General features: G+C 44.0%; 2 protein-coding genes across 5 annotated transcripts in view; one reads left to right on the top strand and one right to left on the bottom strand.

The window, feature by feature from the left end:
- TMEM74B (transmembrane protein 74B) overlaps window positions 1-8,523 on the top strand; it is an 18,415-nt gene extending 9,892 nt beyond the window's left edge. For 2 of the 4 annotated variants that reach the window (XM_057702987.1, XM_057702986.1), the window contains one exon: window positions 6,535-8,523. In XM_057702987.1, the coding sequence (XP_057558970.1) occupies window positions 6,576-7,274 (699 nt within the window). In that variant the 5' untranslated portion in view covers window positions 6,535-6,575 and the 3' untranslated portion in view covers window positions 7,275-8,523. Of the gene's footprint in view, window positions 1-2,234; window positions 2,580-2,663; window positions 2,832-6,534 lie in introns of those variants that run through there. The other 2 variants (XM_057702985.1, XM_057702984.1) reach the window with 2 other exon arrangements.
- Window positions 8,524-20,583: 12,060 nt separating this feature from the next.
- PSMF1 (proteasome inhibitor subunit 1) lies at window positions 20,584-65,580 on the bottom strand. Its single transcript, XM_057703171.1, has 7 exons — window positions 65,258-65,580; window positions 59,068-59,220; window positions 57,516-57,598; window positions 46,619-46,801; window positions 23,249-23,302; window positions 21,907-22,065; window positions 20,584-21,367 (listed from the first exon to the last, which is right to left on the bottom strand). The coding sequence occupies exons 1-7, from the start codon at window positions 65,384-65,386 to the stop codon at window positions 21,316-21,318; spliced, it is 813 nt and encodes a 270-aa protein (XP_057559154.1). The 5' UTR covers window positions 65,387-65,580; the 3' UTR covers window positions 20,584-21,315.
- Window positions 65,581-72,089: the final 6,509 nt, after the last annotated feature.

Below are 72,089 nucleotides of genomic sequence, written 5' to 3'. Positions count from 1 at the left end.
TGCCTAGTAACATAGTGACATATGTTTATCTGTTTCCAAGGAAACAGAGCTAGACAGTTAACCAAAGGTCAAATTCTCATGCAGAAGAGGAAAAGTTTTGTTAACCCTTTACTCACTGCTCTGGGGATAAAGAACCAACTGCTTGGCTTACAAGCATGTGCTCAGGGATAGTCCAGCTTCATCTTCCATGTTCCTTACTGAGCCCTTCAGTGCAACCACCTGGTCTCCGTCAAGCCTCACACTCACCATACTCCCTTCTACCCCAGGGCCTTTTTCCATGCCAGTCCCTCTGCTGGGCCTCTCTTCCTTGCTGTCTTTACCTGGCTGCCTCCTATTCATCCTCTCAATCTTGGTTCAGTCCTCACTTCTGCAAGGGAGCTGGAAGCCATCGCCGTCTCCCAGACAAGGCCAGCACCTTGCTGAAGGCTTGCACAGCACTATGTACCTTTGCTTTGTGGCAGTGTTACATTTGCTTATCCTTTTCTCCCACTAGAATACAATTCTAGAGGGTAGGGATGAAGTCTACCTAATTAATCAGTATGTAATAGAAGCTCAATAAATATTTTCTTATTTTCTCCATTCTTTACTCAGTTAATATTTATCAAGGGCCTCCTATGTGTTGGCTCCTTTTCTAGTGTCTGGGGATACAGCAGGGAGGGAAACAGGCAAAGCCTCTGCCTGTTGACACATATTTTAGTGATGGTGACAATAAAGAAAGAAATATGCCACTATCAGGAGTTGATAAATGCTATGGAGAAAAATTCAGAGTTAAGGAGTAAAGGGTGCTGGGACACTGCTAGTTTTAAAAGGATGGTGTGGGAAGGTGTCTCTGAGAAGGTGACATTTAAGCATAGATGTGAAGGAAGTGAAGGCGAGCTCTGGGGGTTTCAGGAAGAAGAGTGCCCCAGGCAGAAGGAACAGCAAAGACAGAGGCTCTGAGTGAGGGCTGAAGGAGGGAACCATGGACACTTTACAGGGAGTATCTCGTCTAATCCCTACAATCTTTAACTAAGTCCATTTCACAGATGAGGAAACTGAGCTCCAAGAGGGGACAAGGCCACACACCCATGAGTGGTGGAGCTGGGATTTGCTCCAGAGTCTGGTACCACAGGCAGCTTCCTTTCGAAGTCCCTAACAATAGGTCAGGCCTCTGGAAGGCAGGAAGAGACCAAAGCCCTCCCATCCCTGGAGGTCCTGCCCAGGTCTCTGTCACACTGGCCTCAAAGGACTGGGCACATGGCCTCCCGGGTGGCCTCCACTGTCCTGCTTGTCAAGGATGGCATAGGCATTTGGAGCAGGACAGGTCAGGCTTTCCCACGAGGTGGCTGAAGATTCAGGACAGGGCATCCTTGTCTGCCTGTCCTTCCAGATGGCTGACCTCTGCTGGCCCTCCCAAAGCTCCTGGAGTCTGCACTTTCATGATCTCATCGGTAGAAGCGAACACTGAGGCTCAGAGAGGTGGGAGGACTTACTTGAGGCCACGAGAGTGAGCTGGCCACGGAGACATCCAGAAACCCCATGATCTTCAGACCAAACTCCTCTCTGGACTTGGCCTGGGCCCCCAAAGAGGGAGTATCTCCTTAACTTTTGTACTCTAGGCACCTCACTTGATTCACCTTAATCTGAGTCCCTTAAAGGAGAGAAACAGTGACATCTGCCCTACTCCCCACCTGTTCACCCACACCCACCGCTGGGCTCTGGTGGGATCAGACTGGGGCCCTGTTCTCCAGGAGCTGCTCGTCTGATGAAGGAGGCTGGTACTTACTGAAAATCGCACTCTCAGAGATAAGGACAATAACGCAGGCAAAGAGAGAGCCCAGGCTGGAGGGGCCACCCCGGGGCCAGAGAGTGTGTGGGGCAGCCAGGTAGGCTTCCCAGGGGAGAGGGCACTACAGCTGGGCCTTGGAGGGAGAAGGTGTGTGTGGCCATTGGCAATGCTCCAAGATAACACCAGTCTTCGGCTGTGCACCGCAGCGTCCGGCAGAAAAAGAAGAGCAGGGAGAACAGAGGAGCGTGTGGGGGTGGGGGTGGGGGCGGTCTTCAGAGGCTTCCTTTCAGCCTTCAGGTGGCGCCCTTGAGCCACGGAGTCCCACGCGCCGGAGAAGACTATCCCGACCTAAGGACCTCGGAGAGGACCCTGGGTCCTACCTGCAGGCTGTGTGTGGGGGAGGGGGGGGAGGAGCGGAGGAAGCGTCGGGGCTTGGTGCAGTAGGGGCTCCGCAGCAGATCCGCTAAGCCGGCGGCAGAGGGAGGGGTGTCCTTCAGCACTCACCCCCGCGCCCCGCCCCTGCGCCCAGGCACCGCGGGCTGGAGGCTTCAGTTCCCTGAGCCCAGGTGCCGGCAAAACAGATCTGCCCCAAGGGGAGGGGGAAGAGGATGGAGCCATGTCCCCCCATCCTCATCCCAGTCCGTTACCCGCCTCCCAGTGCCTCCCCGCGCTAACTCTCCCGGCGCCCTCGCCGGCCGCGGGCGGAGCTCGATCCGCGGCGCTCGGCGATCGCCGGCTCCCTCCCCTTCCCGGTAGCCGGAGCCCCCAGCGGCCGTGGCCGCCTGCGTACAGCCCCGCGCGGCGCGAGCAGGTACGTGCGCCTCGGCAGCGGCTCCGGGCCGGGCCCGGCCGGGAAGGGGGCGGGAGCCGGGGAGGGCGAGGAGGAGGCGGCGGCCGGGCCCGCTCCCTCCCGGGCTGCGCCGCAGCACAGACACCGGCGGGCGGGCACCGGCTGCGGGGAGGCGGGCGGGCGCCCGGGGAGGACGCGCCCTCGCCGTTGCCCGGCGGATGCCCAGCGCCCTCGCCTCCCGCGTGGGGCGGCAGGGAGGGAGGCCCGGCACAGGTACGTACGCGAAAAGGGAACTGCGAGCGGCGGCGGGAAGCCGAGGGCCGGAGACGGGGAGGGGCGGCCAAGGAGAGCTAGCCTGACCTCGCGGCCCGGCCGAAGGACACGCGGCGAGGGGACCCGGGCGCGCGCCGGTCGTCGCAGATGCCGGCCTCCCTGGGCCGCCTGGTCGCCTGGCTACCGGCGCCGCTCGGCCGGGTCGGCCTGGCTCGGCTCGGCGGCGTTTGTGGTCAAGGGCAGGAGCAGGGGGTGTGAGCTGCGGGCTGGCGGGCGCGCGGGTGCGGCGGGCAGCCGGGGTGCTGGGGCTTTCTGCGCGGAACTTTGGGTGCAAGAGCGTGGACGTATCTGAGCGCCCGAGGCTCTGTGTACGACTCGTGCGTGTGTCTATCGATTGGGTTTTGTGAAGCTTATCCACTCCCGCTGTGCGTCTGACTCCCCGCGTTAGTGCACGCCGGTGGGTGGCGTGATGGGCCTGGGGGGATCTTGGTGAATCTTAGCAGTCCTGAGGGTAGTAAACTCTGTGTGTGTGTGTGTGTGTGTGTGTGTGTGTGTGTGTGTGTGTGTGTGTGTAACCAGCTCTATCCCTTCCTGGGGTGTGGGTACCAATGTGGTCTGTGGATCTGTGGGTCACGCTGCGTGGCTTCCCGCGTCTGTGAATGTTGCATGTGGAAAAGGCCCCTGGGGTCATGAGTATGGAACTGGGGTGGGCCTTCCAGGTCCCGTTGGACTGCAGATGAAACTGGAGTGTTACTGGTACAGTTGCGAGGTGTGAGCAGTGGACACCCGCATCATTGTCAGCTTGTCTGTTTCTGCTTATGTTTTGGATAATTGACTGGGCATGCCCTTGTAAGTGGTGGGTGTCTCTGTGTGTCAGAGACATAGCAACTCTGGGTAAGAGGGAACCTCCTTTTCCTCCACCCTCTTCCTAACTCTGCTGGCATCCTGAGGAAAAAAGTTTTGGGTTCCTGCCAGGTGAAAGAGCCCTACTCCAAGAATTTGGGTGCCCTGGGTTTCTTCTGGGTTATGGAGGTGTCAATGTGCTGGTCTGGGAAGGGGATTCCTGGGCCACTCCAGGGGCTGAATTCTGTGGAGGATACAGAAGACCTGGGTGGGGGGAACCACATCTGCACACCAACTGGTCAGGAGTGGTCACTGCCAGTCCCTGTTACTGGCTGGGCACTCAGGAAAATGCTTTTGGTGCCAAAAGAAAAAAAAAAAAAGCCAAAGAACACACCTCTTCTCTTGGTTTACTGGAAAGTGGGAGCAGTTTGGGCAGAGCCTGACCCTGAGTAGGCACTTCCCACCCCGTGTGTGGGAAGGACTGTCTGCCTGGGCAGGTTACCAAACCATTCCTGAGGGCTGGCTGTGGTCCAAGCCCTGTGCAGGGGGTTGCAGACCCAGACATATCCCTGCCCTCAAGCTGCTCATGGTTGCTGTTGAACAGTGGGACAAAGTAGAGAATCAACAAGTGAGGCCTGGAAGTCCAGGGAGAGAGGGCAGAATGATGCCACTGGTGCAGGAGTGTGTAGGTTTGCAGGCTTTTAGGGGATAACAGTTCTTGGGGAACCCGCATTCGACTCCTGGCCCCCATATGCATGCCATGGGATCTTGGCCACATTTTGTAAAATTGAGATAGTAATACCTGATCGTGGGGCTCGTGAGGGTTATACAAGATACTCCTGAGTGAAGTGCCCGCAACAGGGCCCAAGAGGGAGTGTAGGTGCTCAGTAAACATTAAATTGGAGCTCAGGAAAAAGGGACATGGTGACAGAGGTGGGTTGTAAGTGGAAACAGGCTTTGTACTCAGATGAAAGGCCCTGTGCGTGCTAAGGGGAGGTGTCTGATGCAAGTCCATGTTGGAAGGAAGTTCAGAGAGATAGAAAAATGTGCCTTCCTACACTGAGGCTCTTTGAATTTCATTCATTCATTCACTTCATTCATTTTCACTTCATTCATTTGCTCATATCCTCTCTCTCTCTCTCTCTCTCACACACACAAACACACACACACACTGAAGCACAGAGCACTGGAGAATAAACTCAGGAGTTCAAAGAAAGGTCTAGAATCCTGTGTATGGTTGTGTAGACACACTAGGGCATGTGAGCCACTCTGCACCTGGGGGTCTTTGTGCAGTGTGGGGACTTGGGTCTATGTGGGTCTGTCCTTGGGTATGTACAGGGTAGTTCTGCTGTGGGATCAGGAGTTCTGCACGCCCGTGGGGCCTGTCGGGGAGCACCAGATCTGCCTGAGGGAGGACTCCATCATCAGCCCCAGCTGAGTGTGGCTGTGAGGGAATGGGGGCTAGGGTGGTGAGATTCTTCCCTTTTGCAAGAGGAGCCAGGCATCCAAGGTTTAAAGTGTAAAATCTTTTGCTTTTTATACACTGGCAACTGCTTTACAAAAATACAAATGAATAGGCCAGAAACAAAAAAAAGCAAAAATTTCTATGAGCCAAATATGGCCTGTGGGCTGTAAGCTGGTATCCTCTGGCACCTGTGCTATCTGTCTGTCTGTGTGGGTGTGTGTTCAGGTACTTGGGTGGGGTGTTGCCTCTTTGAGCAGAGAGTATCCACCGCTTCCCTCCTCTCCCAGCTCCCCTTCTGTGGTCCACATCCAGGTCCTCCCATCTTCTATTTACATAAAGGCATTTGGCCTTGACCTCAGTCATGGCTTTCAAATACGCTTATTCCTCTTTGCCCTCTCAGCCTCCATGCCTCCCCTGGCCATGTTGGGCTCCTCCCTGGACCCCTTGCCTCCACTCTGCTCCTTCCCATCCTGTCTGTCTTCCATGCAGTAGCCAGAGAGAGCTTTCCAAAACCTAGGCAGATGTTAGCCCTCCCAGCCCCAACACCTTGCCTCCATGGATCCTTGGCCTGGTTTTCAGAGTCCTTAGCAAGCTGGTCCCAGCTGACCTCCAAGGCACCCTTCTTCCTCTCCAGAATGCCCTTGTCCCCTCTCACTGATGGGAAATTTCCCACTCATCCTCTGAGGTTTGGCTCAAATGCCACCAACTCCTAGAAGCTTCCCTAACTTTCTCCTCTTTGTTCTTACAACCACCTTCATCTCTACCCCTTCCCCTGCCCCCAGTCATCCTCACTTCACCACAACAGTGTCCATTAATTGAACTGGTGAGGGCTTACATGCCTTACTTTATGAAATCCTCACATCAACCCCATGAGGGACGCATTTTGCTTATTCCCATTTAGCAGGTGAGAAAATTGAGTCTGGAAATGTCACCTCACTTGCCCAGACTCCAGTGGTGAGGCTGGGATTAGAACCTGATATCTACTGTATTTAAATTCCCTCCATCATAATAATAGCTCACTGCAGATACTCACTGAGCACTTACTATTCTGAGTACTTTATATGGACTATCTCAACCCCTATATCAGCCTGTTAAGTAGGGAATAGTAGTTATCACTGTCATTTAATATATGGGGAAACGGAGGCCCAGAGAAGATAAGGGAATTGCCCAAAGCCACATGCCCGCCAGTGGTGAAGCGGGATCTCAGCACGGATTGGGTCTCACTGCTCTGTCATTGTCTTATTCCCTGCCTCCCCCTCTGGCTGGCAGGCTTCCCCAGGTGAGAACTGGGCCTGACTCACCTTCACATCGCTCGGGGCCTTGTGTGATGTCCGGCACCAGCAGGCCCTTGGTAGAGGTTTGCTAATTCCACTGACTTTCTGTTTTCTCTTCTAGCTGCCAAGGGGCCAAGGGATGAGCTGGGGCCCGCCTTGCCAATGGCATCTCCCCCTGGTCTGGAACTGAAGACACTGAGCAATGGTCCCCAGGCCCCAAGGAGACCAGCTCCTCTGGGTCCAGCGGCCCCACCCAGGGAGGGTGTGGAGAATGCCTGCTTCTCCTCGGAGGAGCATGAGACCCATTTCCAGAACCCTGGAGATGCCAGACTGGGCAGCTCCCCCAGCCCCCCCGGGGGCATCCCGTCATGGCCTCGATCCCAGAGGGACGATCTATCCCTGCCTTCAGAAGAGGGGCCAGGCCTGGAGCCTGTGAGCCGCCCGGTGGATTATGGCTTCGTTTCTGCTCTGGTTTTCCTGGTGAGCGGGATCCTCCTGGTGGTGACCGCGTACGCCATCCCTCGTGAGGCCCGCGTCAACCCGGACACAGTGTCGGCACGGGAGATGGAACGACTGGAAATGTACTATGCGCGCCTGGGCTCACACCTGGACAAGTGCATCATCGCGGGCCTGGGGCTGCTCACGGTGGGCGGCATGCTCTTGTCTGTGCTGCTGATGGTCTCCCTGTGCAAGGGCGAGCTATACCGCCGGCCGACCTTCGTCCCTGGCAGGGGCTCCAGAAAGACCTACGGCTCCATTAACCTGCGCATGAGACAGCTCAGTGGGGATGGGGGCCAGGCCCTGGTGGAGAACGAAGTCGTCCAGGTCTCAGAGACCAGCCACACCCTCCAGGGGTCTTAAGTAAGAGCCTACTCTATCTGGCTGCTTCAGCTTCAGGGCTAAAAGGTCCCCAAGCCTGGGGTTTCGGACTGAGCTCCACATAGGGCCCCGTGGAAGGAGTCGTGGGTGATGGAGGGAGAGCTTGGGGCCTGGCCCAGGCTTCCCTTGGAAGAACGGCCTCCTGATCTGTTTTGTAGCTTGAGGTTTTGCATAAGGTTTTGTTTGAAGGATGGCTTCTGCTGCTAAAAATACAAAAGTTTGGAAACTGCTGCCCTTGGAGGATGAGGTTTCTTGGCATTTCCGAGGATTGAGAGCTGTTTGAAAGGCTGCCCATCCTGTCCCCGTGCCTTGGGGAATTCCGGGATCTCTGCTGTCATCAGCCATGTATGGGTGTTGGGAGACCTTGGAAGGACCCCTTTCAGCCCTGACCGTCTAAGGTGGGAGGTGGCTTCATGATGAGGGGAGAAGTCAGCCCTGGGACAACCGTCCCTCTCCAGGCCTCAGTCACCCTGGCTGTGATGTGACAGGGATGGCCCTTCCAGGTGTGCCCTATGAGGAATGGGAGCCCAGTTTCTGCATCTAGCCACTCCTGCAAGGGAGGAGAGTGTCTGGCAGGTGCTGACCATTCTCCGTGCCATTTTCTGACCCGGTGTTGGTGGTTACCACTGTCACACAGCCAGCATCTCACACGGTCCTGCTAAAGGACCCCCTAAGTCCTCAGGTTAGATCGGGCTAAATCCAATGTTTGCTACAGCCTTTTTTCGGTCTTGGGATGAATTACCTGCAGTGACTAAATCTTAGCACACATTTTACAAAGTCATGTGCACAGTTTTCACTAACTCCCTGGATGGGGGGGGGGGGGTCTTTCAAACAAGAAAGGGTGAGGGCTTTGTTGTATTTCTGTAGTCACAGTGTGGGCCTCCATTACCTCCCCTTCCTCAATAGTATGTCTCTTAAGGCCTGACCTTATTCTGGTAACAGAAAAATTTTTTTAAATGCTGAATTTGTAACCTTCCTTCCCCAACTCCCCTAGCAGTAAAGTGCAGCCCCAATTTATTTGGGGAGAAATCAGATACACTCTGGTGGCTTGGAAATTCTAGCCACATTGACCACCGTTTGTTCTGTTTCTCTTGTGGACTGTTTGCAGGCTCCGTCCAGACTCTCTTTAAACTACTGGCAAGGAAAGGAAGGGGGCCCTAGTGGGCAAGGAGATAAAGGTGTTTGAGGACTAGGGGAGGGCATCATCCATTCCACAAGGCCCTAGAGGGCTTTGAGAGTACATGCCTTCTAGGCCACTGGAGTGAAGTCTCTATAAAGGGGTCATTTCAGTGAGCCCCCGAGCCCATGCAGGTCCTATGTACTCCATCTCAGTTGGCCATGTGGGCCATTGATCCTAAGTGACTCTTGGGAGTGGGAGGGTAGGGTGGGCATGGGGTCTGTAGGCTAGAGCAGCCCTGATTATCTGAAACCTGAGCCTTCAGTCCGGTGAGTTGAACATCTGGGCAGTGTAACATCATAGCTGCTATGATGGATCAAATATCTGCTCCTGCTGGCAGGTTTTACCAGGAGCAGGGGGCTGGGGGAGGGCTGGAGGGGACAAGGGCTCTTCAGCTCGGCCTGCCAGGTTCTGTTCCTGGTGTTTAAGAGGTGTGGTTTGAAAAGGACAAAGCCTCAAGATGGTGAAAGATTCACAAGTCAAGGCTCCGAGCAAGGAGTAGATGTGGAAAGTGGAATGAGCCGTTTTAGGTAGTATAATTGAACATCCCAAATGATGGGCTCAGGCCTCTCAAATCCGTAATGATAATAATAAAAATATCAACCCAGGCCAGATGCATTATTGTGACAGTGGGGGACTCATTTGGAGACTAAACCTGTTGAGTGCGTGCATCTGGGACCATCAATTCCTATCAGTTTAAATGCAGTGAATTGTTTTTAGGGGCTAAATCTGTTAGAAGCTTAAATCCCAGGAATCTCAGGTTTCCTCTAAGCCAGAGAAGCCTGCTTTGCATCCTAATGCAGAAACTCCTTTAGAAAATGTATAAAATGGATGGAGGCAGTCATTACTTTGTCAGTGAGTTAAGAAAATTTGAGCGACGCCAAAAACATTTCCCCAAGATTGCAGCTGAGATCTCCCAGCCAGTGGATCAGAAACAGGGTCAGGAGGGAGCATGGTGTGGGGTGCCAAGAACTTTCTTTACAGGTTTTTGGGGGGTAGGTGTGAAGTGGTCCCAAGGGATCCTGTGGTAGCTGGAATGTGCCTCACCTGCAGGAACTCACTCTCCCACCCAACAGGCTACTAGGGTCCCCAAACCTCGCTTTTCCTGGTGTTTGAGAACAGGTATTGATTTTGGAGTTGGTAAAACCCGGGTTTGAATCCAGAGTCTGACATTTATTGGCTGTGTGACCTTGGGCAAGGTACTTTACCTCTCTGAGTATCCTGAGTATTGTTTTCTTTGTGAAGTGGGAGGAATGAAAGTTCAGCCTCAACCATCTTGCGGGGAGAAGGGGGTTGGTGAAAATCGTAGATGAGCTAGAGGCCTGAGTGTATGAGGTCCAGTCACCATGATCACTCTCCTTCCCCACCCCCGTTGGAGATAACTGGATTAGGCCCCAAACCTCAGGGTCAACCCTTCTGACTTCTCTTGCACTTTCCATCCTACCCATCAGCAGATCTTGTTGGTTCCATCTTTGGAATCTGACCCCTGCCCGCCCCTCAGCCACAACTGCCTGGTCCAGGTTGCTCCTTAGTGTCCTAATTCCTCTCCTGCCCACCCTCCGCCCCAGCTCATGTACCACTCTGCAGCCAGGTGGATCCTATTCCAAGGTTAATTCGGTCCAGTCACTCCTCTGCTTGAAACTGTCCTATGCCTCCCTCTCACTGCAGGCAAAAGCCACCATTCTCGCCAGTCAAGTGTGGATTTACCACCTAGGCCTCTCACTTGCCCAGGTTCCTTCCAAGGCCCTGAGTCAAACTTTTATTTGTAATTTTGATTTTTTAAAAAAGGTTGGCTCCCTAAATTGCATAAGCTTCAGGTCCATCCCTCACAGTGGCCTATAAAAGCCCTACACAGTCTGGCCCCTGGGCCTCTCTGACCTTATCTCCCACCCTAGCCTCTGCTCACTCCACTGCAGCCACGCTTGCCTCCTTGCAAGCACACGCAACATTGCCAGGCACACTCCCACCTCAGGGCCTTTGCACTTGCTGCTCCTGGAAGGCATCCCTTCCCTATAGGCCTTTGGGCAAATCATTCTACCTCTCTGGTGCTCCAGAGTGAGACTGAAAACCTTCCCACGCCACCTTCTCTGGGCCTGAAGGGATCAGGAAACACAATAAGAGGGCTTTCCAAAGTTAAGACCATGGTACTGTGTCTGGAGAGCTTTGGAGGGGCAAGAGGAGGGGGAGGAAAGGAGGCATTATGAAGAAGCCACAGGAGGCAGGGTTCTGTCTTCAGGGTTCTGTCTGGGAGGAAAGGGGAGTGTCACTGGCACTGACAGAGTCAAGGAGATGCCCTCCAGTTAGGTCTGTTGGTTTCTCCCAAAAGAGTGGGCTCCTCTTGATGTCCCCAAGGAGGTGAGTTTCAGCTAAGGGAAGGAGAAGCTTGCTGAAATCTTGCCTGGGTTGGAGTGATAGGGAGCTCCTTGTCAGTGGAGGTGTGTTAGCATTTACTGGTCAGGTGTTGGATGTCTTCAGGGAGAAGCATAGAGGAGTGGGGTAGGATTTAGCCATGAGGTCCCCCAGGCTCCCAACCCCCCTCCTTGGAGGAGAGCCTGTGCCCCAATGGCCAGAGTCTGGCTAAAGACAGTAGCAACCCTGGCCCTCTGTATCTTCTTTTCTTTGGCCCCAGTACCCTCTTTCCAAGATCAAACCTCTTCCTGGGTCAGGTTGTCCTTGAGCAGATGTGAAGGCCCAGGAGACCTGAATGGTGCAGAGGGCGGCAGGATTACTGCCTTCCTCCTCCCAGGGGGCCAAGCACTTCTTAGCTTTCTCCCTACTCCAATCTCAGAGGGATTGGGGGCAGAGCCCCTTACGGAGGGAGTTCACTGAGGAGCGCCTGTCACATAACAGTATAAGGGCACTGGCTCTGGGGTCTGATTGCCTGGACGCTTAATGGATGTCTAATTCCCCTGAGCTGCTGTTTCCTCATCTGTTAAATAACAGCACCTTCCCCATAAGGCATATGAGCAGTACATGAGATGCCTGTAAAGCACTTAGCATAGTGCCTGGCACTTCATAATTCACTCAATAATGTTAATTATTCATTTGTTCGTTCATTCACACCTAATCTGTATTCTTCCCTGGGTGAGGCACTACGGCGACACATGGGCCCTGCCCTTGAGTTGGTCACAGACTGTCTGGGGAAACGGGACAGTGCCCAGAGGGCAGTGTATGAGTGCCCAGGTGGGGGGTGTTGGCAGAGAGGAGGTATCAGATTAAGTTGGGGTCGGAAAAGGCTTTCCTGGAAGGGGTGATGTCTAATAGAGTTCTTTTTGTTTGTTTGTTTCACAAATGTTTTTTATTACAGGTGATGTTTAAATTGGGATCCAAAAAAGATCCACACAGTGAATTGTCTGATATGTAAGTCTGTTAATCCATGGCTTCTCCCTCCTCTTTTTTTTTTTTTAATTTTATTTATTTATTTATTATTTTTTTGGGGGTACACCAAGTTCAATCATCTGTTTTTATACACATATCCCCGTCTAATAGGGCTCTTAAACGAGGCAGTATCCAGTGTGGGGTGAGGACGGGGAGCAGGAAAGGTGTTCTGGGCAGAGAGAAAGCATGAGCAGAGGCTTAGAGGCATGAAACTGCCTGGGGTGTGCTGGGGAGGGGCAGGGGTGGGCGGTGGTCTGCAGGTTCTGGGCTGGAGTGCTGAGATGAGGCCTGCTGAGGAGCAGGGGCATCATTATGGGGGCTTGCGTTTCATCACCTATAGACTGGGGGCAACCACAGTCCTTAACTCACAAGGTTGTTATGAGGACTCAGAGTTCATACTGGTACAGCGCATACCTAGGGGCCTGGTACATGGGGAGAACTCACTGTCAGCTATACGATTGCTTGTTGATGTGTGCGGCAGGAAGGCTCTTCTGATGGCAGGTGCATTGTAGGGGTGAGGCTGGCACTGGGGAAGCCAGTCCATGGGACTATGGTCTCCAGCTGCAGCCAGAGGACATGACCTTGAACTCCAGGCCTCCATCTCTGCAGCCTGTCCCTTCTCAGCCTCTGAGCTGCCCAGGTCAAGGCAGTGGCTGCTGTTCTCCTGGGCCTGGGGGAAGGTTAGTGAGTGGAAGGATCTTCTGGCAGGAAAGCTGGCCCCAGGGGAGCAGGGAGGACAGGGGAAGAAGCTGGCTGCCATGCCAACCTTATCCTGGGTGGTGGGGCATCTGAGCCAATAATGACTTAGGGTAAAGGGCATTCAGAGAAGGCCATCTCTCTTCCTCTCCCAATTCTCCTCTTCATCCAGTCTCTCCCTGTCCTTCTCTTTTTTGTTCCTGTGTCTATATCTCCTTTCACTAAAGCCACTCCTGGGGGTTAGGCATCCACAGGTGAGTTGCTACCATCGCCAACTCACCTGCCAGCCATCTGACTCTCCTCCTGAGAGTCCCCACCATCCCCCGTCAAAGAGGAAAGCAGGGGCCCAAATGCAAATGCCTGTAGGGCCTGGCAGGTGACATTCACAAATGAAGCAGGTGGCGTTGAACAGCAGTGGCAGGATTAAAGGGGTGCCTGCTTTAGCTGGCTGGCTGTTGCCCTGGTGGATGGGCTCAGAGTTGCCAGACTCCTGATTTTTCAAGAGCAGCTGGACATCTGGACCTTTGCGTGGATAAAAGGATGCTGAAAGGGATTATCCCACTGCCTGAGAATTGTGACAGGCCAGAACTGAGGACAAGGGAGTGTCCAATGAGATGCCACCTGCTGGGGCCAGACATCCACCCCCTCCCCGGCCCAGGGCTTACTAAGTCACTCATAGAGATGGGGGCACCCTCAAGAAGTGGACTAGAATGCCTCCCAGCTGGAGGCTCGCTGAAGTACAAGGCCTGCAGACCACTTGAGTGTTTCCCATCCAAGATCCTCCAACAAAAACTTAAGCACCATTCCATGCTAGGTTTTGAGGTATAGCATCAAACAAATGAAAAAGGTAAGGAATGTATTCTTGAGAGGGCTTGACAAGATCTTCTGGAGTTCGTGGATTAGCATGCACACGGAGATGAAGCCTATTTCTAACCCAGAGAATTTCTGAAGCCCATGGGAACAGCCCATGCTGGCTTGAAGGGATGATGGTGCTGGGAATCAGGGAGGAAGAAGGGCAGTCCTGCAGCCCCTCCCAGTGTTCTGAGGCCCTTGAAGGTAGGTGGAGGACCCTAGCGTTCCAGGGCTCCAAGTGTTGATGTAGGCAGGTGAGGGGAGGCTGGAGCAGCCCAGCATACTACTTCATGAAGCAGATGGACTGAGAAACTCTGTGGACTGAGAGACACCCTCACTGCTCTCTGAGAGTCCAGGATAAAGCCCTCAACACCACCCCCCCACCTCAAAATTTTGCATGTTGTCTACTGAAGACTACAGCACCAAAAAACAAAACCCCAGTATGAGTTAGAGCACCTCCCCCTACCCCATCATCATGACTAGTGAAGAGACACTTCATTTTCCTCCCTTCCTCCTCCCCATCCCACAATGGAGGAGCAAGAGTTCAAAAGAGGTCAGAGGAGACCTCTTGGGACTGGATATAAGTTGGAAAGTTTTAAACTGGACTGGACTGAGTTTGAAAATCTAAGTGACCAGTTAGTTACTGGTTGGGCCCTAGATGCTGAGATGAGAAAGGGGGATTTGACACGGGTTAGTTGGATAAAAGAAAACACTTCATGTTTCTACATTTCAGTGAAACTGTTATGCATTATACACATTAGACCATCAACATTTTTAATGCAATATATTGTTCTTTCTGTGCCAGGCACTCTTCTAAGTCTTTACATCTACCAGCTTGTTTAAACCTCACAACCATCTTAGAGAGTGGGTACTATCATTACTTCCATTTTACAGATGAGGAAGCTGAGGCACAGTCAGGCTAAGTGACTTTCCCAAGGTCACACAGCTGATATAGAGCAGAGTCAAGACTCAAATTTAATACCACACAGGCCAGTCAGAGCATGTTTGTGGCTCTGGGCTGTGGACTGCTACTTGAGGCCCATGGTTTAGATGTGAATTGGGAAGCTCTGTGGGGGAGAGGAGGGAACAGTTGGGGCAGCACTGAACTCGGGCAGGCCCATGGCCTACTTAAATAATGGAATCTCACAGGTCAGCAGGATCCAAGCCCACCTTTATCCCCATTTTACTACTGAGAAAGCCAAAGGAAGGTTGGGACTTGCCCAGGATCCCCATGGCTCAGGCCCTTTCCGTCTTCCTAGGCTTCTCAGGTGAATTTATGTCCTAGGAATCAAGAAGCCTAGCAGGATGAAACTGTGCTCCTGTGGTTCTAATCTGAAGGAGAGAGGGAGGGCAGGGCTCTGTCTTGGAGGCAGGATACCTAGGTTCAGGTCTCCTTCTCTTAGGGATGCCTGCCTGTCCCCAGGGAAGAGCCATCCTGGATTGGGGAGCAGCAGACACAGGCCTACCCTGGCCCAAAGGCCACCTCTGGCAGCTGCGCATAGGTGGGCGCTGACCAGGGTGCTGAACCTGTATGGCAACTTCCTCTTAAGCCTTGCTGAGGGGAGAAAAGAGGCAGGGAAGGGGATTCTCATATTTTTGTCACTCAGAAACCAACATGACTGCTTTGGGTAGTGTTTAGTAGGAAAGCCTTGGGCTAGGCTTTCTGTGATCTCTGTGGCATAGGGAAGGTCAATCAACTGCTCTGGACCTGCTTTTTCATCTGTTCTATGGGGAGAGTAGCTCCTATACTACCAAACTCAGAAGGCTGGGGCGAGCATCACTTGGGATCAGGTGACAAGAGCCTTGCACAGAGCCCAAGGCCATTTCTGGGGCCCAGTGAAGCCTCTCAGGAGGTCACGCTTACAGAGAGGCTTTGTAGGCCTGTTTCCTCCTCTGTGGGATAGGGGTTGGGCTGGGTGGTTTCAGATGCTCCTAACCTGGGTGCTTGGGTGCTGTGGCTATAGGTGGAAGTACTCAGAAGCATGAGATACATTTTGCAAACAGGACTGACTTAGGAGTCTTAGACCATCTTGGGAATTATGCAGCATCATTCCTTTCTCATACAAGTCCTGACTTGTTTTCCAGCTTCAGGAATGGGTTTTTCCCATACTCCTCATCTAAACTAGATGTGGGGTCTAGGTACAACAGTTTTACTAAAAAGAACACCGGTTTTAGAACCAGGCTGACTCAGGTTCTCATCATGATTCCGCCACCCCTGGAGGAGCAAACCCAGCACCACTTCAACTAATGCTGCTACCAGTGTTTACCTTGGGAGTAGCTAGGTGTACTACACGAGATAGGAAAAGCCTAGCACACTGGGGGCGCCAGATACAAGCTTGTTTTCTTCATTGGATAGCAGCCTAAGGTTCCCTTCCTCTTGTCCATGAACCCTCACTCTTACCTACCCACGTGGCTTCAGTAATGATAGCTGGTACCCACCAAGCTCCTGCTGTTTATAAGACACATACTTTGCTTGGACCCTGCAACAATCTTGAAGGTAGAGGTGATGCTCATTTTGCAGATAAAGCCACATACCAGCAAAGCGAGGGCTGGAAGTCACACCCACTCTTGCTTTTTTTCTGAGAACCCTGCTCGCCTTTGAGCAAATTGAGCAAAGCAAATGGTCTTGGCTTTGAAACTGTTCCAAACCCTCTTTTTCTGGCCTAGAAAATGGGGATAGTACTCACTTCATTATGGTTGTTATGATTTGAAGATATAATGTATGCTATTTTACAAGGGTACATATATACATATATGCATATTTAAAAACATATATGAAACACATCTGAGTGATATGGGAGAAAGGAATGGAGAGGTTACAGGGGGTAAAACAGAAAAAACTTAAAATGAGGAGGTTCTTGCATGCATTATGCCATGAACTGAGAATGACTCGATTCTTTCCACCTGATATCCAGGTAAAGGAAAAAGATATAAGGTTTGTACACTAGAGAGTTTCAAACTTTAAAGTGTACATGAAACACCTGGGCAACTTGTTAAAATGCAGATTCTCACTTAATAAGCCTGGGTGGGGCCCGAGATTCTGCATTTCTCAGTTTGGAGGTGATGCTGTTTGTGCTGCTGGTTTGAGTAGCAAGGGTGTAGTCTTTCCTTCCCTTCTCAGGAATTCTCAAACTGGTCTGGTCATAGGAACCACTTGAGGAACTTAAAGGCCCTTCCCTAGAGATCTGGATCCAGGTCTGGGTTGGGGCCCAGGATGCACTGTGTCCTTCAGGCAAGCATCCCAGGAGACTGGTAGGCTTGGGCAAGCTGGGGAAGAATGTCTGTGGCACTCATCTCTATCATGCTGTAGACAGACATGGGGGATTGGCTCATCAGACCTCTGTCCCAAATGTGCCTTACTGAAGGGACAGGCAGGAAAAGGAAACAAGAACTTTTTCCCAGGCTCCCTTGTGGCTATGGTTTGAGAGGCGATGTACGTTCCAACCATCAGATGCATGCAATTGAGCCTTGCACTTGGAACTGAGTTGAGTGGGAGGTGTCAAGGTGGCATTATGAGAGGCGTTTACTTTTTTTTGGCACAGATCTAGGCAGTTGCTGTGTGGCTCTGGAGTTTCCTGATCCCCAGATCAAGGCAATGATGATGTGATCTTGCTGATGTCTGCATCCAAACCTTCTTGTTTAAAAAAGCTAAAGTAGTTTCTGTTTCCTGCAGCTCTCCCACTCTGTCCTCTCTCAGAACCCCTGTCACACTCACAACACTCACTTATGCGGCTAATGTGGAACACAGCCCTTCCCATGGTCATCCAATCTCCTCCATTAGACTGCACTGTCAGCCTAAGCAGACACTGACCCTGCCACTCGTGGGGTGTTCAAACCTCATGTCATTGCTGCTCTCTGCATCCTAGGGTCTATCTTTAGTCACCTGGGTTGTGCCACTCCTCTCTGGCCACCATCCTCACTGCCTGCCACTCCTACTTGTGACACACCCTCTGGGTCAGGTTCCGGGCCCAGCACAGCTGGAGTGACTCAGGGTGTGCCTGGTGGTATCCCAAGGACAAATAAGAGCTGGGGGCTCGGATGCCTGCCTTTGAATCTCTCTTTTGGTGCAAAAAGTCAATAGTGGTCCATAAGCATGTTAAGTTTTACGACAAAGCTGAGGATATGCATGTGAGGGATCGTTCCTTTCCTTAGTGGTGGGACCTGTCTCATTGGAACTGCTCAAAGTAGACAAGATTAGGTGACAGATATTCACTACTCTACAGATTCTAATTTTTCTTCTGTGAAGAGGCATGGATCAGTAATAGAATGTCATTAATGAGAGTAGAAAGGGAGGCCATGAAGGAAGCTGGATTTCAAAGAATGAGGTTGTTATGGGGCTTGCTACCCAATTTCTAACTACATGTCAACAGGTACTGACCATCCAGCACAGAAATATAAAACCTGTTTTTGAACATAATACATTCTTGGAGTCAGGGTCTCAAGACCAATGACTTCACCACAGAGGCTGACAGAAGCTCATGACTGAGTAGATAAAGGCAATGCAATGAGAAACAGAGCCAGCTCTAAGAATTAGGAAAGAGACAGGCAAGGAAGAGAAGGTGGGGAAGTGGGGGCTGCCAGAGATGGTACATGTGGTCTATGGCACTTCACCAAAAGACAGGGATTTAGAACCAGACCTTTCTTTTACTTGTAAGCCACTGGATCAACAAAGAAATTTCAAACAAAGCAAAAGTGATGTCATGAATCTCGCTAGACCTGGAAAGGTCATGGTAACTTCCCTACAGACAGGACCTTTCCTATATCACATCCAGCCCTGAAACTTCCCCAAAAGTCAAACCCAAATTCCTCTGTGGCTCAGTAGCCATGGTCATCCCAAGGCAGCTATTACCAAAGCCACAGTCTGCTCCCCAGGGGTGACTGTCTCTGGTCTCTGTCTTGCTTGACCTAGGTCAAAATTCTTTTTAGTTTGTTTTTTAAAATAGAGGATAAAAACACAATGAGATACCACTTCACACCCACTAGGATGGCTATACACAAGAAGACCAACAAGTATTGGTGAGGATGTGGAGAAACCAGAACCCTCACACTCTGCTGGTGGGAATGTAAAATGGTACAGTCACTTTGGGAAACAGTCTGGCAGTTCCTCAAAAAGTTAAACACAGTTACCACATCACCCGGCAATTCCACTCCTAGGTGATATACCCAAGAGAACTGAAAACATGAGCGCACAAAAACTTGTACATAAATGTTCATAGCAGCCTTATTCACAATACCCAAAAAGTGGGAACAACCTGTGTCCATCAGCTGATAAATGAATAAAGAAAATGTGGAATATTATTAAAAGGAATGAGTTATTGATACACGCTACAACGTGGATGAACCCTGAAAACGTTAAGTGAAAGAAGCCAGACGCAGAAGACCACATATTGTGTGATTCCATGTGTAAGAACTATCCAGAATAGGCACATATTTAGAGGCAGAAAATAGACGAGTGGTTACCTGGGGCTGGGCGGAGGGAATGGGGAGTGACTTAATGGGTATGGGGTTTCTTTTTTGGGGTGATGAAAATGTTCAGGAATCAGGTATGGTGATAGATGCACAACACTGTGAATATACTAAAAACACTTGAATTGCACACTTTGAAAAATGTGAACTTTATGGGTATGTGAATTTTATCTCAATAAAGCTGTTATTTTTAAAAAAGAGAAACAGGTTATTAAGTGCTGATATTTACTGCTAAGGCTCCAAACTTTTGGGTTCCACAAAACATATACTTGACCCATTCCCTCTGGCTGCTTGGTGATTACTCATGACTGGAAGGAGGAAAGTGGCCCAGACATACAACAAATACCGACAGCCTGACTTCGAAGTTCCGAAAGGCCCCGTTCACCTCCCCCGACATAACAACTTAGACATAGTCTGCGTTCTTCAGTGTCCTTGATGCAAGGAGACCGACTCAAAAAATGGCTGCTTCTGCAGATGAATCACTAAAGTTTCTGTTTTCAGAAAAGAGAATTATGTTCATGACCATCCTTTCCACTTTTGCTATTAGAAAATCTAAGTGGTGAACTTATTGTTTCAATTTTGTCCTTTCCTTGAATCAGGGTCCTAAAAGTTATCTACTTTCCCCACTTGTCTGACATTCCTTTAAATGCTTCTTTTTATAATAAAGGGTGCTTCTATGAGCAAACTGCCCCAAGTCCTTTTGGTAGAATGTATGATCCAGTTTCAAAACAGAAACGTTCCACCCATTTGCTGGCTCTTGAGGAAGAAGACTATTCATGACTGCAGTTGTGGCTCTGCCTGACCTCTGGGTCTCTCTCCAGAGCAGAGCTTTTACTAAATCAGAGTCTGAAATGGGGTCTGTCAGAAATGCCCAGGAAGCCCACTCACACTAGCCTCCCCACCTAGGCCCAGCCTCCATCTTGGATTGACCCTGGGCACATATGCCTGTTTAGTTTACTCCTAACCCGCTCTCGGGCACAGCAGACAGCCAATTCCAGGCTATAGCATATTAGCAGATGCCTCAGGAAGGCTCTGGTAGCCCTCCGCCCAAAGATAAATAACATGTCCTAATTTAGGGGAAGGAATCTAGGGAGCTGAGAAGTAAAAAAACCCACCCACAGCTGAAATGCTAGTTATGGAGCAAACGTGACTAGTGCCTTGATCTCTTGCCTCTGAGCCTGGTGCTCTAGGGTGCTCTTTCCACTCCAGCACAGGGGTTCATCACTGACCATGTCTGTGAGGACTCGGGCTGAAAAGGATCCGGAGAACACCAAAGGTCATGTGGGCCTGGACAGACGGCACAGGGTTCCAGAGGCTGGGGCTTCCTGAGGGTGAAATGCCTTCCTGGTTGTTTCTTGCATCACTAGCTCCTCCATTCACCCCTCTCACACACTCCCCAACACCTGCCACCCACCCCCGCCACTGGCTTCCAGAGGCCAGGCTCCCTGCTTGTCCCACAGCTCAGCTCCATGCTGCTATGCTCGTGTCTGGGCCCTAAGGTGGGTGAGAGGCACAGAGTTGCAGTAGGCATCACACAAAGCCTTGAACCTTTATTCTTTTCCTTTTGCCCCAGTTCCTGGGGTCATCAGACATAGAAGCAGACACAAGTTTTAGAGCAAGAAAGGCACACCTCAGATTTCGTAGGTGGACACAATGGCCCTGGGAGGGGAAGGGACTTGCTAAGGCTCACTCAGTAAGTTAGTGGCAAAAAAGAGATTAGCCTTCAGGTCTGTTTTGTTTATTCCTCTGTTCATAGGCTGCCACTACCCAGGCACAGATGGACCCAGAGGACTGGCTCAGATAAGCAGAACTGGAAGATTTTGCCCTTTTCAGAATGATGCAGTGCCTGTCCTTGTGAAAGTCATCCTGTGGCCCATGGGGTTTTCAGTCACTCATTTTCATCCACACAGCCAGACTGGGACCTGTCTTAGTGGTGTCAGGAGCAAGAGCAATTTACGAAAGGAAGGTGCCTGAGAAGCAAGAACAGGCCCTGGGAAGGAAAAAGAGTCATCTAGCCCCTCAAAGATTCAAACTCTCAAGTCTCATAAATGGAAGGAGCTGTGCAGTAAAAAAGAGTGGGAGACTGGCAACATGATTTTTGTATTGACATTTGGTTCTTAACAATAACATCCAAAATGCGTTCTGTTCTTATGGCACTGCAACTGGGACTGCATTGGGTTGAGGGTATATGTTGCCGGAGTCTCCCCTGGGAAGTGGGGAGGAGCTGGTGGTTAGAGACACTGATTTCTCTTTGGGACCTATATGCAGCCAAGTGGAGAGCTGCAGCAGGTGCTTTGGCTCTGGTAGGGGGTGGGGAGGCAATCCCAGCCGGCCTGCAAACACATGGACAGAGTCCCTTGCCCCCAGCCCACAAGAAAACGGCTGCTGATGGGGCCAGCAGTGGCAGCTCCAGGAGAGTGGAGGGAAGGCTGGGATGTTACATTCTTGAGGCCTTCACAGGTACATGTCATCGTAGCCCGGCGGGGGGAGATGGTCTGGGTTAGGTCTGGAATGGAAAGAGGGGCTGGTGAGTTGGGGTGACGGACAGCCAGGGGCACACAGGCAGACAAGGCCCTGATGCAGGGAGCCTGCCTCCAGAATGATGTGGTGGTTTGTGGAGTTCAAGAGCATGCACTCTAGAGTTGGGTCTGAATTCTTATTCTACCACCTTGGATAAGTTACTTCATCTTTCAGGGTCTTGATTTCTCCATCTGTGAAATGAGGACAGTAATATCTACCCACAAGTGTCGACAGAATGGTCCAATGAGTTCCTGACACATACAAAGGGTCCAGTAAGTGTAAGCAGTAACCCCTTCTCTGAGTCCTCCCTGAGGGGAGCTGGGGAAGGGACGCGCTGAGGAATGGGAAGCTCCTGGAAGGCTCCAGGGAGGCACAGGCAGGTGCCTGGAGGAGGCTCCATTCTCTTGGCAGCCGGGGATGGAGTTAGTGGCAACTTGCACCTGGTGTCAGATGCCTTCAATCCTGCAATGCTGAGCTAAGCTGCCATCAGGTTCTACTTCTCAGCATACCTGAGTGAATACCTACCCAGATGGGCTGGTCCCAATGGGTCCAAAGGGGTCAAAGCGTGCTCCTGGGGGAACAGCGCCTGGAGGAAGCCGGTTTGGCAGGCCCGATGACGGGTCAATAAGTGCTCTTGGGAAGCCGGATCTCAGGGGATCCACAATCATGCCACCTCTCCGACACCTGAGGCAAGAAGAAACGATGGGTAAGCAAATGTGGCAAGCAGCTGCGGGAGAAGAAGTGAAGGTGGTGGGAATGGACTAAAAATGTGGCGAGCAGCTGCGGGAGGAGAAGCAGAGGTGGCAAGAGGGGACTAACAACGGAGAGCTGGGATATCAACTCTGGATGGTTCAAGCAGACACACGTGGATGGCTGCCTGAGTGCCAGAGGGAAGTGCGCAAGAGCAAGAACACAAAGAGCACACCTTCTCTGGGAATCACAGCCTGTACCTACAGCTCTACAGACTCCCTGAACCCACAAAATTGAGATCCCTGCCACGTCCTGTACCTAAGGGGGACAATTTGATCAAGAACATGTGCCAGAACTTGCCAAGGTCAATGCAGAACCATCACAAGGCTCTGCAGGGTACTACTTTAGGTCTAAGGACTAATGAATTGAGATAATTCATAATGCTAGCTTTTTTGCTCTGCTTCCTTAAAGGGTCTCAGGGCAATCCATGACTTGGTTGCCCAGGTCTGGCTCCTGACAGCTCTGTCCCTCATGGAGTTCCATGGATCCGACCTCATGGCTCAAACTAGGATGCATAAGCTGATGTTCCCCAAAGTTTGAGGTCACTATTCAAACTTAACTGCAGACTTATAGGATTTCCCCATAGTCTAGAAATGAGACATTCAAGTTGGGGACACTTTGCAGCAGAGGTTAAAATCTAGACACACTCAGAGTAAACAATGCATAGCTGAGGCTGAAATAACTTTGTTGGGGACTTGACAAGAACCACACCAGGGTCTAATGGGGATCAGAGACTCCCCTTACCAAGTGAGGTGACCTGACCCGCCCTCAGGTCTATAGCCCACTGTGTGCTCTTCAGTCTGCACCTGACAGACCCCTGTAGTATCCTTCTATCCAAGGGACAGCTGCTGTCTTCCACCAGGACAGGTGGGGCCAGAAAACAACAGTGGAGCTGCCCACTGGGCTTGCTCAGCCACTCCCCACACTCAGAGCCCTCCTGCACTGCTCCAGGCATGGCAGAGCAGAACAGCGGCAACGCTTTCTCTGCTACTCAGCAACAACTGCCTCCTTCGCCCCAAAGGAAGACTGACGAAAAGCTCTAAAATTAGAGGATGAGCTGGGGCTGAAAGGCCATGACAGCAAGGTGTGTTGCTGCCACCTCCCCAGCAGTACTCACCCAAAGGGGTCTAGGTCCTCTCCCCCGACAGCAAATGGGCCCAGGGGATCACACCTGAAACAAACAAGGAACAATTACTGAAAGTCCCAGAGCAGCCAGGTGCCTGGGTTCCCAGAGGTCCAAACCTGATACCTGTGGGGACACAAATGTACTCCCAGGCATGCGGGACAGGGGAAGCCCCTGCATGAGACCATAACACAAGGTATATTTCAAAATGGTCCTTGGCACAGACTAACACTGAAAATATTACAATGGCAATTATGTGAAAAGAGCTGGACACAAAGCTAGAAACATGGAGGATCCTAACAATGTAGAAAGATAAAAATATGAACAGTGGTAACCAGATAAGTTTTATTTTATTCATACCTTTCTCAGGTTCCTAAAGTTTGTACAAAGAACCAAGAACATTTAGATCAGAAAAATACTATTCTATAACCCAAAACCAAAAGCTCAGATTTAAAAGCTTCCAAGGGTGGAGTGAGATGGGTGCTCATATACAGCTAGACCTGTGCTTCTCAACCTTTTTCTCATTATGACCCCTGCATGAAATGTTAATATCACAGATACTGCACTGTAACCCACTGGATGGCCACAAACCATTGTAATTTCTAAGATTTTTTTCACCCCCGACCAAGAACCAGTTTTTGCCCACACAGAGACTGCAGGAGCCAGAAGCATAAATTAGTGCACACTTTGTGGAGATCAAGTCTATACTAATGTATATACATATATACACACACAAAATACACGTGCCTCTCAAAAGCCTGTATCTTTACATTCTGTGATCTGATAACTTTATGCCAAGGTATCCATCTTAAAGAAATAATACATAATTCAAAGAAAATATCATCATAAAGACTTTAACCAAGGGAACTGGATTGCAGTAAATGGGGACCAGTTACATACCATGCAGTTATGGCTGCATGTTAATGCAGCCATGGAAACAATGTTCTTAAAATGTTTTAAAATGATGTGGAAAAATGTTTGTGCTCCACTGTTAACATGGGAGAAAAGGGGACTATCAACAGCCTAGGAAATCAACTGTGAAAAGTGTGTGTGTGCATATATATATTTATATATATATATATAAATAAAACTAGAAAGAAGCATAACTGAAAATATAAACAGTGACAGTTATACCTGGGTGAAGTTTCTTCTTTATACTTCCCTATTTTTTCTATAAAGGATATGGCTATGGATATAATAAAACAAAGAAGATTTGGTATTTGAAAAAGTGTGCTTTGGAATCTGCTTGGAGCCCTGGTGAGCAATACAAACCTGACAGTTCTGGGGCATGGCAGACCTCAGAAAAGCCTTGTAAATAGCAGCTAATCGAAGCTTACAGATAAGAAGCCATTAATTAAAGAACTGGGAAAAAAACCCAAAAGTAGATCCTTTTCCAGTCAGTTCTACCTAATGAGCTGGAAAGGACATTGTGATTTAGGCAGACATGGTTTCCAAGGGAAGCAATTTTTCCTGACCTAGGTTACTGTTTCTAAGCCATGGTTCATGCAGCTGGCAATAAAACTTTCCAGCGGCCTTCCAACAACCTGTCTCACTGGACAGACCGGGTAGTGCAGAGGGCAGCAAACATTTTACCTATCTCCACATACTGCCCCCTACTGAGCAGCAAACAGAAGGAGCTTCTAGTGGTTATAAAAATGACTTTGAGGAATTCCTAGGTGGCGCGATGGTTAAGAATCCACCTGTCAATGCACGGGACATGGGTTCAAGCCTTACTCTGGGAAGATTCCACATGCCGCGGAGCGACTAAGCCCATGAGCCACAACTATTGAGCTCGTGTGCCAAAACTACTGAAGCCCACGCGCCTAGAGCCCGTGTTCCACAACAAGAGAAGCCACTACAATGAGGAGCCTGCGCACCACAATGAAGAGTAGCCCCGGCTCGCATCAACTAGAGAAAGCCCGTGTGCAGCAATGAAGACCCAATGCAGCCAATAAATAAAATAAATAAATTTATATTAAAAAAATGACTTGGAGAACAGAGCCTTGATGGCTCCTGAGAAATAGAGCCATCTCTCTATTTTTCTCTCCTAGGCCACTGAGTGTGGGGAGAAGAGATGAAACAGACAGCAACAGAGGCTGGAAAGGCAGCTGCCAGGCCCACCCCAATAATTTGCATTCTTGAAACTGTCATGGCATATCCCTTAGGCTCACACTCAACACAGTCTAACTGCAACTACTGTGAGCTCATTATATACATGCCCAGAACCTATTATAAAATAGTCTCGTCCTGGATGTGCTGAATGAGGCTCTCAGGATTAAAAAAAAAAGAAAAAAAAAAGCTAATTTTTGCACATGGGCCTCTAGAATCAAGCCCCTAAAACTTTATCTGGTAATCAACTGAAGAAAAGTGTTGTACACTAAATGCTGTAGGCACAACTGCCTAGCTGGGCTCATCAGACAGTAGGGCCCAGCTTCAAAAGGGCCCAGGTCTCTACGGGATTTGGGGGTTATCCTGACCACACACAATTTCCTCCTTATGGGCTCTTCTCTCCTCTTAGATAAAAACAACACACCTCTCTTGGGCACACAAATCTTGTTGATACCATTCTTATGACTGAGGTGGTCTGGTGAACAGGAAAAACCTCAGGACTCTGCGTGGGGGGCTATCTGGATAGTTGGCAGGGATCTGTCACAAAACCTTTGTACCTCAGTTTTTTAAGATGTAAAATCTAAGTAGTAAAACTCACAGGGATTGCTGTGATGGTGAAATGTAGTATTGGACATGAACAGATTTGTTGACAGGAAAGACCTGGAAGAATGGAATAACAGCAGCTGCCGATATTTACTGACAGCTTGCTTTGTGTCAGGCACCATGCTAAATTTAGTTCTTAAAATTTAATTTTCTGAATAGGTAATGCCTTCACCATTCAAGACAATGCACAGATTGAATTCAAAATTCAAAGGATACATAGATCCATAATCTTAGGCTGGATGTGTTTTGGAATTCAGAATTTTTCATGTTTTAGAAAGGTCAGATGAGTATACCTAACATATTATTGTGTAGTACCCTGTAACCAATACCCTAATATTTCTGCAAAATGAATGAGAATTCACACAAAATGAATATATAAGGACCTTCATGCCACTTCAGGTCAGGTTTTGCTACCAAACAAGGTTTGGCACCAATCTTACAACAAAACAAAACAATACAAAAAAATTAACACCTGGTTTTCAGAGCTCTTTTGATTTCAGAGCTGTAGATGAGAGATTGTGGACCTGTACAAGTAAAAAAATCTTCCTCTTAGCCCTGTCCTCCAGGCTACCAGGTCTTCCCATAGACAACTAATGACATCAGTTTCTTTCACATCCTTCCAAAGATACTTTGCATATATGAGCAAATATGCATCTCCTCTACTTTTTAAACAGATGGATGTGCTGAACTCCTTATATACATTACATTATTTCATCTTTGCAACAGTCCTCTGAGGACATATGATTTTTTTCCTATTTTACAAATGAGGAAACTGAGGCTCAGAGAAGCGAGTGTTCTTACACAAGGCCAGATAGATAGTAAGTGGCCAAGAATGAGTTCACACTAGGATTGCCCAACTTCCAAATCCATGATCTTTTAACTGGTGTGTAGAGACCATTTACATTTAATGTGATATGTTTAGATTTAGAGCTATTTTATTATTGCTTTTCCAATTGTTCTTTTTCTTTCTCTGTTTCCTCTTTTTAATTCAACTTTAGTGTTTTTGACTAGATCTCTTTGTATAGTTTATTCAGTGGTTGCTTGAGGGATTACAATAAACATATGTAACTTTTCACAGTCTACTGAGAAATAGTTATTTTACCATTTCAAGTAGAAGGTAAAAACCTTACATAAGTCCTTTCATTCACCTCCCTTTATGTTACAGTTGTCACATATTATAGCTACAAACAACGAAATATTCCAATTTTTGCTTTCAATTAGAAAACATATTTTAGAGAATTCAAGAGAACAGTCTATTACATTTATCTTGATATTTACCATTCTTAATGCTCTCCCTTTAGTCCTGATGTTCCAAGTTTCTATCTGGTATCCCTTCACTTCTGTCTCAAGAACTTTCATTAGCAATTCCTTCTGAGATCTGCTGACCAAGAATTCTCTTAGCATCCTTTTACTAAGAATATCTTAAAATCCTTCAGAAATAAAGATGACATATTTGCTGAATATGGAATTCTGGGTCTGACAATCCTTTTTTCTCCATACTTTGAGAATGGTGGTCTACTTATTTCTGGTTTCCGTGTATTCTGATGAGAAATCCACAATCACTAAAATTCTTATTCCTCTATAAGCAACGTGTGTTTTTCTCTAGTTGCTTTCATGACTTTTTGTTTTCCCTCATTTTTAGCAATTCGATTACGTTTGAGCATGGACTTCTTTGGGTTTATCCTACTTAGGATTTGCTGAGCTTTTTAAATCTGAGCTTTTTATGTCTTTTCCCAAATCTGAGAAGTTTTCAGCCATTATTTTCTTCAAATAATTTTTCTGTACTACACTCTTTCTCCTCTTCTTCTAAGACTGTCATGGCCCTGGTGTTAGGTCTTTTATAATTGTCCCACAGGTTCTTGAAACTGTTTATTTTTTCTCACTGTTGTTCAGATAGGATAACTTCTATTGATCTGTTTCAAATACTTTATCTTTCCTCTGTTATCTCTATTCTGCTACTGCTTCATCCAGTGAAATTATTTTGATTATTGTATTACTATTTTTCAGTTCTAAAATTTCCATTGGGTTCTTCTTTGTATCTTGTTTCTTTGCCGAGATTTTCTATCATTCCATTTGTTTCAAGACTATTTGCCCTCGTTTCTCTGAGCATTTTTATAATAGCTGCTTTATATCTCTGTCAGATGATTATTCCAACATTTGTGTCACACTGGAATACTGGCATCTGTTGATTGTCTTTTTGTGAGCTGAAATTTTGATTCTTTGTATGCCCAATAATTTTGAACATTTTGTTATGAGGTTTTGGAGAATCCTGATATTTTTGTCTTAGCAGGCAACTGATCGACCCAGCTGGGTTTGAGATTCAAGTTCAGGTTTCAGTGTCAGTTCTGTTTGCAAAGCCTTTGCAGTGCTATCCAGTGGTCAGTCTGAGACCTGGCAGTGGGCTATCCTGTAGTTCTATTCTCAAAGCCTTTGGTGTGCTATTTAGAATCAGATCCACTTATGTACAGTTTGCAGGTAAAGCCTGGAGTTTATAACTTTATGGAGTTGCTTTCTGAACTCTTCCCTTTCTGCGATGTATCTCCTTGGTACCTTCCAGTTCCCTGGGGCCCCTCTTTTGGTCCTCTGACCAGAAAGCTGGGAAAATGCTTACACTGCTCTGCCATGTACTTCCCCTGACAGTACCTGTGTCCACATGCCTGTATCAAGAGGAGGGGAGAACAAAGAGAGAAAAAAAAGCAACAGTGGTTCACTCCATATTCTTGAGATGGGTCTTATTTGGAAAGAAGGGTCTTCTCCCTCAGTTTTAAGTGTTTGTGAACTGTCACATACTGGTACTGGTATAACACAATGGAGAAAAGGAAGAAAATAACAAGGGAGATTTTCCCCACTCTCTCTGGGCATTAGACCCTATTCCCACTCCTTTAGCCAGACTGGAGGACTCCCTTGGGGTGCTCTCTTTCCATGGCAATATCTAATTCCTTGTTTTGGGCTTCCTTGAGTTCATACTGGAGGCCAGTCTAGTGGTATTTCAGCCTCTGGTCTTTTTTCCCAATCTGCCTGCTACTACTTTTCAGCATCCTCAAATAACTGCTCCATGCATTCTGTATAGCTGCAGTCAATAAGAAAGTCAGGATGGAGTGTGCTTACTCCAGAACCAGAGTCTTCCAAACCTAGGTTCTTAACCAGTACAGAATACCAATATGGCTGCTTTCAGCACAGCTGCTGGTCTGCACCCATTGGTGATCACCAGGCGTGAACACAAAGCTCTCCATCTGTACCAGACTTCTTTAGGAGTGCCGGTTATGCTTTCACAGTGCATCTAGCAGCAATTACCTGAAGATTTCCGGACCCTGATCCCTCAGTTGGTTTTCATGGCACTGTTTGAACCACCTAGGCCAGTTATGTCCAAGTTGTAATGTGCACATGAATCAGTGCGAGAACCTTGCTAAAATGCAGGTTTTAATTCAGAAGATCAGGGATGAGACCTGAGATCCTTCATTTTCTGAAAGCCCCCATGTGATCTGACATTGCTGGACCACAAGTGGCTAGGCTGCTTCCCAGAGAGGGTATAAGTTCAGCTGGGCAATTTTGGTGGTCTGGGTTTATTAACCTTGTCTTGCCAAGTGTGGAAACTTAGGAATGGGAAAATGGAGATGCTGGATAGCTACAGACAAGTGTGTATACAAAAACAAGTAAAGCACAAGTTACGTGCTCTAACCCCTAGGATACCCCATGAATTCAAAGGTGAAATGGAGACTGAGAATGGTTGGAAAATATTGCATTTAGGCTAACTGAACAAAGATTTTCAAAAGAAAAAAAAAAGAGAGAGAAAGAAAACATATGCATATATTGTACTAAAAAATTTTAAGATAAACGTCACCCATCTTCTGACTCTAAGACAATGACTATTTTGCTATTCCTTCCTAGTCTTTTTATAAGCATATTTTTAGGCAGTTATAATAAGTATAATTTTAGATCTCACTGTTTTCCTCCACTTGTGTCCTATATTTCTCAGGTTGTTTGTCTTTGCTGTTAACATTTTTAATGGCCAAATAATATCCACTCAAGTGAAGCAAATTTTTAAAATTTACTTAATCTTCTACTGTAGGTAATGGTATTGCTTCTGGTGTGTGTAACTATAAATAATGCTGTAGTTAATAACTTTCATGCTCATATTTTTTTCCATGTTAGAAATCGATAACTGTTATCCTTTGCCCATCTGACTACTGTATGATGGGAACAGACAACCTGTTTCTCTGGTCAAGAGATAGAAAGCAGTTGTACTCAGGAGCTTCAACTGCATCTGATTTAGATGACTGAGAAAGTGAGATCTGTGTCCTTTAAGCTGATGAGATCTAGATAATATTTTAGGCTGAGTTGATACAGTAATGGCATAAGACTCTTCGGAACCCTGGGGGAGGGCAGAAATGTCCCCCCTCAAAAGTCCCCCCTAGTCCCCAGAATCTGTGAGTGTGATGAGAAATCACTCCTGCATTTATGTTTATGGCACAGTTGACCTCAAAAGGGGGGAAATATCTAGGTGAGCGAATCTAATCATAAGGACTTTTAACAGCACAGAACTTTCTCTAGCTGGTGGCAAAAGTAAAAGCGGAAGGGAAGATTTGAAGCATGAGAAGAACTTGACACACTGCTGTTGGCTTTAAATATGGAGGCGGCCATGTGAGAAGAAATGCAAGAGGTTTTAAGGAGGTGAGGGAGAGGCCTCCAGCCAAGAGCTATCGAGAAATGGGGGAACAACAAGAAACTGAATTTGAGAACAGTTAGCTTACAAATGTTATGGGGATGATGCCTTTCTAAATAATTTAAAAGAAAAAGGAGACTAACTCCAGCAATGAAAAGGATGTGGAAATGACATCAAAATATAAGGGGAATGCTAATTAATACCACTGTTTAGGGAGGTAACTGGGCAATATGTATCAAAATCTTTAAAAAGAGGCTTAGTCCTTCATGGAGTTAATCTACTGTCAGGAATGCATGCTAAGGAAATATTCAGAGATGTGTTCTAAGTTGCATGAAAAGTATGTTCCCTGAAGCGTTAGCTATGGTAGCCCCAAATTAGAAATGACTTAGGCTAAAAAAAACCCTTCTTGCATCATCTTTGCTTTTTCTTCCCATCATCAAGCCAAACCACAAGCAAGTCCTGTCAGGTACACTTCTAAATATATCCCAGATCATCTACGTATTTGCCACCACCTACCACCTACCACCTACCACCATTATTTCTTGCCTGGGTGCCTGTGTCAGCCCCTTACCTGGTCTTTCTGTTTAGCTCTTGTCCCTCTCTAATCCATTCTCTATAAAGGAGCCAGAGGAATTAAAAAAAAAAGAAAAGGAAATAATATCAAATCCTTTCTCTTGCTAAATACACCTAGTGGCTTCCCACTGCTCCTGACAATGACTCCAAGGCTCTACACAAACTGTCCTGTGCTTACCCCCCCAGTGTCATCTCCCATCACTCTACGCCACCATGTTCCAACCACACTAGCTTTCTCTTTGTTCCTGGAATAATCCAAGCCAAGACAGTTTCTTCTGAAGCAACTGCTGATATAGGTGTCAAAAGGAGGAAATACTAAGGTCTGAATCCCACACCAGTGTTTATGAGCTGTGTTTCTCTGGGCAAGTTGATTAACCTTTCTGTGCCTCAGTTTTCTTTTCTATAAAATGGGGATAACAACAGCACCTATCTCTCATCCTCTTGTTAATGAAGATTAAGAGATTATATTTTATTCTTAATGTAATAGTTCAGCACACAGTAAAGTCTCAATAAATATTAATTATGTTACTTGCCAGAATCTAAGTGGGATTCCTTAAAAAAAAAAAAAGTCAATCGTTAAAGGGGTCCCAAATGGATCATTTTCTAGCCAAAACATTTTGATGGCTCCCATTACCCCAGGATCCAACCTAGCTCCTTAGCACACAAGGCCCCTTGTGATGTGGCCCCCACATTCACCTATTCTCCTTTCACATGCCAGCACAAGTAATATATAACCTTCTGGTCCCTCCTCTGCCTACACACAAACACACACACACATACATACACACACACACACACACACACACACACACACACGAGATGATAAGATGATTTCTAGCCCCATTTTGTACCCATTGTTCCCTTGGCCACAAATGCCTATTACTCCCATTACTACAGGATTTTTACTAGTCTTTTAAAATTTAGCTCATCATGCATTATCTCGGTGAAGCCCTTCCTTCTATATCTGTCCCAAGTCAATCCTTCAGAACAATCACCCTTCTCTGAGCTTCAGCAGACCTCAGACATACTTCTTCCACTGTCTGAAAAAGACTTACAGTCTAGAATAAAAAGGGCAGTCAACCCTAATCGACTGTGAACTCCTTGAAGGTTGGGGTCCATATCTCATCACGTATTCCCAGGGCCTACTACAGTATTTGACACATAACTGACACTTAAACCCACTTGGGGCTAAGAAATCATGTACAGGACAAAAGCAGAGGTTTCAGAGTTAGACCCAAGTTCAAATTCTGGCTTCACCATTTAACAGCTCTATGACCTAGGGAAAATCATGAAATCTCTAAGCCCTAGCTTTCTCCCCTGACAACAGTATCTATTTCTCAGGGTTGCTAAAAGGATTAAATGAGAAAGTTTACAAAAGCTTAGCAGCTGGTATACTATAAAGAGTTCAATAAGTAATATCCAATATTCTATTATTATAACACAACTTCTGCTCCTTAATGGTTGTGGTCAAGTTACTTATACACGAACCTCAGTTTCATGTAAACTGTAAAAGGGGGATAGCCCTTACCAATCTCATGGGGTTGAGAGGATTAAATAAAAGCATGTGGATAAAAGGCCTAGCATGTTGTCTGCAATAGCTGGCACTCAATAAACAGTAGCCATATAAATATTACTGAACTAGCTTTGCCATCCATGGGAAAAAAAGCAAAGGGATCAAGATTATCTCCATTCCAAGGAAAAGAATGAGGTCAACTATTACTGTTTTACAAGTAATGAAGAATGAAAATTATTAAGTGGCGTAGGTAGAGGATAATTCTTTTCAAAATATGGTGCTAGATCAATGGTAAAATATGAATCTATCTCATAATACACATAAAAATTAATTTCAAATGGATTATCTTAATATAAAAGGTAAAACAACAAAGCTTCTAGAAAATATATGAGAAATTCTACATGACCTTGGGGTAGGGCAAAAATTTCTCAAACAATCAAAAAAGCAGCAAGTATAAGGGAAAGTACTGATAAGCCTAATTACCTAAAATATTAAGAATGTTTTAATTTAAAAAAACACCATTAACAGAGTGAAAAAGCAAGTTACAGATGGAAAATATTTGTAATACATGTATCTGACAAAGGACTTAAGTTCAGACTATGTAAGCAATGCCTACAAATCATAAATAGACAAGACAACCCAACAGAAAAATGGACAAGAGATTTAAATAGTCTCTTCACAAAAATGTAAATTCAAATGGGCTTGTAAACATTAAAAAAAAAAAAAAAATTCAAAATTTGGTCCATGGACCCCTGGGGTGGGAGTCCTGAGACTCTCATTTCAGGGGATCCATGAGGTCAAAACTATTTCATCTTAGAAGTGATTTGTTTTTCTCACTGTTATTTGCACTAATGGTGCAAAAGCATTGGTGGGTAAAACAGCTGATGCCTTAGCATGAATCAAAGCAGAAGCACTCAACTAGCAGTCACCTAACCTCCCTCACCAGCCACTCTGACTACCTCCACCCCCATCCAGTTTCACTTCAGAATGTCCTTAAAGAATCGGTAAAAATTACCAAGTGTTCTAAAGTCTCGATCTTTGAGTACACCTCTTTTTAATATTCTGTGTGATGAAACAGAAATAGGCATAAAGTACTTCTGCTGCATGTAGAAATACAATGGTTGTCTCCAAGAGAAGTACTTGTGCAGTTGTTTAAGGTGCTAGCGGAAGTAGCCATTTTTTCATGGAAAACTATTTTTACACAAAAGAATAACAGACAGACAAACAAACCATGGTTATTCAGACTGGGCTACACAGTAGACACTTTCTTGAAAACCACGCAGACCTGTTACTTCAAAGAAAATAACTCACAATATATGTTGTCAGTAATAAAATTCAAGCTTTCAAGTGAAAATTAGCAACTTGGAAATTTGTATTCAATACTAGCTTGACGGCTTCCCCATACTGATGCTGGTGAGATCCGTAATATTGATGAATGTGATTTTTAAAATATTGTGTAATAAAATGTGTCAACATTTAGCAAATCTGCACATCTCAGTGAACCAATATTTTCCAAATACCCAATTCATGATGTCCCAATAGCATGCATTAGTAAAAGATCCATTAAAAGGGCATGATAGACCAGTGGATTTTAATGTAATAATGTACAAAAAGTTCACTGATATGGATTCAGATTCTACATTGCAACTAACCCTTTGTGAAAATTAATGAAGGGAAACCTAACTAAAATGGAATCAGGAGGCCAGAAGGCAGAGCCTTCATGCATGCATTACTAGACATCAACACAGAGCCAACAAGAAGAGAGAACCTTACATCTCCCGCAGGAAGTAACACTACTTTACTACTGCTAGGAGGAGGAAGAAAGATTTTCTCCTTGCCTGGCAACAACTCAGCCAATGAAAAGCAATTATACTGCAAACTCCCAGTTTCCTCCAATGGACTTCTGGTTTATAACAGTCCCAAAGAACTACTTTGCTTTACCAGACTTGCATGTGGGTCACCACAGTTGCATGTCCCAAACTGCAATTCTTTGTTGCTCCTGCATAAACCTGTTTTGTTGGTAATAACTGGCTATTTTATTGTTTTAGGTTAACACATTAAAGAAACTATCACTTATCAAGTTTCGGTGTAATGCAAAAAAGAATATCCACAATTATTTGAAAAGGTTTTTAAACTACTACTCTCTTTTCCAACAACCTATCTATGTTAAGGCTTAAACAAAAACATTATCACCTACAGACTAAATGCAGAAGCAGAAATGTGAATCTAGCTGTCTTCTATGCCAGATATTAAAGAGATGTGCAACAATGAAAACAGTGTCACTCTTCTCACTAAGTTTTTGATTTGGAAAATAGTTATTTTCATGAAATTTTTTATTTAGGTTAACACACAACAGGTTTATTTTAAATGAATGAATAAGTGTATATTTAAATTTAAAATTTAATTTTTTAATTAAAAAATTGCAGCTATAATTTATAACATGGTAAATATTGATAGATATAACTCAAACAAACAAGAGCTCTTTTGGGGTCCTAAATAATTTGGGGAATTCAAGAGAGTTTCTGAGACAAAAAAGTTTGAGATCTGCCAGCACAGGAAATATAACTCCAGGAAATAAAAGAAAAAAATTACATACAGATGTTCATAGTGTACTGTTTAAAATGAAAAATTGGACATTCTTGAAATACTCCACAGAGGTTAGGCAAACTACAGCATATATTAGTAGAATAAAATATCAGATACTAAAAAATATGTTTACCACTTTAGTAAACAAAATACGAAATTTTAAAAAGAAAATGTGGAACACAAATATTGGGAACATTTAAAATGTATGTAAAGACACAGACTGGGATTAAAAATGAATTTTGAATGACATAAGTAAGAGCTTTAGAGCTAAGGATTTATTTTTAGCAGGGCTGGTTAAGCATAGGAAAAACTGATTTTTCAATACAGAGAACAAGATTTGGGGCATACAGTCTCCTGACTGAGGACAGATGGAGCAAAGGGAAATGGGTCAGAATTGTAATGACAACAACAAAAAAAGTGAGGCTTAGATGAAAAAACTTTCCTTACAGATGGGCTGTTCTCAGTAATTCTTCCCTAGAGATCTCAGGAGTAGCAGAGACCTACTTTTCACCCTCAATTCTCCATCACAATGGCATGTCCTCTCCATCTATACTAGCATCACACCACCAGACCCAGTATCCTCTAACAAGCTCTGGACACACATGTCACCATACACTTAGTGAAGACATCCCAACTTCAGTTTGCATTTGGAGGTTTCCAGGTGTGGGACAGGCAAGATGGTGTGGAAAGTGAGAGATGAGACACAGAACTGTATCCTATGCAAAGGGGCAGAGGCTGTTGTTTTCTACTAAGAACATAAGCCGAGGCCACTCGGTGACAGGATAATTAACATCCTGCAGCAGCCAGATGGGCCCTCTGCTGTCCTACTCTTTCCCTTCTTCCTGCCCTGAGGCCCCACCCTCAAATCTGGCATTTGTGGGAAAGACAAAAGGTGAAAGTGTGAGTGCCCAGTTGCCCAGCAACATGGTAGTGATGGGGCTCTCACAGGTCATCATTATGAGCATCTGTGCTGACAGAGGAAGGGGGCCGGCAATGGGTTGGGGTGGAAAGAGAAGGGAACAACAGAGGCAAGACCTGTCAATTCGCTAGTGGCTGACAAAAAGCCTCCTAAACATTCCACCTCCTCTTCCAGTTCAGTGTCCTAGTCCTGGGAGATAAGCTTGCTTGAGAAAGATCTGAGGGGGAATAGGGGACGGATTTTTCTCCATAATCAGTGTGCACTCACTACACTGAACTTGTACACAAACTAATTACATGAACTAAAACTGAAGGGTGCAATGGGGAAAGCATAAGCTTCTGAGTCGTATGTAGGGGCAAACCCCATTCTTCACCCTCCCAGTCAGATAATTCTAGGAAGTTATGCTACCTCCCTTATCCACTGTCTACCCCTCTGTAAAAGTAGGGATGCCTCTGATCTCCTTGCAGGACTGTCTGGAAGATGAGCAACCATAAATGAAAGCACTTTGTCGGCGGTCAACACATGGTGGACAGCCAAAAAACGGCAGTTTCTCCTACCCGCCAACGTGATGATAGAGGAAACATGTCCATAAAGGTCCTGGGCCTAAACATAATTGCGCAGCACACCCTCTGGGCCGATACTCTCACACCTAAGTAGTTCTACAGCATCAAATCCTTTTCTAGGAGGAACAGGCTACGTATTTAAAAGAAGGTTCTCTCCTTCGGGGGACCCTCTAGTCATTACACATTCAGTCTTGTCACTACACCTTCAGTCTTTTTCTCATCTCTGAGTGCTATCTGAATGGGATCCATGGAGTATTTCTTGAGCATCGGCTATATTCTGAGCAATGAGCTCAACAAGTGACATCTATCATCATATTCCATGCTAAGAAACCTCTGAGACAGGTACAATAATTCCCAAGGTGCAGATGAGAAAACCAAGGCTAACTGTGCTCACTGAGAGACAGTAAAAGCTACAAGGCCAGGACTTGAACCCACCTGACCAACCTCCAAAGCCTGTAATCTCTCCTTGACATGAGAGGTGTGTGAGGTAGCAGAAAGAAGAGGAACAAGTCCCATCTGCTAAGAGTGGTATACAGGAGTGATGAGGCTCGGCCCTCTGCCTCACCCCCTCCAATCCACCAGGATTCTTAGCCAGACACTACCACCCTCTCATCAGCATCTTTCAATGGTTTCCAACAGCCCATGGGGGAGATTCATATACTTGGAATCAGGGTCCTTACAAAATCTAGTCCTATCCTTCACAGCTGTTATATCCTAAGATTCCAACATGAGTTCTTTCTCTAGCCAAAATTCAGGGACAATCCTGTGGTTTCAGACCTTGATACCTCTGCCCTGTTGGTCTCACAACCTAGAACAACCTCCCCCGGAAAGGAATCTTAGGAAATAATTCAGACACATGAAAAGGAAAACAGAAAAGGAGCTTAAGGAATAGTTCTCCTCTTCCCCATGAAGACACGGCTTAGGCAGCACCTCCCCCAAGAAGCCTTTCCTAGGCTACCTATGAAGGATCTCTGTGCGAATCTCTGTAAATAAGTTATCGCTCTTATTTACTCACCTGTATCCCATGCCAGAGGGACAGCACGTGCCTCAAGATCAGGGGCTCAGGCCCAGGCCCAGGGATCCCTGAACCCAGAGGGAAACATCTGCTGAATATAGAACTCATCAAAAATGCATAGGTCCAGGTGATGGAGATACAAGGAGGTGAAAAAGTAGGGCAAAGGGGATATGCACTTGAAAAAAGCCAGTAATCTTCCAGTCAGACAAAAAAATAACTGAGTGGTAGTACTGTCAAGGATGGGGTGAATGCCAGGGCTAGGAGGCTAGGAGTTTTAGCCAACCAAAAGAACACAAAGGGCAGGATGGGGCAGGACTAGCTGTGCCTACAGCAGGCCTGTGCTTGGCTGGCACTATTCCCAGCCTCTATTTTCCCGTCTTCTAGGCCTAGAACAATGCCCACATATTTCCCAAAGCCTTTCTCAACCCAAAGACTTAGATCCTTGACATGGTAAATGTTCCCTGAACTGAGGCCCAAAACCACTCACTTGGTAGAGTACTGTACCCTTTCCCTCCCCACTAAGTGGTTCCTGGGCTCAGCAACCGACTCACCGCCACCATTGCACCCCTGCCTGGTGCTCTAACCACACTGCCTGTCCTTCCAGGGCTCTGCACAGGACAGACTTTCAGGCTGAAGTACCCACTCTTTGCCTGGCTAACAAATCCTCCTGCTTGGAGGTGAGTCCCTTCCTAGAGAAGCCTTCCCTGAACACCAAGTATAGTTCAGGTTCCTCTTCCTATGTGCTCCCAAGTATGCTGTTCATCCCCATGAGGTGAGGTAAGAGCAGGAGAGTGGATGGCATCACTGGCCTTTGCGAAGCACCCAGCACAAGATCTAGGGCCCCACATATAGTGAGCTCAATAAACACAGTGGGCTTTGGTAAGAGATGCACACACACACACACACAGGGAGGGACTCAGAACCAGGCAAAGCAAGATGACTGGCCAAAGGAAACCTGGAAGAAACACCCCATAAAAGTTATTCAAACTACCAGGAGGGTGAGACTCTCTGAGCCTGCCTGTGTCTCTGTCCACACGTACCCTTTTCCTCCTAATAAACACTTTACTTGTTTCACTAAAAAACAAACAAACACCCACAGTGGGCTTAAGAACCTATGTGACTCCTCAGCATCTAAACTTTAAAATACTTTGAAATAATTAAAGATTCACAGGAAGTTGGAAAAATAGTAGAGAGAAATCCTGTGTAACCTCACCCACCTTCCCGCAATAGTTACACCACCACAAAGATCTCCCTCATGCTACCCCCTTTTATTATCAGACTCAAAGCCCTGTCCCATCCATAACCTCTCATAACACTAGTCTGTTTAGTACCTCTATAATTTTGTCATTTCAAAAAGTACTACATAAATGGAATCATACAGTATGTGACCTTTAGGAATTGGCTTTTTTTCACTCAGCCTGATGACCTTGAGATCCACTGAACTGTTGTGTCAACAATTCATCCCTTTATATTGCTGAGTAGTATTCCACTGCATGGATGTTTGTTTAACCATTCACCAACTGAAGGACATTCGGGTTGTTTCCAGTTTGCGGCTATTACAAATAAAGCTGCTGGGCTTCCCTGGTGGCGCAGTGGTTAAGAATGTGCCTGCCAATGCAGGAGACATGGGTTCAATCCCTGCTCCAGGAAGATCCCACATGCCATGGAGCAACTAAGCCCACGAGCCACAACTACTGAGCCCACGTGCCACAACTGCTGAAGCCTGCATGCCTAGAACCCATGCTCTGCAACAAGAGAAGCCACAGCACTGAGAAGCCTGCACACTGCAACAAAGAGTAGCCCTCCGCTCCCGGCAACTGGAGAGAGCCCACCCACAGCAACGAAGACCCAACACAGCCAATAAATAAGCAAGTAAGTAAGTAAATAAATAAATAAATAAAATTAAAAAACAAAAAACAAAAAAAAACAAAGCTGCTTATGAACGTTTATGTACAAGTTTTTGTGTGGCATAATTTTTATTTCTCTGAGATAAATGCCCAGGAATGTGATTCCGGGGTCTTACTATTAAGTGTATGTTTAGTTTAAAACACTGCCAGTCAATTTTACAGAATGGCTGTACCATTTTGTTCCAACATACGAGAGATCCCAGTCCTTTGCACCTTCTCCAGCATTTGGTATCACTACTATTTTTCACTTCAGCTTTTCTAATAGGTGTGAAGTTATCTCATTTTGGTTTAATTTGCATTTCCCCAATGGCCAGTAATGCTGCACATCTTTTCATGTGCTTATTTGCCATCTGTATATCCTTTTCAGTGTAACATCGCTTCATATCCTTTGCTCATTTTCTAATTGGATTGCTTGTTTTTCTAACCCGTTGAGTTTTAAAATTATCTTTCCAGATACAATTCCTTTGCCAGATATGGTTTGCAAACATTTTCTCCCAATCTGTAGGTTGTTTTCATTCTCCTAACAGGGTCTTTCACAGAGCAAAAAGTTTTTAATTTTGATGAAGTACAATTTATTGATTTTTTTTTCTGTTATAGATTGTGCTTTTAGAGTCATATCTAAGAACCCCTCAATAAGCCTTGGATCTTTAAGATTTTCTCCTTTGAGTTCTTCTAAAAGTGTTGTAATATTGTTTTACATTTAAATCTATGATCCAATTTGAGTTAAACTGTATATAAAGTGTGAAGTTTAGGTCAAGGTTCTTATTTTTACTTGTGACTATCCAACTGATTTGCTTGTGCACCCTTGTCAAAAGTCAACTGGCCCTACTTCTGAGGGCCTATTTCTGGATCCTCTAGTGTAGCTATATAATAAGCCTGAACATTGAGTAGAATGATTTCTCCCTCTTTATTCATTTTCAAAGTTGTTTTAGCTACTCCAGATTCCTTTGCCTTTCCATATAAATTCTGGAATAATCTTGCTCTGTCTACAGAAATTTTTGTTGGGATTTTGATAGGAATTGCATTAAACCAGTATATCAATTTGTGGAATATTTGACATGTTTACTATGTTGAGTCCTCCAGCCATGAACATGCTATGTCTCTCCATTTATTTAGGTCTTCTTTGATTACAGGTTTCAGCATAAAAGTCTTAAACATGTTTTGTTAGATTTATACCTAAGTATTTTTTTCAGTGATTGCAAATGGTATTGTATCTTAAATGTCTGTTTCCATGTATTTACTGCTAATATAGTGAAATATAATTGACTTCTGAATGTTGAAATGGCATCCTGCAACCCTTGCTAGGGTCATAATTATTATTTTGGGGATAGATTCCTTGAGATTTTCCATATAGACAATTATGTCATCTGTGAATATAAACTTCTATTTTTTCCTTTCTTATCTATATTGCCTTTTCTTTTTCTTGCCTTAAGAAAGACAAAGACAAAGGCAAAACTTTCAGTACTATGCTGAATGAGACTGGTGAGAGTGGATATCGTTGCCTTGTTTCTTAGGGGTAAAGAATTCAGCAACTAACTTTAAATAAATTCCTTTTGCTAGTATAATGTTAGTCCCATAAAATATTGTTTACATATTACCTAACCACTCTCTAATTGAAGGAAAAATACAAAAGTCTCAATCATGGGTGATTACTGTCAGTTCTCTTATAGTTTGATTCTGGGTGTATCATATCGACTGTTATATATTCACATTTCCAATTAAGCCAAGGCTAGGACCTTTTAATTTTTTTACATCTTTATTAGGATATGTCATCTATCACAAAATTCAGCCAGTTAACATGTAGAGTGCAATGGTTTTTAGATGTTCACAGTGTGTGCAATTATTCTATTTTAGAACATTTTCTGCACCCTAAAAAGACACCTTGTACCTATTAGCAGTCGTTCCCCATTCATGCTCTCTAATCCTTCCACCTCAGCTCCTGGCAACCACTAACCTACTTTCTGTTTCTATGGATCTGCCTATTCTGGACATTTCACATAAATGGCTTTTATTACTTAGCATAATGTTTTCAAAGTTCATACATGTCATGTATCAGTATCAGTACTTCATCCTTTTTTAATGCTGAAATATTCCATCATATGCATATACCACACTTCTTTATCCATTCATCAGTTGATGGACATTTAGGTTGTTTCCACTTTTTGGCTATTATGAATAATGCTGCTATAAACATTCACATACAAAAGCTGTACATGAATATGTCCACAAACAAGTAGTATATCATCGTAGTTTGGATTTCCATTTCCTTAATGATTAATGACGAACATCTTTTCACATGTTTATGGGCCACTTGTAAATATTCCTTGGAGAAATGTGTATTCAAATCCCTTAACCTTTTAAAAATTGGGTTGTCTTTTTATTACTGAGATGTAAGAGTTCTCTATGTATTCTGGATACAAGTCTCTTGGCAGATATATGATTTGTAAATGCTTTCTCCTATTCTGTGGGCTGTCTTTTCACTTGCTTGATACTGTCCTTTGATGCACAAAAGGTTTTATTTTTGATGAAGTCCAATTCATCTATTTTTTCTTTTGTAGCTTGTGCTTTTTGTGTTGTATCTAAGAAACCACCTCTAATACAAGGTCATGAAGATTTATCCTTAAGTTTTCTTCTAGGAGTTTTATAGTTCTATCTAGCTCTTACACTTAGGTCTATGATTCATTCTGAGTCAATTTTTGTGTATAGTTTGAAAAAGGGGTCCAACTTCATTCTTTTGCATATGGATATCCAGTGTTTCAGCACCATTTGAAAAGACTACCGTTTCCCCAATGAACTGTCTTGGCACCCTTGCTGAAATCAATAGCCATGAATATATGGGTTATTTCTGGACTCTCAGTTCTATTCCCTTTACATGTCTATCCTTATGCCAATAGCACACAGTCTTAATTACTGTAGCTTTGCAATAAGTTTTGAAGTTGGGAACTGTGAGTCCCCCAACTTTGTTTTTTTAAGATTGTTTTAGTTATTCTGGTTCCCATGCGTTTCCATATGCATTTTAGGATCAGCTTGCCAATCTCTACCGGAAAACCCCATAAGAAATCTACACGCACAAGCCTCCCCCAACCCCGCTACCCTCTACCAAACAAGAAAACTCTGGGATTTTGACTGGGACTACTTTGAATATGTAGATCAATTTGGGGAGTATTGCCAAATACTATTTTCCTATCTATGAACACTAGATATCTTTTCTTTTAAATCTTTAACTTCTTTCAACAACATTTTGTAGTTTTCAGCATACAAACCTTGTACTTATTTTGTTAAATTTATTCTTAAGTATTTTATACTTTTGGAGGTTATTATAAATGAGATTATTTCCTTAATTTTGTTTTCAGATTGTTCACTGCTGGTGTATAGAAAACGCAATTGATTTTTGTTTACTGATCTTATATCATGTCACACTGCTGAACTCATTCATTAGTTCTAAAAGATTTTTAAAAAAGATTCCTTAGGATTTTCTATATACAAGATCCCATGTCACTGGCAAAATAAAGATTTCTTTCCTTCTCACTTTCTAATCTGGATACCTTTTACTGCTTTTTCTTGAGTGATTACCCTGGCTAGAATTGCAAGTACCGTGTTGTAGAAAAGTAGCAATAGCAGATATCCTTGTCTTGTTCCTGACCTTAGGGGGAAAGCATTCCATCTTTCTCCATTAAGTAGGATGTTAGTTGTGCTTTTGGGGTTGAGAAAGTCTCCTTCTATTGTTGAATATTTTTATTATGAAAGGGTGTTGGATCTTGCCAAATACTTTTTCTCTATCAAGATGAACTTGTGTTTTTCATCTGTTGTTCTATTAATATGGTATATTACATTATTTTCAGATTTTAATCAAACATTCCTGGAATAAATTTCATTTGGTCATGGTATATAACCCCTTTTATATGTTGCTGGATTTGTTTTGTTAGTATTTTGTTGAGGATGTTTACATTTATATTCATAAGGGATACTGGTTTGTAGTTTTCTTGTGATGTCTTTGGTTTTGTTATACACTGGCCTCACAGAATGAGCTGGGAAATGTTCCTTCTTCTATTTTTTGGAAGAATTTTTGAAGGATTGGTATTAATAAAAAACTCATTATTACGGAAATTTTCAAATGGACCAAAAAATAGTACAAATAGCATAATTTATGAATGCCCATGTACCCTTCCATTCAGTTTCAATAATTATCAATATCCTACCATTCTTATTTCACCTATACTCATTTCCCAATGTCTTACTCTTTTAGGGGGTGAAATTATTTTAAAGCAAATCCCAGACATATCATTTCACCCTTAAATACTTCATTTAATAAAATTACATACATATATATAAATATATAAATATTTATATATTTAAATATATATTTAAATGCTTCATTTAATAAATGAGGTATTTAAATACTTGACCCTGAAATACTTCACTTAATAAAATTACATACATATATAAATATATATATAAATATTTGTATACATATTTATATATATATTTATATATAATATATATATATTTAAATATACATATAAAAAATAGACAAAGACTTTTTTTTTAACATAAGCAGAATTAAATTATTTCACCTAACAAAATTAGCAGTAATGTTATCAAATACCTGGTCCATGTTCAAATTTCCCCAAATATCTCAAAAATAATTTTAGATTTAGTTTATTTGAATCAATATAAAAACAAAGTCCAACACTAGATTTAGTTGATAAGATTCTTATCAATAAGCCCCCTCTCCCTTTTCTCCCCATGTCATTCATTTATTTGATGGAAAAAAACAAGATCAATTTATCCTGTAAAAATTTTTCATGTTCCATACATTGGCTAGAACTCATGTATCCTCATGTGTCTGTTTAACTGGTTCTTCTACCCCCTCATGCTTTTTTTAAACTGGGAGTTCAATCTAGATTCAAGTTGTTGTGACCCTATATTAGAATATACAATGTCTGGCTGTCCCCCTTTTAGCGTTAACATTGATCTATGGGTTCAGGTGCTATCAGTCTGATTCATCTATTATAAAGTTGCCCATCAACCTTTTACCTAATGATTTTAGCAACCAGTGACAATTTGTGCCTAATCACTACATTTCAGTAGAAGCTGCAATATGGTGATTTTCTAATTCTTTTTGTTCTTCCAAGGCTAGGATTTGTTACCTTCATAATTCCAGACTCAGGTCTATGATTCCCAATTAGGATGGCAGAGTTTCCAGGTGCCCTGGAGGTGTTTTTGTGTAAGCCCTTGGGGTGTTTTTGTTTGTTACAGAGGTTGGAGAGTGCTTATGGCACTTATAGGCCAAGACCAGAGACGCTTCATGCTCTGTAATCCACAGCAGAGCTCCACATAATGAATAATCTACACCCCACACAACTTGCCAAAGTCTTGTTAGACATTCACAGAGATGTAAAGCCTGCATAAAATTAGCTACCATAAATTAGTCTAAGGCCATTTTACATATGAACACAAAGTAGTTTTATACTGTTTTAATACAAATTTTTCCAGAAATTTAACTATAATGTAGCCATGTGCCTGCTTTTGTTACTGTCGAATTCAAGATAATTCCACATACAAGTGCAAATGTCTATCATTTCCAGTGTAATCATGCTTAGGCATCTACACAGTGAAATACACATTATCTTATTATTAATTACTCACTTTTTATTTCTCATTTATATTATAGTCGGGACTTTATACTGATCTCTTTTGAAATTGTGCATTTGCTAAGTTACTTTATCTATGAATTCCATTTTGAGAGAGTGAAGGAGATTTCAGAGAATATTTGTTTTGAAATGGGAAGTGAATCTGAGAGACCTGAGAATTACTATCTACTTAAGGTCTAAAAGCCTCCCCCAGTGTGACTGCTGTCCAGGGCTTATCCTTAAATCTTGCCACCAAATTCTGGTTACATCACAGCAGAGCACTGTGCTGGAGTGAGGACACCTGGACCCCCAGCCCTGGCTCTGTCTCTTTATTAGTGGCTGCTAACCTTAGGCAGGTCATCTTAAATAAGAAGGTTAGATCAGATAAGCTGTTTCCAACCTTACCACCACTTTTTATTTTTCTCCTCTCTCCCCACAGAATCCAATATTTCCAAAGACTGTCAAAGAGACTTGTCAATTATTACTTATTTCACATTTATTTAATTAACCAAAGGTATATAACTGCAAAACAGAATAATTTTTAACAATGGTAGTTAACACCTACTGAGTGCTTATTATAGCTGCAGAGTGAGCCCTCCCCCACAACACTGCCAATACCACCATTACTACCACACTGTGGACTCCAAATTGGGAAGTGCTATCTCAGCTAGGGACTAAGGTGTCCCTGGTCTCTGTCTTCTCCCTTAGAGAGGAAGTCTCCAGTCCTAAATGCTGCCATCCTAATCTGTAAAGATCTTGGATGTGATCTGCTCATACCTCATGCTGTTTTGGAAAAGTTTTCAAGTTGTCAAAGAGATCAGGGGACTACAATGAAGTGAAAGGCAAAGAAAGGAAACATCAGGAACATACAGACCCTTCAGGAACTTTCAGTATTTCCACATCTTTGTATTTTCCCCAGAAGCCTGGTCCAGGGTGCTGAACAGACACAGAGCTCTGGAATATATAACTGAACTACCTGGGCAGCAACTCTGGAGTACTGCACACACACCTCAGAGGCACTGACCCTTCGGCAGACTCAGAGGCTCTGTGTGGCCTCCAGAAAGGTGGCAGGTAGCCTTAGGATGCTGGGTTGTTGGGGTGACTAGTAGCAGTACAAGAACTCACTGCTCCACTTACATCTCCACTTTCTATCTCCATACATCAAGACTCTGACAATTCTGTTGAAGACACATGGGGGCCAGAGGAGGGTCAAGCGGCATGGTCATGGCTGGAATCCTTCTGCAGAAGCATGGGAAGCCAACCGTGGGCTGTGTACTCACCAGGGAGGTTGCCGGCTGGTATGTGGGTGATGTGGGTGAATCCGGAGTGGGTCCACCTCTCTGGCAGTGGCAGGGGGAAACTCCCGGTGGGGACTTACGCTAGCTTTGTCCCAGTGCTCATGGATAGGGGTGATGAGCCCAGACACAATACGAGACCGAAGTTCCTCACTGTTCTTGTAGACCCTGCAGGAAGGAGACAAGGTGTCAACTGTTTGCAGGTGGTTGGCAACCCTGCGTAGAGTATTTTGGCAGCAGCAGTGGCGGCGGCAATGGTGGCAGTGGCCCTGGTAGCTCTTGGCGTCACGCTTGGACTGTTCACAAGCGTGGGAACGGGCCGCCCGGCGGACCTGGGTGAGGGGGGCAACAGCCCGGCGTTGTCTCCGAGATTTGCGCCTAAGCTTCTTAGGCATCTGAGTTGCCCCTCCTCGTTTACCACCCCATTAGAAAGAGGTGAGGGTGTAGGGGCACAGCACCTAGACTAGCTACTCCTCTTTGCCCACCCCGCCCTCAGCCTCATTGTGTGTTCATCACATGTCATGGGAAGGGTCATGGAAGGCAAAGGCTCCATGGGGAGGATGAACCAGGTTCCTGGTCCAAGTAGGCAGGGCTCTGGGGGCTTAATGTCCAATTCTGTCACTAACTCAGGGGCTCTTGGAAGGCTGCTCTAGGCCTCTTTTCTCTGCCTGTGAGAGACAAGCAATGTGAGCTATAGCTGAAGTGTTGAGGCACACTGAGGTAACAGGGAGTGGGCAGGACTCTATATAGAGTTCCTAAAACTCTGGTGTTTTAAAATGAGCCATATCTTGGGTCAAAAAGCAAACTTCATAAATCAGGGACATAAGAGAATAGACTGGTGGTTGCCAAGGGGGAGGGGACTGGGAGAGGGTTGGATTGGGAGTTTGGGATTAGCAGACGCAAAGTGGTATGTATAGAATAAATAAACAACAAAGCCCTACTGTATAGCACAGGGAACTATATTCAATATCCTGTGATAAACCATAATGGAAAAGAATATGACAAAGAATGTATATATATGTATAACTGAGTGACTCTGCTGTATAGCAGTAATTAACACAACATTGTAATTCAATAAAAAATACTCCAAAAAAATAAATTGAAAGAAAAGCAAACCTCATAAATGTAAAAAAAACCGAAATCATACAGAGTATGCTCTCTGACCATATGGAATTATACTAAGCATCAAAACAGGAAGCAAGTCTCTAAATACATGGGAATTAAGCAATACAACTCTAGATAATCCATGGATCAAAGAGGAAGTCTTGAAAAAAATATGCAGAGTACTGAATAATAATAAAAGTACAACATATTAAAAATATGTGAGATTATAGCTAAACGGTGTTGAGAGGAAACTTTATAGCACTAAATGTTTACACTGGAAAAGAGGAAAGAAATCAACAATTTAAATTCTAACCTCAAGAACCTAGAAAAAGAAGAGCAAATTAAACCAAAAACAAGCAGAAATAAGGAAATAATAAAGAACAAAGATAAATAAATCAGAAAACAGAAAAACAACAGAGAAAATAAAAGAAAAAGCTGGTTCTTGCAAAAAATGAATAAAATTGATAAGCTTCTAGCAAGAGCAGCAAACATAAAAAGAGAGAAGACACAAATCACCAATATCAAGAATGAAATGGGATATTATAACAGATTTGTTGCCATTGAAAGGATAACAGAATACTAATAACAACATAATTGAACTTAGACTAATTCTTCAAAAACCACGAACTGTAACAACTTAGCCAAAATGAAACAAATAAGCTGAAGAGTTCTATTAAAGTAACACAAGTCATACTTAAGCACCCCCCAAAAGAAATATCCAGGTCAAGATGATTTCAGTGGAGAAGCCTACCAAACATTTAAAGAATTAACACCAATTTACAGTCATTTCCAGAAAACAGAAGAGAAGGAAACATTTCCCAATTCATTATTATGAGGCCAGTATTACGCTGATATCAAATTCAGAAAAGAGAGTACAAAAAAAAACTACAGACCAGTATTTCCCATGAACTTGGATGCAAAAATGTTCAACAAAATAGTAACAAATTAAATTAAAAAATATATAAAAGAATTATACACCATAGGATTTACTGTAGGTATGCAAGGGTGGTTCAAACTTCAATAGTTAAAAATCCCTACCATCTCAATAAGTTAAGAAAAATCATATGATCATATCAATTGATACTGAAAAGGCATCTGACAAAATCCAACATTCATGATAAAAATTCTCAACAAACTAGGAATAGAGGAGAACCTCCTCAACTTGATATAGAGCATCTACAGAAAGACTGAGTATGTTGTCTTTAAGACTGGGAACAAGGTAAGGATGTTCTCACCAATCACTCTTATTTAACATAATACTGGAAGTTCCAGCCACTTTGGTAAGGGAAGAAAAAGAAAATGCATACAAATTAGAAAACAAGAAATAAAATTGCTCCTATTTGCAGATGACATGCCAGTCTACCTTGAAATTCCCAAGGAATTTACCAAAAAAACCCTTCCAAGAACGCTGTGAGTTCAGCAAGGTGATAGGATACAAGATCAACACACAAAAATAAACTGCATTTCTGCCTACTAACAATGGACATTTGAAAATCAGAATGAAGAACGGAACACGATTTATAATCACCTCTCACACCACAAAAGAATAAAAAGCATGTCCAGGACCTATATGCTGAAAATTATAAAATGATGATGAAAGAAACAGAGTAAGACCTAAATAAATGGAGAGACATACCACAGTGAGAGTAAAAGAATCAATTTTTCCCATTTTAGGTTTAATGATCTATAAGTTTAATGCAAAGCCTATTAAAATCCCAGCAAGGTTCTTTATAGACAAAGACAAGTTTATTCTGAAGTTTATACAGAAAGGCACAGACTAGAATAGAGAAAACTATTCCCATAAAGAAGTGAGTGGGAGCAATCACTCTACTCAAATATTAAGGTCTACTGTTGATACATAGCTACAATAATAAATACTGTGTGCCACTGGCAGAAGAACAGACACAAAGATCAGTGGATAAAAAAGAGAACGCAGAAATAAACCAACACAAGTACAGACAACCAATTTTTGACAAAGTTGTAAAAGCAATTCAATGACAAATGGTGGTGGAGCAATTGGACTTCCACAGGCAAGAAAATGAGCCTCTCCCTACACCACACAACTTATACAAAATAATTTAAAATAGACCACAGACTTAAATGTAAAACAAAAAACTATTAAATGTTTAGGAAAAAAAAACAGGAGATCTAGAGGTAGGCAAAGAGTTCGTACGCTTGACGCCAAAACCTTGATCCATGGAAGCAAAAATTGATCAAATAGCTATCATCAATTAAAAACTTATGCTTTGCAAAAGACCTTGTTAAGTGAATGAAAAAACAAACTACAGGCTGGGAGAAAACATTTATAAACCAACATCCAACAAAGGACTTGCATGTGAAATATACAAGGAACTGTCATTAGCCTTTAGGGAAATGCAAATTAAAGCAATGAAATATTACTATACATTAGGATAACTAAAATGAGAAATAGTGATAACACCAAAAACTGGTGAAGATTCAGAGAAACTATCACTCATACACTGGTGGTGTATATGTAAAATGGCACGGATACTATGAAAAATTGTTTGGCAGTTTCTTAAAAATCTAAACATGCAATTACCATTGAACTCTTGGCATTTATTGCAGAGAAATAAATATTATGTCCACATAAAAGCCTGTACATGAATGTTCAGAGCACTTTTATTCATAAAGGCAAAAAATGAAACAAGGTCATCTTCAACTAGTGAATGGTTAAACTGTGAAATACCATGCCTACCATACCATGAAATACTACTCAGCAATACAAAGGGACAAACCCTTGATGCATGCAACAACTCAGAAGGATCACAAGGGTATTAGGCTGAGTGAGAAAGGCCAATCCCGAAAGTTACAGACTGTATGATTCCATTTATATAACATTTGAACACTCCCTAACACCATACACAAAAATAAACTCAAAATGGATTAAAGACCTAAATGTAAGGCCGAATACTATAAAACTCTTAGAGGAAAACATAGGCACAACCCACTCTGACATAAATCACAGCAAGGTCTTTTTTGATCTACCCCCTACAGTAATGAAAATAAAAACAAAAATAAACAAATGGGACCGAATTAAACTTAAAAGCTTTTGCACAGAAAAAGGAAACCATAAATAAAACAGAAAGACAACCCTCAGAATGGGAGAAAACATTTGCAAATGAAGTGACTAACAAGGAATTAATCTCCAAAATATACAAACAGCTCATGCAGTTCAATATCAAAAAACAAACAAGCAAGCAAAAAAACAAACTCAATCAAAAAAATGAGCAGAAGATCTAAATAGACATTTTTCCAAAGAAGACATACAGATGGCTAAAAAGCACATGAAGAGAGGCTCGACATCAGTAATTATTAGAGAAATGCAAATCAAAATTACAATGAGGTATCACCTCACACCAGTCAGAATGGCCATCATCAAAAAATCTGCAAACAATAAATGCTGGAGAGGGTGTGGAGAAAAGGGAACCCTCCTACACTGTTGGTGGGAATGTAAATTGGTACAGCCACTATGGAGAACAGTATGGAAGTTCCTTAAAAAACTAAAAATAAAGCTACCACATGATTCAGCAATCCCACTCCTGGGCATATATATATTCAAAGAAAATCATAATTTGAAAAGATACATGCTTCTCTATGTTCACTGCAGCACTATTTACAATAGCCAGGACATGGAAGCAATCTAAATGCCCACTGACAGAGGAATGGATAAAGATGTGGTACATATATACAATGGGATATTACTCAGCCATAAAAAAGAATGAAATAATGCCATTTGCAGCAACATGGATGGATCTAGAGCTTGTCATACTGAGTGAAGTCAGACTGAGAAAGACAAGTATCATATGATATCACTTATATATGGAATCTAAAAAAATGGTAGAAATAACTTATTTACAAAACAGAAGTAGAGTCACAGATGAAGAAAACAAACTTATGGTTATGGGGGGGGATAATAAATTAGGCAATTGGGACTGACATATACATAGTAGTATATATTAAACAGATAACTAATAAGGACCTATTATATAGCACAGGGAACTCTACTCAATACTCTGTAATGACCTATATGGGAAAATATCTAAAAAAGAGGAGAGATATGTAAATGTATAACTGATTCACTTTGCTTGTACACCTGAAACTAACACAACATTGTAAATCAACTATACTCCAAAAAAAAAAAAAAGACAAAAGTTTAAAAATGAAGAACAAATGATGGTTGCCAGGGGTTAGGGGTGGGGAGGGGGAGTGGGTGTGGCTATAAAAAAGCATCAGGAAGGATCCTTGTGGTGATGGAAATACTTAACAGTGTATCAATGTCAATATCCTCACTGTAATATTTAGGATAGTTTTATACAATGTTATCACTGAGGTAAAATGTATAAAGGATACAAGAGTCTCTCTGTATTATACCTTACAACTTCCAACTGCATGTAAGTCTACAATTACCTCAAAATAAAAAGTTTAATTAAAAAATCATTTATTTTATACTCATAAAATCACTGAGATTAGATCAGTGGTTTTGGGTTTTCTCTAGCATGGAAGGGGACCTAAGTGGATGGGGCAAAAGGATCTCCATTTGCTGTCCCTACCCTTTCCACCAGAATCCTAAAAAACGCCACGTGTGCTTGAATAAAAAGTTCCATGACTGAAAAGTGTAATACCTGCTGTGGTTTGGAAGTTCTAAGGGCCTGTGGTCCACACATCCCTATAAAGATCAGGTTCCTACTTAGAACACAGAACTTTGGGCACTGTGCTATTTCCTTGACCAAGTTGGGTAGTGGGGATAAATCTAACTCCTCTTTCCTTTCAGTCAGATGAGCTGTGTGTGATACAGGTAGAAGGCCTCTGATCGCCCTATGTAAGAGGTTTATCTGTAGAACTCAGGTCTGATTCAAAAACTGCTAAGTCCTGAAGAAGTCACATGATTTCTAAGCCTTAGTAGAACTGCCTTTTGGTAGTAGCAAAAGACAGCCTGTCATCCTAACACAGAAAAGGCATGGCAGAAAGAAACAGGTTTATACTCCTTAGCAAATCAGTTTGCTCCACTAGGGGCATAGATTACTGCCTAGAACAGATACGACAGGCCATGCCGACCTAACAAGGAGGGCCAGATGGAGGAAGGGGCCAGAGGCAGGCAGCTCAGAGCTGCTGGCAGAAGGGCAGAGGAGAGAGGGAGGGCCTTATGACCAGGAGGCAGATCCATACCCCAGCTCTCAGAGCCTCAGTTTCCATGGAGATGATTCCTTGTGATCAGATTTTTTTCCCTTTGCATATTTACGAAGCGCTGGGCTCAGCACTAAGCACTCTATGCTGACATCACATTTCATTCTCAGAACAACACCCTGGGGTAGTCCTACTATGTTATTTCACAGTGATCGAAACACCCCCCCACATCCCCCTTCCCCCAACACACACACAAAACTCCAACAACCAATGTTATTTTAAAACAACAAAATGGAGACAGTATCACCGTTTCTCTCTCAGTACTGCTGAGGGGACTAAATGCTCTAAAGAGCAGGAACAGCCTGGTGTACAGGCCTGGCTTCACCCACAGGTTTGGTCAATTTCTCTCCCAATGGAATTCCAGAATGAAAAAGTCAAGAGAGAGACCACACTCTCAATGTCCTTCCCTCACCAGGCCTGGCCTGACCTCACTCCTTCATCCCTTCGTCTACTATGTAAAAAAGACCCAGATTCCGCCCTCAAGGAGATCACAGGCTAGTAGGCAAGCCCAACTCTAAGAAGTTAATCATAAAATACCCACTTATTAAATGCTTAAAATTAAATGCTTAAAAGGTTGAAGCATGGGGGGAGCAGGGGGTGCTTCTCTGAGGAACTGACATTTAAATGGGAAGAGAAGGAAGAAGGGGAGCTGGCTGCGTGAGGAGGCTGGGGAGAGCACTGCCAGGCAAGTGGAGAGCTCTGAAGAAGGAGGAGGCACGTGGCACCATGGCTGAAGCACAGCAACTAAGCAGGAAGTGGCACAGGGCAAGCTTAGAGGGGCTGGGTCTTGGGTCTTAGGCCTTAGGCCTCATCAAGGATTCTGTTCCTCATCCTTAGAGAAATAAACATTCACTGAAGGGTTTGGGGGCTTTTTTTAGATTTAATTTGTAAAAAATTTACCAACTCTGTAACCAGTTTTAAGTGTACAGTTCAGAAGTATATTCACGTTGTTGTACAATCACCACCACCACCTATCTTCAAAACTGAAAACTTACAAAACTAAAACTCGGTACCCATTAAACGATAATTTCCTATTCTCCCCTCTTCCAATCCCTGGCAACCACCATTTTACTTTCTGTCTCTATGAGTCTGACTATTCTAGGTACCTCATATAAGTGGAATCATATAGAATTTGTCTTCTTGTGATTGGCTTATTTTGCTTAGCACAATGTCCTCAAGGTTTATCCACGCTGAAGAATCTGTTAGCATTTCCCTCCTTTTTAAAGCTGAGTAATATTCCATTGTCTGTATATATCACATTTTGTTTATCCATTCATCTGCCCTAGGTATTCATAGCCATTTATGTTACTTCCACCTTTTGGCTACTATGAATAATGCTTCTATGAACGTGGGTGTATAATTATTTCTTCAAGACCCTGCTTTCAATTCTACTGGGTATATGCCCAGAAGTGGAACTGCTGGATCATATGGTAATTAATTTTCTGAGGAACCACCATACCATTTTGTGTAGTGGCTGTACCATTTTACATTTTCACCAATAGCATACAAAGGTTCTAATTTCTCTACATCCTTACCAATATTTGTTATTTTGGACTTTTTTGATAGTAGTCATAGCCATCCTAATGTGTGTGAGGTGATATCACTGAGGGGTTTCAAGCAAGACTTTTAATCATGATTTGATCTGTGTTTTAAAAAGGCTGGTCTGACTGCTGTGTGGGAAACTGCCTGGAGGGGGTGGTGACCAGGAGTGGAAATTGGGATCTCCTCACATAGAGGTTGCATGGACAAGGGATGGAGACAAAGAGTGGTGGCCAGAATGATGAAGGCGGGTTGACCGAAGTCTGAGAGAAGTAGACAGGGTTCAAGATGGTTATTGCTGATTAGACGCAATTAAATCCAACAGGGTTTCTAGGCAATTCTCATGATTGTGAACTTACAGTGATGCCAAGCTTCCTCTAAAACCCTGAAGAGGTCAATGAGGGTGGGGATGGGGATAAAGTCCCTAAAAAGGAATAAAGTGGAAACAAATGGGCCCAACTATCTATCAAACAGATAACTTCATTACACTGATGGACAAAAAAGCATTAAATCTAAGTACATTCTGAACACAACACTCTGATGATATACATGCTCAGTGGGACGCAGTCAAAGGACAAAAGGAACTGGAAAGAAACTGTATTTGGCAACTTTACTTAGTAGATTTGTTCTTGGTCAGCACTAATGTAGCAGTTCAGAAACTATCTGTGTGTATTTCAGAATCAAACAAATGAGCAAATACTTTGATGCTATTGGGCACCAGGTTTCTCACCACAGAAGGGAGTTACAAGTACACAATAAGAAAATACAAATCCTGCAGTGTTAGATTAAAAATAAAAGTATCAGTTTGAAATTTAAGGAAAAAAAAAACTTTAGGAAAAAAATTTCCTAGCTCTATTCTCTGAAAAAGCCTGGAAGTAAAGACATCCTTCGTATTAATGAGCACACTCAGGGCCCAGATTTTGGATACTAAAACTCACCAACAGAAATGTTTCCTTAGAAAAACGCCTGATTTCAAGGCAGGAGCAAGTACAGTACAAGGTGAGGGCAGAACACCTTATTGTGCCAGAAAGTATGAAAACGCTCTGACATGGGGACATGTCAAAAAGAAGGAGAGGTAGCCTGAAGCGGTTCCTACTGGTCAACTCTGGAACAACCTGAGTATTCAAAGAATGACAGAAATGGAATATAACTCTGAATAAAAAAGAATCCAGAAGTCTATATTGATATTTTTAAAATAAAAATAAGGGGAACAGAGAGAACAGAAAGCTTCTAATCAAAAAATTTAATAAATGTAGAAAGAATCATGAACACAGAAAATTACTATTTTATAATCATCACAGTAATAGTTGGTTGAAGCAAGAATCAGCAGTAGATGCTAAAACCACTGGGTAAAAGACTTTTAGGGGGCAGAATATTCAGTCTGCTAATATAAACCCACAGCTCACTTACTAAACACAATGGAAAACAGATGCTTTAACTGGAGAGAAAGGTGGCAAATACTTTCATAACCAAGTGATCAAATTGAACAAAATCAAGAATAAGACAGATGTCACATGCCTGATGAAACATTTAGGAGAACACAGCCATGCTTATATAGTATTCTTTGTCAAAATGTTTAACCTGCATCAAATGATGAGGAAACAATCTGAATGTTCTACACAACAACTGACCTCAAGTCTTCAAAAATACCAATGCTAAGAAAAACAAAAGTCTAGGAAACTGTTTGAGATGAAAGGTAATTGAGAAGACATGAAAATAAATACAATGTGTGATATTTGGTTGGATAAGAAAATAAATACCTCAAACCTAAAACCAAAAGAGCAGCTAAAAAGGACATTGCTGGGATGACTACAGAAATCTGAACATGGACTGTGTATTAAATGACATTAATGTATCAATGCTACACTTCCTGAGTGTGATAACCACATGAAGGTTATATAAGAAGGATGTCTGTGTGAAAATAAGGAGATACATACTGAAATATTTAGGGGTTAAGGTTTATAAAGTCTGGAAATATTCTCAGATGGTTCAAGAACAAAAAATCATACAGAAAAACTAAGAAAATGTTGCAAAATGTTAAAAATTGGTGAATCTAGGTGATGGGTATATGGGTGTTCACTGTAATACTTTTGCAAACCGTCTTTTCTATGGGGTTGCAAATTTCAAAATAAAAAGTCAAGAGAATGAGAGGACAAGTCAGACTCGAAGAAAATACTTGCAAAACACATATATAATTAATAACTGTTACCCAAAATATACAAAGAACTCCTAAAACTCAACCATAAGAAAACAACCCGATTGAAAAATGTGCCAAAGACCTGAACAGATACCTCACCAAAGACATACAGATGGCAAAAAAGCATATGAAAAGATGCTCAACATCACATGGCATCAGGGAACTGCAAATTAAAACAAAAATGAGATATGACTACACACCTATCAGAACGGCCAAAATCTGAAACACTGACAAGGATGTGGAGCAACAGGGAACTCTCATTCATTGCTGGCGGGAACACAAAATGGTACAGCCACTTTGGAAGACGGTTTGGCAGTTTCTTACAAAAGTAAACACACTCTGACACCACCAAGAATGGAACCTGGGTGATAATGTGTGTCAGCATAGGTTCATCAACTGTAACAAATGCACTACTCTGGTGCAGGATGGTGAGAGTGCGGGGCAGCGGGGAGGTTCAAGGAAACTCTCTGCACTTACTGCTCAATTTTGCTGTGAACCTAAAACTGCTATAAAATATTAAGTCTATTAAAAAAAATTGGAGGATGGAGTGTACCAAATTAGATACACTTTTTCCCAGGAGCTCACTCTGACGGACTCCACTGGCCTGGCCCCATCTCCACCCTGTAGACTTGTGGACTCTTGACTGCACCATTTTATTTCACATGGCATTTCCCACGTGAATCTTCTCTTCAAATAAACAGAAAAGAGAATTAAGAAGTGACCTTGCCCAGAAGAGAAAGATCCTTCTGTTAACCTTCCTCGATTCTCTGAAACCTCAAGTCCATTCCTTGTATCTGGCCATTGGTTCTCTCTTCTTTTTCCCAGGGAAAGAAATACCTGTGGAAGTCAACCAGGTGTTCTGAATCGATATAATCATTCAAGTTCAGGGTCAAGTCTGACACTTGCTGTGAGCCATGTTCCTAGAAAAATGAAAATAGAAAATGAGAGACTGGGGTATTTCTGGTCTAATGAGTAAGTAGGCGGGTTGGGGGAGAGGAATAATTTAATACTCAACCTAAAGAAAAATATGTGGGCACAAAAAGACGTAGTTAAGGACTGTTTGTAATAGATAAAATACACTTCTAATGTTTGGGGGCTTCTCTGATTTAGAATAATGCCTTTCTGAGGCAGAGCCCAGAAAAACCTACTTCCCAGGCTCTTTTGCAGCTTGGACACAGGCATGTAACTGAGGTGCCAAATGGATGCACAACTTCAACTTGGAGGCGAGCAACATGGATAAACAGGCTGAGTAAAGGGCAGACATCTTGCTATCAGCAGAGGCAGCAGGGGACACAACATCAGTGGCTCCTGAGAGGGGGCACCTGGGTTGGCGGTTAGCCAATACCTAATGCCCTGGGCTGGTGGTAATGGTTTCCTTGGCATGGTTTGGAGCAATGCCCTAGAAGCCCAGCCTTGAAACTGTTTCTCCAGCTCCTCTGACAATTCAATGAGTTACTCCAGTTCTTTTAATAAACCTGTTTAAAAAAACCTGAGGGGATTTTGTTGTTTATAACTAAGAACCCTGTGTTATACAAGATCTAAATGTTCATCAAAAGGGAGAGGGATACATAAATTATAGTATTATGGAATACTACATAGTGGTTAAAATGAATAAGGTATAGCTATACGCATTCCCATGTAAAGACCTCCAAAACATATCGAGGGAAAAAAAGCAAAGTGCAGCACAATACAGACTGCGTGAAACTTTTGTATGAATACAGACAACCAGGCCAAACTTAAAAAGAGAGTCACTGCCTTCAGGATGCTTATAGTCTATATTATATAGACTATAGAATATTCTGCTATAGTGATAGAACACAAATATCATACCAAAGTATAAATAAGTACACTAATTACAAACTGTGTTAAGTACCAGGCAGGAAAATAAAAAAATGAAGCAGAGGCATAACTTACGTTTTTCTGGCAGATGAAAGTAGTCAGGACTGAACTTTTTGAGTAAGTGAAAAAAAGAAAGGGAATGTCAGGCTAAAGGAAGAGTGAAGGGTGTGGCAATGGTATAAATGAAGAGCTTTCCAGAAGTATAAAGGCTCCAAGGCAGCAGAAAGCTACGCATATCTAAAGAATTAAGAGTAGCCCTTTGGGGCTACAATAAGCTTTTTTCTCCCAAACTGTCCCTGAATGGATTTACCTTAATTTACTTAACTACTCCTCTGTGATGGAAAGTCCCTTCTTTTACAATAATAGGCAGGGAACATCTCTGAACACAAAGCATTTCTACATTTAGGGTCCTGGCCTCAGAATAATGTTCCAGAAGTAGGATCACTGAGTAAAGCCTTCATGGACATTTAGGGCTCTTAAATGGGTTTAAAAAAAGATGATCCTAAGGTCCACTCCTATCAGCGGACCTCTCTGTGTCCTGGAGACTCACCAGCACATTGATGATCATGCTGTTCTCCACAGTGACAATCTTCACAAGGAGCTTTCTGGACCCATCTGTGGACTCATACCGGAGGACATACAGGTCTTTATTGTTGTTCCATTCCGCTGGCAGCAGTTCTGATTTCTTATCATTGGGACCCGGCTGAGAAGGCACCAGAGAGGAGAAAAATCATGACCTCAGATCTAAAAAGGACCTTACAAATAATCTAATCCCACTCTCTCACTTCACAGATGAGAACATGGAGGTCAGGAGAAGTAAAATGTCCAAGGTCCTACAGCAAGCTAGAGGTCTGGGGTCTCTGGACTCCTGCTCTAGTGCTCCTCCCTCATATCTGACTACCTTTGTGACACAGCACTGGAACCTGTCAAGAATCTGTAGCCTTGATTTAATAATCCCCTCTCTATCCCCCTGCTAAGAATAAGACCCGTCACCTCAAGGGATACTGTAAAATTCTAAGGCAGTGTTTCTCAAAGTTTGGAATTCGGGTCATCTGCAAAGGGATCACGAAAGTGTTAACTAAAAATACAGATTCTAATGTACACCTCTCCAGACTACTGTAGTGGTTTAACAAAAATTATGAACAACTTTCATACACACAAAATATAGCATATGTACAAGATAAAAAAAGAATTATAAAGTAGACACCTCTGTATCTACAACCAGCTTAAGAAACAGAATGTAGCTGATACTGCTCAAGCCTCGAGTAGCAGCATACCCTCAATGACCCTCCCTCCTCCTCCCTCACGGGGAATCACCAGCCTGTTTTTTAAATTTCTTTACTTCTCCTTATAGTTGTGTTACTATACACAAATCCTAAAAATATACTGTTTCAAATGTTTCTGAATTTTATATAAATGGCATCACTTTTATCATCTGCCATCTTCATTTGATCTTGTTTTGAGCTTCATCCATGTCAATGCACTTAACTATAGCTGACTCACTGCACAGTGAGTATGGCTTTACGCTCCCATGAACAATGTATGAGAGTTCATGTGCCACGTGGTCAGCAACATTGCTGTTGTCCAATTTTAACATTTCTGCCAACTCAGTGGGTGTAAAAATGCATCACTGTGAGCTGTGATGTCCTCATTTCCTATAAAAAAAAATTCTAGGACTTTCTTTTTATGCACTGATATTTGAGAAACAGTTCTCAAACTACTTCTATAGTAAAAACTAACATAGTGATTTCCGGGTGGGGAAAGATTTCTTAAACAAGGTCCACAGAAGAAAAAAAGTGCTGTCTTTGACACTGCTCATAATTTAAAGCTCCAGATCAATAACAGATACTACAGACAAAGTTAACAGGCAGCCACAGGCTAGGATGAGCTAGGTGCCATGGCTGCAAACAAAGAGAATTAATAACTAGTACAAAAAGGGAATGCCTGGAAAACGAACAATAAAACTTCGGAGCCCACTTGAAAAAGATATGAACAAGCAAAAGATAAGAGCAGCAAACAGTGTATAAAGGGTTGTTCAAACTTTACTAGCACTCAGAGAAACGTAGGTTGAAATATGAGATACCAGGATCCACCCATGAGACAGCTATTATCCATTTTTCTATTTTTTGCCAGGTGTTTGTGTGGGTATGGAGAGAATGGCAACCTCCAGACACTGCTGGTGGCTGTTCGCACTCATACAACCCCTCTGGAGAGCAATCTGGTAATATTCAGTGCAATTAGATAAGCCGACAGACACGCCATGACCCAAAGCCTGCACTCCTAGAAGAAATCCTGTGCACAGAGGCACAGGGACTATGACAAGGGATCTTCATCACGACCTTGTAGGGGGCACCAAAGGGGAGGTAAAACACAAATACGATCACAGTGGAATACTGTATAGCAGTTAAAAGGAACAAACTAGATCTAACTGCAGTATTATAGATAAAAGTAAACAACATGACAAAGAAAATTTTTTTAAAAATGTGATTTACAGCCAGGTATCACTTATGTAAAAAATTTTAAAACACACCAAAAAATCTGTTTTCATGGATGCATATTTCTATAGCTAAACATGGAGCAAGTGGACTGCAAAGATCTGTACTCATGAGACTATGGTGGGAGGGAGTGGGACCAAAGATGAAAAACAACAACAAAATACAAAGATCCGGCAACACAGACCTTGCACCTCACCAAGGACAACGGGAGGCCAAGAATGGAGATTGTGGGCCTCTCCTCTTTGGTTACCTCTGGGGCTCAGGAATCAAACTGGGAAAGTGGTCTCAAATAAAATCTAAGACATTGCAACTGGTACAGTTTCAAACTTGGCTAAATGACAAGGAAACTCACAGGCCTGAAGCTGAGAAATGAGAGTGACAGGAAACAAAAGTGAAACTAAGCAGCCAACTCGTCAAGTGGGAAAGAGAAACTATCCCATCACCCCTAACTGGGTAAATTTCCTATAACATGTTTAGTGTCCTGGATTTAAGGTTTACTTTGGAAGCCAAGAAGTTGATACCATGCCTTGTCCTTGTTCTATCAAGGGCCTCCGAATTTATATTTATACCCTCCATGTACAGCATTCAACCCACCAGAATTTCTTCTTGGAATGTAAATAATTCAGCCTGCTCACTATCCCACAACCTCAGGCTTCCAGAGCAAGAGAGGATCCTAGGGCCTGGTGAAGCTGATATCTCTCACTGCAGTGGAACCAATGTTCCCCAGCTCTAGGGCTGCCCTGATAATGGGAAAACAGGTGGCCCTGAAAGAGACTGGCCTTGGTGATATCAGGCTAAACATGGCATTCAACTGCCCTCTAGACCAAGACATCAAATATCAGACCTCCCAAAAAGCTACAATTGGAAAGTAGCCAAAGTACATGGTTGTGTAGTTTGACCTGTTCAGATGAAAAAAATCTAAGGGGCCTAAGAATTGTCTAAGGTCATGGTGAGTCAAGTGCAGAACTGGGTTTGCCATTCAGAGCTCCTGATTGCCCATGCTATGGCTGGAGAAGATTTTTCCCAGCCAGGTCCCTGAGATGGGCCCCCCAAAAGTAAAGATAGTTGTCCCCTCAGGCAAAATTCTGAGGCTGGAAGCATTCTTTAATGGCCATGAGTTCATTCCAGTGTCCCTGGGCTAACATGTACCCAAAAAAGATCATTTGGGGTATTTTCTCTCTTTTGTCATAATCCTTAGATTCCTACAGCAGAAAACAATATTCTCAAACTTAAGTCTATGGCCATCTCTATTCCCTTGCCACCTGATACAGCTATAAAACTCTTATGAGGAGGGATGCTGACATCAAGAAAGAAATCCAAATCCAAATATTGAATTTTTTATTGAAGCTGCATTGCTCTTCTAATCAAGCTTTATGTACACAATTCCCCTGTACCAGAGAACACAAAATCAAAGAGAAAAGCAGACAATTTAACTTTCTATTTAACTGTCAACATATTAAATGATCAAGTACACAATCTCAGGACCTTCCTCTCTCTCTTATCACCCCTAGAAGAGTGGGAAGCAGGAGGTAGCTGGAGAGGCAATATAAACATCCTCTGAACTTGGCAGATACCACTGGTCTCAGCTTGAGACTACTGGCCCCACGCTGGAAAAAGAAAACCTCTCTTAAATTAACTAATAGGAAAGATGCTCTTCCAAAAGGCTTCTACTCTGAATGAAAGTAAACTCAGCAGAACTGAGAGGAGGAAAAGTACAACCTGAGCTTCAGTGGCACTTAAGAGGAAGGGCAGAAAGAAGTAAAAGCACACCATGCTCTAGCGTGTAGCACAAATGCCCATCCCCCTCAGGGGGCGGAAAATGCTTGATTTAGCACTGGGGTGGACAGATGGACAGTGGGCAATGCCTTCCAAACCCCCATCCGCACTCTGCCGGGCCTCCCCTAAGGTGTCTGGAGCCAGCATCTTTTTCTGGCTTGCATGAACTCAACATGTGCCATCACAAACAGAGAGGAATTAGATGGACCTTTGGGATTCAGTTAAGGATGTTTTATTTACTTATTTTTGACCAATATTGAAATGAGATTGTGTTCTTTCTGAAAATTTGGAAGTCTGGAGTACATGGCAAGGGGATGGTGCCAGTTAGGAGGAGGCAATGACCTACATGAACTGATGTCCCTAAGCTGTCAAACTGACTCAGACAGAGTTGCCGATAGGATTTGTGAGGGGATGAGTGGTGGGAGCAGATTTGCAGTGTTATGTATCTGTAGAAGGGGGAGAAGGGAAGGGAATCACGCAGGCCCTCCGTAACAAGTTCCTGTTCCTGGGGAGAGAGGTTCTAACAGTGTGTCAAGGCAGCACTGGCTAGCTGAGAGTAAATAAAGAGAGTGAGGTACATGAGAAGGAGAGAGAGCAGGGCAAACCTGTTAGATCTGAAGGACAGGGCAAGGGGCAGAGAAGGCGGGTCCTGAAAGCCGACAGGGGAGCCCCAAGTCAGGACCAAGTCTTACCCCCTCTCCAATCCCAATGCCCCCTGCACCATTCTACACATCAGCTTTCTGAGAGAATGTCCCAGGAAAAGGTGAAATGAAATGCCTGGGGCAAGTGAAAGAGCTATTAAAGATTAGAAAGCTGGAGTGAGGCAAGTGAGGAGACATAAGGTTTCTGCTGGGGAGATTACATACTGAAAGTGGAAACCTGACACTCATGATTGCGGGCCCTGCCTCTACATGATCCCAAGATCGGAAATGCTGAAAGGCAAGGTAAGTGGAAGGAAGCAAAAGGTGAACAGAAAGGCCAGGAACAGAGGCATCTGGGAGGAAGAATGGTTCCTGCTTCCAGGTGCGCGTGTGTAAGGCTAGTCCTTCTTTGCCAGCCTTATCTCCAGTCCTAGAGTCCATGTGAGGTATGAAGTATGTGTGAGCGTGGAGGTGGCTGGTGGAGAAGTTTACTGTGTGTATCTGGGGTCCCAGTGAGACACTTGAGGTCTGAGGGTAAAAAAAAAAAAGCCAGAAATCCATGACTGTCCTTGTGTTTCTTATTCTGTTGGTGAGGAGGTGTGATGGTCTTGGTCACTAGTTCTAAGGGACAGAGGAATGGAGCAGTGAGGGTGGAGTGAAGAACCTGGCTCTAAGAGCCCAGGATGTATAACCTGTGTTTGAGGAGGGAATCCCTAAAGCTCTGTGTCAGAAGAGGAAAAATTAAGGCTCTGGATGTATAGCTGAGAAACTAAAAAAGGATTAGGGAGTTTGAGAACCAAAGCAGTTAGAAATGAGAATGAGGTTAAAATCTCACTGTAAGATGAAAGGAGTGAAGTGCCTTGCTCCCCAGAGCTTGTCTAGGTTCTGAAAGTGAGAAAAGAGTGACAGTGAGTCCTGAGTGTGTGTATGGGAGGATATTTTTTCGGATGGAGCAGAAGGAAAATGAAGGGGCAGTAAGGGGTCCAGGCCCAGTTCTCACAGGAAGCTGATGTGTACAACAATGTGTAGGGGGAGAGTCACAGGGAAGGGGCAGGGAAGACGGGAGAATGCTACAGCAAAAATTAGTGAGGGAGGCTAGGCCCAGCAGTCCTGGGGCTCTGTGGGGATGACAAGGCCCTCTGCTGTAAGAGGCAGAGTCTGAGGATGGGAGAGCAGGAGGAGCTGGTCCTGTAGCGTCAGCTGTGGGGGAGGAAACTTACCTGGCCCTACATCCAGGGTGCTTGTGTGTACGTGTGTGGGAGGTGGCTGTTGCCCTAGAGCCTGAGTTGAAGACGACAGCGATGAATGGGCTGCACCGGGCCCTTCGGTAAAGAGCGAAGGATGTCTGAGTTCTCTGGGCCCTGGACTGGAGCTGAGTCGGTCCAAGCTCTCCCCATACCTGTGCTTGGATCCAGATATCTGGTGGGCGCTCGAGTACAGCTTGAGGGTAGTACTGGGTACAGCCCCCACCCCAGCCAGCAGCGTGGGAAGGAGCTTGGCGGAGTTCGGGTAGAAGCGGAGTGCTCACGGGAGCTACGGCCCTGTCCCGGTGCCAGATCCGCACAATCCCGGCCTGGGAGGCTGCCAGCCTGTGCTGGAGCGAGTTTCCGTGGTTGGGTTTTCAAGTCACGTCGTGCCATCTAGGCTGGGACAACAGAGCACATCCCCGACCCGTAGACTAAAGGTACCAACGATGTCAGGAGCCCCAGGGCCCGGACCTGGGAGGAGGGAAGGTCAGGCACTCTGGACCAAGCCACCGGTCCTCCGGGTTTGGGCTGAAGACACCCCACCCCCTCCAACCCGGCCCTGGGCCGGCTCCGTGGCGTACCTGGTCGCCAGCTCCCAAGCCGTAGTAGCCGTGCGTGACCACCTCCCAGTGCAGGAAGCAGACGAGCGCGTCCTGCGCGCAGGTGATGGCCGGCGCTGCCGACGCGAATAGCACCTCCAAGCCCGCCATGAGCGCCCCCGGCTTCTGCGGACGGAGGAAGGAAAGGAGAAAATGCGGTGAGCCGACTCGGCCCTCACAGTATCGCGGACTCCGCCCTCACAGTATCGCGGACTCCGCTCCGCTGCTCCGCTACTTCTGGTAAGGTCTCCACCTGCGCGGCCAAAATGGAGACGCCCAGGGGTGGGGCTGTGGCTACCGGAAGTAACTTCCCGCTCCGGCGCTGCTGCGCGAGTGCGCCCGGCTGGAAACAGCAAGGGGACACTTAAAGGTTCCTCCAGGCAGAGCGTGGGAGGGGCAGGACCGCTGGGGGCGAGGTCCCTCAAAGCTGGAATCTCCATCTTCCCCGCAGCTGGCAGGTCGGCTACACGCAGGCTGTGGCATCGTTGAAGAGAGATTACCTTGTTCTGAGCCGCAGACCTCCCATCTGCAGAATGGGGTGGGCGTATGCTGGTAGGAAAAGGGGTTTTGAAATAGGGCTAAAATATATTCAGAATAATAATTGGCACTTTGCGGTGCTTGCTCCATGTAACATTATTGTAAATACTTTACTTGTATTCATTTATTTAATCCTCAAGACTCAACCCTATAAAGTTGGTATTTGATAGCTCCATTTTACTGATGGGTAAACAGACACACAGAGGGGTAAATTTGACCAAGATGAGTGAGTGGCAGAGGTAGTACCGCAATCTAGCAGTCTGGCTCCTTGGATAACATTTGTTAAATGTTTATTGTGCTCTAGATCCTGTGTCAAAACATTCACATCACCCTATCAAAAACTCTATGAGGTGTGTTCCATTATCATTCCCATTTTGCAGATTTGTCACCAGCTTGGAGTATGGAAGCTGCTTCCCCCAAGAAGACACAGCTGCTGGCTGCAGATCCGGCACTCCTGATCCACTACCAAATGTCAGTCATTTATTTGTCTGTCTACTTCCTGATTTTTACCACTTATTGATTTTACTCAGATAAATTTAGTTTTCCCATCCCAGTCAGCACCCTGCTGCAAGCCACCGTCATCTCTCACTGGGATGTCTGCACCAGCCTCTAAACTGCCCTACTCCAGCTCTGTCTCTCTTAAGTCTGTTCTGCACTCTGCAACTAGAGATTCTGTTAGAATACACACCACATCCCACCCCTTCTCTGCTCGAAACCCTCCCAGGCTCTCATCACACTCAAAAGGAAAATAAATTCTTCCCATGGTCTGTAGGAACCTTCATTTGGTCTGTGCTCCCCACCCCCACCTCTCTCTGTGACATAACCTGCTTCAACTTTTCTCTCTTGACTGCAGTAACCTTGACTCCCCTCTTCTTTCACATCCACATCTGATCCAACAGCAAAGCTAGTCAACTTTACCCTCAAAATATACTCTGAATCTGACCACTTCCTCCCACTTCCGCTGCCTTCACCCTGGTCTGAGCCTGGGGTGTCTCATACTTGGACTATTGCAGTAGCTTCCCAACCAGTCTCCCTCTTCCACATGTTATATTCTCTAGGCCTTTGCATGTACTCCTTCTGCCTGGACTGCTCTTTCCCCAAACATCTGCATGGTTTGCTCTTTCATTTTAAATGACTCCTTCCCTTGCCTCCTATCAGCCTCAGCAGAAGGCTTCCCTGACATCCCAACTAAAATAACCTCCTGAGGGTGGGAGGGGAGCCGGGGGAGGGAGGGGATATGGGGATATACGTATAAATACAGCTGATTCACTTTGTTGTACAGTAAAAACTGGCACAACAGTGTAAACCAATTATATTCCAATAAAGAGCTTAAAAAATAATAAAAAATAAAATAATAAAATAAAATAAAATAACCTCCTATTCTTAGCCCCTTACCTTGCTTTCTTTCCTGCAAAGCATTAATCATAACCTGATACTATATTAGACATTTATTTGCTTAATTATTTAATGACTGTCTCCCACTAAACTGTGACAATGGAGAAGGGACCATGTCTGTCTTGTGCACAGGTATACCTAAATGCCTTCCTGGCTCAATATATACTTATTGAATGAGTGAATGTGAGTGAATGAATTATTGGTCTGGGCCCAGCCCAGTTGGGCCAGTCTCACCCCCTTTGCAGTCCACCACTCGCTTTGTTAGCTGGCCCTGTAGTTCTTCAAATTCTGTGTTCTAGGGGTTCCCCTGGGATACCCAGATTCTTTTTTTTTTTTTTTTTGGCACACGGGCTTAGTTGCTCCGTGGCATGTGGGATCTTCCTGGAGCAGGGATCGAACCCATGTCCTCTGCATTGGCAGGTGGATTCCTAACCACTGCGCCACCTAGGAAGCCCCTACCCAGATTCTTAAACCCCATCTGCAGAGATTCTCGCTGAGCATTTCTGAGGTGGAGTGCAGGTATATTGATCACATGCTGGGTGATGCTAAAGCTGGTGGCTATGGAACTCCTGAGATGTACTACCTGTGACATAAAGCTATTTGCCCTTTCCACTGAGAAGCTCTGCAATTGCAAGTTTCCTACTTTACTTGCTGTGTCCCTTCTGCTTTCAGTGTCTTTCCCCAGTTATTGAAAGCTCTCACCTATTCATTCGTTCATTCATTCACTAATTCACTAAACCTCGATAGGCTGAGTTGCCATGGATAGTGTTGCAGACTGTGCACTGCACAAAAGTACCCACCCAATGGCAGCCCCATTGTCTACTATGAGCAAGGCCCAGATGACCAAGCCGTAGTTCCTCCCTCTATGGAGCTCACTGTGTAGTGGTAAAAAAATTATAGATAGAGGTAACCCAGTATGAAAACTGCCATGGTACAGGGGTACTTGGAGGACTGTACCAGGCAGCTGATACTGTGTGATTAGGTCACTGCTGCATCCTGAGTGAGACCTTCCCCCATCTCCTCTGCCCACAATCAGTGACTCTCTCCTCAGTTCAGTTGGCCTCACTGGGGTGCCAAGGGGTGGGCCTGGGACAGTGAGATCTATCAGCTTCAGTGGGGAGGAGAATTTTATCACTGAAGTCAGTTAGAATGACTGGTTTATGGTGATAATAAAAAGTAGACTGGCTGTTGGTCCATTTTATTACTGCTTTTAAGTTTTTTAAAGACAACGTCCTCCCACCCCACCACTATTGCCTGCACCTGGGCAGACAGCACCCCTTGGTTTGGCCACTGCTTTGCGTACAATTGATTACAGCTCACATCTCACAGAACTTTGGTTCCTTGTTATACATCATCCCTGTTAGCTTGGGTTCCCTCAGAAGCCAGTTTGAGATGAGGATTTGAGTGGTTTATTGGGGGGCTGATTTCAGGAAATTGCAATAAGGGAGTAGAGAAGTGAGAAGGAATGAAAGGCAGCCAATGTATGTTATGTGCTCAAGCCAGGATGCTACCTCTGGGCACCTCGAGCTCAGTCGCCAGGCATCTCTGGGAGGACATGTCTCAGAGTTGTTTCAATTGAAGGTGAGAGAACTGGTGTGTTTTGCTCACTGACTCCCATCTGCCACAGGTCAAGGGCTGCTTCTGGGGGCATGAAAAGCCCTCAGCCAGAGAATTGTGGAGTTTAAAGAAAGAAGCCTGTGGCTCCTAGAGGTACCTGCTGAGGAGTGAGTGGGGCACCATGGAGTCTGCTATGTGCCACATCCCTCCCCCACCCCACCCCATCCCCCACCCATGCCCTGTCTGAGGGCCAGCAGCCAGCATGCAGAAGGCACTAGCATCTGTGTATTGAAAGAATGAAGTGAGCTCTGACTCTTGCACTAGGCTTGAGTCCCTTGAGATGCAGGACTGTGTTCCATCCACAATGGACCCCAGGGTCCTCCAGGGTCCTCCATGGGTGGAAGCAAATGGGAGAATCCTCTGGGGCTAGAGGTTGTCTGTGTCTTGCCACCGGTCCATCTAGCACTTTCTGTGGACTTACCTCCATCAGCAAGAGTCTCGATTGTTCCTGTGAGGCCTGTGAGTGGCTGAGAAGGAAAGCAGGTAGAAGGTGCCTCCCTGGCTAGGCCCCCGGTGCCTGAGCCGAGCAGAGCCCATGCCAGAGATGAGTGCCCAGGATTATGGAAAGAACATGGCAGGTCACTGCAGCCACCAGTTCTCGGTTGCCAAGTGACAGCAATGTGGGTGTTCCAAGTTCCCTGGAAACCATCTCCCTGGAAACTGTGAAGAAGTGAGCTAAGAAGCAGGATCCAGATGAACACTGATGTGGAATCATTCATCACTGGAATCCTGCCCCTTTGGCCTAGCATCAGCCCAACCACTATACCTCCTCCAAGAAGCCCTCCATGATTAACACTGTTCAATAGTATCTGAACTTCCCATTCTCCTTGTCAATGGGGTGCCCAGCATATTTGACACCTGGAGGAGATAACTCTTTAAAATTATATATGTAAAACTAATATAATTAATATCATTAATTCTATCATATTAATTATAATTATATCATAATGTAATATAATTATATATAATATAATGTAATTCATATAATTAAAATTATACATATAATTTTAATATAACTATTAGTTTTTTGAAAGTTTTTTTGTTGTGGTAAAATACACATAATAAAAGTTAACTGTCAATGATTCAAAAGTGTACAGTTCGGTGATATTAAGTACATTCACATTGTTATGCAATCACCAACATTCATCTTCAGAACTCATTTTATCTTGCAAAACTGAAACCTCACACCCATTAAACGTTAACTCCCCATTCCCCTCTCTTCCCAATCCCTGGCAACCACCATACTACTTTCTGTCTCTGAGGATTTGACAACGCTAGATACCTCATTTAAGTGGATTCATACAGTATTGTCTTTTTGTAATTGGCTTATTTCACACCTTAATGTCTTCAGGGTTCATCCATGTTGTAGCATATGTCAGAATTTCTTTCCTTTATAAGGCTGAATAATATTCCATGTATATATCTGTATCATAGATATATATCTATATATCTATTCACATATCTGTCTATCTATCTATCATCTATCTATCTATCTATCTACCTACCTACCTACCTAATGGAATATCTGTATCTATCACATTGTGCTTATTCACTCATCTGTTGGTGGACACTTGGGTTGCTTCCACATTTTGGCTATTATGAATAATGTTTCTATGGGACTTCCTAGGTGGCGCAGTGATTAAGAATCCGCCTGCCAATGCAGGAGACATGGGTTCGAGCCCTGCTCTGGGAAGATTCCACGTGCCATGGAACAACTAAGCCTGTGCACCACAACTGTTGAGCCTGTGTGCTGCAGCTACTGAAGCCCACGCACCTGGAGCCTGTGCTCCACAATAAGAGAAGCCACTACAATGAGGAGCCCACGCACTGCAATGAAGAGAAGCCCCCGCTCTCAGCAACTAGAGAAAGCCCATGTGCAGCAACGAAGACCCAACATAGCCAATAAAAAATAAATAAATTTATAAAAAAATAATGTTTCTATGAACATGTGTGTACAGATATTTCTTTAATACCTTGATTTCAATTGTTTTGAATATATACCCAAGTAGAATTGCTGAACCAATGGCAAATTCTATTTTTAATTTTACGAGGAATCACCATGCCGTTTTCTACTGCAGTTATAGCATTTTGCATTCCCACCAACAGTGCACAAGGGTTCACATTTCTCTACATCTTCATCAACACTTGCTATTTTGTTTGTTTTTTGACAGTGGCCATCCTAATGGGTATGAGGTGGTATCTCACTGTGGTTTTGATTTGCATTTCCCTAATGATTAGTGATGTTGAGCATCTGTTCAAGTGCTTATGGCCATTTGTATATCTTCTTTGAAGAGTTTTCTGTGCAAATCCTTTGCCCATTTTTGAATTAGGTGGTTTTCAAATAGAAATTATTTTTAGAGCAGTTTCAGATTCACAGCAAAAACTGAGAGGAAGGTATAGAGATTTCCCACATATCCTCTCCCCCAACACATGCACAGCCTCTCTGTTTATCAATATCCCCCACAGAATGGTACATTTGTTACAACTGGTGAACTCACATTGACACATCAGTATCACCACAGTTCATCATTCACATTAGGGTTCACTCTAGGTGCTATACATTCTATGGGTTTGGGCAAATGTATAATGACATGTTTCTACCCGTATAGTTTCAGAAATTACAGAGTAATTTCACTGCCCTAAAAATCCTCTGCACTCCACCTGTTCATCCCTTCCTCCCTCCTAACCCTTGGTAATCACCATTCTTTTTATTGTCTCCCTAGTTTTGCCTTTTCCAAAATATCATAGAGTTGAAATAATACAATATGTAGTCTTTTCAGACTGGCTTCTTTCACTTAGTAATATGCATATATGATTCTTCCATGTGTTTTCATGACTGGATAGCTTGGTTTTTTTTTTTTTTTTTTGGTCTGTTTTTTTGTTTGTTTGTTTTTGTTTGTAAATATTGCATAACATTCCACTATCTGGATGTACCACAGTTTACCCATTCACCTACTGAAGGACATCCCGGTTGTTTCCAAGTTTTAGCAATTATAAGTAAAGCTATTGTAAACACACATGTGCAGGCATTTGTGTGAACATAAGTTTCCAGCTCCTTTGGGTAAATATCAAGGAACATAATTCCTGGATTGTATGGTAAGAGTATGTTTAGTTTTGTAAGAAACTGCCAGACTGTCTTCCAAAGTGGCTGTACCATCTTGCATTCCCACCATCAGTGAGTTCCTGTTGCTCTGTATTCTCAGCAGCATTTCATGTTGTCAGTGCTTGGAATTTTGGCCGTTCTAATAGGTGTATAGTGGTATCT

Source organism: Hippopotamus amphibius, chromosome 12, assembly GCF_030028045.1.
Source record: "Hippopotamus amphibius kiboko isolate mHipAmp2 chromosome 12, mHipAmp2.hap2, whole genome shotgun sequence".
In the NCBI taxonomy this organism is placed as follows: Eukaryota; Metazoa; Chordata; class Mammalia; order Artiodactyla; family Hippopotamidae; genus Hippopotamus; species Hippopotamus amphibius.
This window is presented reverse-complemented; position numbering and strand designations above follow the sequence as displayed.

What these genes read in the sequence shown, in the direction of transcription:
- PSMF1 (XM_057703171.1), bottom strand. Translation starts at nt 65,386, where the DNA reads ATGGCGGGCTTGGAGGTGCTATTCGCGTCGGCAGCGCCGGCCATCACC. An exon ending in GCATGATCATCAATGTGCTG is followed by an intron (nt 57,599 to 59,067) that starts GTGAGTCTCCAG and finishes TCATTTTTCTAG; the next exon opens with GAACATGGCTCACAGCAAGT. An exon ending in GAGGACCTAGACCCCTTTGG is followed by an intron (nt 22,066 to 23,248) that starts GTGAGTACTGCT and finishes TTCTTGCCTCAG; the next exon opens with GTGTCGGAGAGGTGGCATGA.